General features: G+C 41.1%; 2 protein-coding genes and 1 long non-coding RNA gene across 6 annotated transcripts in view; all 3 read right to left on the minus strand.

The window, feature by feature from the left end:
• Positions 1 to 995: 995 nt before the first annotated feature.
• Positions 996 to 44463, minus strand: MYLK3 (myosin light chain kinase 3). 3 transcript variants are annotated; one of them, XM_076349234.1, is made up of 14 exons: positions 44271 to 44463; positions 41873 to 41996; positions 23649 to 23739; positions 21911 to 22349; positions 18426 to 18997; positions 13926 to 14031; positions 12704 to 12797; positions 12284 to 12393; positions 10880 to 11021; positions 9742 to 9812; positions 8113 to 8241; positions 6888 to 7040; positions 3739 to 3871; positions 996 to 2717 (listed from the first exon to the last, which is right to left on the minus strand). In XM_076349234.1, the coding sequence occupies exons 2-14, from the start codon at positions 41879 to 41881 to the stop codon at positions 2646 to 2648; spliced, it is 2121 nt and encodes a 706-aa protein (XP_076205349.1). In that variant the 5' UTR covers positions 41882 to 41996; positions 44271 to 44463; the 3' UTR covers positions 996 to 2645. The 3 variants fall into 3 exon arrangements, with proteins under 3 accessions (XP_076205349.1, XP_076205348.1, XP_076205347.1); XM_076349233.1 differs by lacking the exons at positions 41873 to 41996; positions 44271 to 44463 and adding an exon at positions 40461 to 40566; XM_076349232.1 differs by lacking the exons at positions 41873 to 41996; positions 44271 to 44463 and adding an exon at positions 27225 to 27737.
• A 5951-nt stretch (positions 44464 to 50414) lies between these two features.
• Positions 50415 to 68528, minus strand: C11H16orf87 (chromosome 11 C16orf87 homolog). 2 transcript variants are annotated; one of them, XR_012996285.1, is made up of 6 exons: positions 68408 to 68528; positions 63913 to 64009; positions 61017 to 61199; positions 54884 to 55005; positions 53101 to 53236; positions 50415 to 50494 (listed from the first exon to the last, which is right to left on the minus strand). XR_012996285.1 is itself a non-coding variant. In XM_076349235.1 (4 exons), exons 1-4 carry the CDS (start codon positions 68471 to 68473, stop codon positions 54887 to 54889), a joined length of 465 nt encoding a protein of 154 aa, XP_076205350.1. In that variant the 5' UTR covers positions 68474 to 68528; the 3' UTR covers positions 54457 to 54886. The 2 variants fall into 2 exon arrangements, 1 of the variants encoding a protein (XP_076205350.1); XM_076349235.1 differs by lacking the exons at positions 50415 to 50494; positions 53101 to 53236 and having other exon boundaries at positions 54457 to 55005.
• Positions 68529 to 70298: 1770 nt separating this feature from the next.
• LOC143165662 (uncharacterized) overlaps positions 70299 to 71808 on the minus strand; it is a 40168-nt gene continuing 38658 nt past the window's right edge. The window contains exons 4-5 of the long non-coding RNA XR_012996289.1: positions 70651 to 70804; positions 70299 to 70563 (exon numbers count right to left, since the gene is read on the minus strand). This is a non-coding gene — a long non-coding RNA (uncharacterized LOC143165662). The remainder of the gene's footprint in view (positions 70564 to 70650; positions 70805 to 71808) is intronic.

The raw sequence follows: 71808 nt of genomic DNA on the forward strand, positions 1-71808 counted from the left end.
GCATGTTTTCTGCCTGGGATGTGAAAGAAGATAACTTTCATAAACCCTCATTTCAAAACAACCCAGAAAACCCTAAGCATCCATATGAAGCAAGGTAATTTATCTCATGTCTGAGCATTTAGATTTGAAACACTGCCCTCGTGCGAGCTTCTTCTCAACAGTATTTTAATGGCTTGCCAAATGCCTCACTGCTGTGCATACTCCCTGCTTACTTAAGTGATGCTGATCGCACCAGGATTACAATAGCCAATATCATTAACTGCTTTAGATATCAGTGTATGGGGCCAGTTCTTTTTGTCATGCTTACTGTTCCAGTGACTCACAGGTCACCTGTGGTTCATCCTTTTAGCTTTTTGTAGACTCCAAAGCAAAGTGCACAGGACATGGTGAAACATCCCATAAGGCTGCAGAGGTGGGTTTCACTGTACTGCAGAACCATGTGATGGCTGCCGAATCTAAAGGGATTTCTTTCTATTAGAAACAAAATAGTAATCCTGCTGGCCAGAGGCACCTTCTCTTTGTAGAAAATGGAGAGGAAATACGTACAAGACAGCGGAGAGCATCCGTGTGTTATCCTCTAACAAAAATAGAGGAAGAAGCACACAGTAATTGGAAAGTTAAAACTTGCTGGCCATTTTCCTTTCACTTCTCCTCCTAATGCATAAAAAAGGAAGTCACTTGAAGCCAACTTTACTTTAATTAGCAAGAGCTAATTTCATTCTAGACAAGAGTTCTGAAATTTAAGAGTAACTGTTGGGGAATGGACTCCAAACAAATGCCTGGTGTGCAGAGAAAATATTGGATAATTAACCCACACTGAGCAAAAGCTGTAACAAAATGCCTGCCTTTTAAAGTCTGATCTAATATGTAGCAGAGGGTCTTCAGGATGGGAGAGAATCCAACCTAGTACATTAGCATTCTGTTGTTAAGACCTACTCAGATGCTTTCAGATCTGTTTGGCGGGGGGCGGTTTAAACCAAAATTGAGGAATAGGCTTGTTCCATTTCAATGGAATTTATTCAGAAATATACAGACCAATTAATACAATCACATTTAGCATGCAGAACCACTGTGGAAGGAAAACAAACAGAAATGGGCCTTCACAGAAGGTGATACATTGTCAAGATTATTTCACTTGATTTTAATAATTCTTCTCTGTCTCAATTCTGGAAATGCTGCAGAAGTCCAGGATTCAGGACTATGCAGAGTGAGAAGCACTAGAGTGGAAAAGATAACTAGACTAGGGTAAGCCAGTCTTACAAACCTCTTTATTAGCAACCAACACTTTTGCTAATTCAAGGGACTTGAAAGTCCATAAAGTTAAAGGGAGCTCTACAGTGGGTTGATGCTTTTGCTGGAAAGCTAGTTTTAGTAGTATTAGTTTCCGCTTTTCCTAAGAGCCCATCCAGCTCACACTGAGTTTTGCAGAATCTAGAACAGGAATAAAGGAAACCACAGGTTTAATAAATAATGTTATACTTTTAGCTGAGAGATTGTAAGTGGCTCCAACTCTTTATACATCAGGAATAAGTTTAAAATCCAAAGTATTGTGAAGAAAACGTTTAATACTCAAGAGCAAAGTGGGGGAAAAAAGGGCTTCAACCTCCTAACTGGGCTAAAGGCAGAGTCTGGCAACACACCGTTTTCCTGCCGCTGAACAGCAATAAAACCTATTTTGCATATCACACCATATCAACTTCTCGGACTTCATTAAAATTGTCAGAGGAGAAAATATCCTCAAACTAAAACTTACAAATTAAGGGCTGCAATCACAGCCAATGAGAAGCACTTACAAGTTTTAAATACATATAAAATGATGTCTGGAAATCTCTTCTTTTCTGGACAGCATGAGATCTTTTTGCATAGACCCAACGGTCATTAGGCGATTTTTATTTGTGGCAGTTTCACCTATGTCCTTCCAAAAGTTCAATCAATTCAGCTCAATTCAACTCATCGTAAGAAAAAGCAGCAATGGACCAACTGACTTAAGTTGCTTCAAACCAGGATTCCTCATATTTCCTAACTATGCAGTGACTATTTTTTAAAGGAGAGAGTAGAATAAGAAAAACCCAACAAATAAAACCCATTCAACTCTGAGTAGTTGCACTGAATCATCGTCATGTTTGGGGGAAAAAAATGAATCTTTTTGAAAAAATTACAGAAGAAAAGGATATCCGATATCTTTTGTTGTAAATAACAAACACCCGAGGGAAAAATTGTGCCACTGTTGTGGCAGTGCTCTAAAATTGATGGCATACATCAGTCACGAAGAAAGTCTTTAGAGATCCCATGGTTGGTGTGAGAAACGAGAAAACTGACAAGGTGTTTTCTGGTGTAAACACACCGACAATACTCTGCAGAATCAAAGCCTTCAGCAAGAAGTCAGCCCCAATAACAGCCATGTTTTTCCATCACTATGTACAACAACTAAAATCTTGTAAAAACAAACAAGGTAGCTTCTGCTATTAGAAATTATTTCAGTGCCTCTTCCTTGAGGCGCTTCTGGAACCTTAGCGCTAACACACGTAATATTTGAGGAGGACAGACCCAAAACCTTATGTTATAAAACAAAGGGGTAGAAATTATTGAAGATACTGAGTCTTCCTTTCATGGCTTCATGTCCATCTCCAAGAGTGGTAGATGCTTCATACAAGCTTGACAGACATACTCTGAAATCTCTTCAGCCTGTTAGCAGCAGCCACCACATAAAAATGTTTCTGTGAACAAAACAGAACAGTTCAAGTATGAGTGCAACTGAGGTAAAGGACCTTTTCTGTGGCTGACATGGATTTTTCTTCTTGGTAAATCCATTTACCTCTAGTGACCCACACCTTATGTGGACTGCAGTGCAGAACAGCTTTGTACTGGGGAACCACTGATTACTGCAGAACAGACTGCTGGCACTGAACTTCTGCAGCATTATTATGAATTATATAGCGATACGTCTTTAGATTATGTATTTTTTAAAATGCAAGTGCAGAAGTCTGCAACCAAAAAGCTGGAGTGCAGGAGTGGAAAAAGTGTAAGCTTCTGGTTTAACTCCTTGGTAAGGAATTACAACTCTCCAGTGACAAAAGAAAAGGAAATGGTCGTCACTGAGTTTTCCTCATGTTTCCACAGGCCTATTTGTAACAAGATCACTGTGTTCACATTTCAGGATCGATTATCTACAATCCAATAGAGACTCCAATAGAAATTCTTATCTATCAGTTCTTCGTATAAAATTTAGTTCTGAAGGAGCATGGGGTTATCAGAAGGGTCCTGAAGAGTTCTCTGGATGGGTTTAAGCCTAATTTTTTCTCTCTCCCACACTTCTACTCTCTGCAATGGGAGGCACAAAACTGCCTTATGTTGTATCCCTACTCCATAGTGACAACAGAACAATGCAACTGCTGTCAATGGAGAAAAATCTCTCCAATATGAAGAGAAAGAACATTTAATATAAGCTAAGTAGCATCTGAAGTCTCTGAACTTGTAAAGAAAAAAAAATTTAAAACTTCTAAACACCAATCAGAAGGAGTAAAAATTGAAACCAAATTTGCTAAAAATAGAAGCAATATCATTCTGCAGGAGAAAAACCTTAATTTACAACTGAAAATAGACTTCCCAAACTCATATTTACAGGAAAGAAGCCTATGGACAAAAGTGAGCCAACATACAAAAAAGGAGGGAATGGCTCTGCCTGCGTTGAGCTGATTTTCCCTCTGGAAGTAGATTTGCCAGACTTTGTCTATTTACCTTCCATTTTCTGTGAGCCATGTAACTCTGCAGCAGCAACTGGGACTTCAGGCGAAGCTTGGACTTCTTGGCTTTGGCAGGTAGATTGTTTAACCACTCGTGCTTCAGACACTGTGTTGCACTCATCCGGCAGCTGCGGGAGAGGAAATCTGCCATGTAAATCCAGCTAGCCTTGTTGCCATTTTCTCAGTGCCCTGTGCACCTCAATATTATTGATAAAGAAACTGCCTTAAATGAACCAACACAAGTGAGTGGAGATGCTGCTCATCCCAGTGCATAGGATCCTAATGACACCCTGCACTCTGCAGCGTAAGGGGTGAGTGGTGTGGAAAACTGCTGGTGGGTCTGCAGTGGATTGATTGAGCTGTGGTTAAATATTGTATTTTGCCTTTTTAGGGTTTGGGGTTTTTTTTTTTCTTTGAAGAAGCAGCTGTACAGGTTCATCAACTTATGTATCATTTTGTTATGTGAATGCAGAACTTTGCTAAGAGAATCGGTGCATACAGAAAAATCGTATTTGTGGTATTATCTGTCTGTCCTGATAGTGCAGGCTTATTCTGTGCCTCATATTTAAAAAGCACAATTGTCTATTCACCCTAAACTTGGATCAAGCTAAGCATACATTATATCCTGACATTCAACAATGGGCCCAAATGTGAATCCAAAAAGCTTTGAGAAATATATGGTAATAGAGGAAATCTTGGGAGAGAGGTGTTGAGGAAAAGAAGTTTAATTTGCCTTTTTTCAAAACAAAACCCTATGCCTAACTCCTGAGCTTTGTCTGAGCTGTCACTGAGAAGATGATGAAAAGACGACTCCTGCCTGCTCACACCTAATTTCAGTCAGGGGAGGTAGGTACAGATCTAGACCTACTGTCCCAGCATGGCAAAGGTGCCTAGTCTGTAGGAGAGCAGAGGCTGTCCATAAACCTTGTGAACAACTGGGCCAACTAATCATTGCTCTTTGCATCTCACTGACAACACTCTTTTCTTGCATAGTCATTTAATTCACAGCTTCTAACCAGACTTCGCATAGTGTCCCTCTGGAGTCTTTATTCCCATTGCATAAAAAAAATTGAAGACTCCAAAGCAAAGTTTACAGTCTCACAGCAAATCATAATCACAGTCTGAGAAAAAACCCTTTGTTGTCTTCTGCTGGCAATATAGAATCATAGAATAGTTTGGGTTGGAAGGTACCTTTAAAGGCCATCTAGTCCAACCCCCCTGCCATGGGCAGGGACATCTTCAACTAGATCAGGTTGCTCAGAGCCCCGTCCAACCTGACCTTGAATGTTTCCAGGGATGGGGCATCCACCACCTCTCGGGGCAACCTGTGCCAGTGCTTCACCACCCTCAGCATAAAAAATTTCTTCCTTATAGCTAGTCTACATCTACCCCCCTTTAGTTTAAAGCCATTCCCCCTTGTCCTGTCGCAGCAGGCCCTGCTAAAAAGTTTGCCCCCATCTTTCTTGTAAGCCCCCTTTAAGTACTGACAGGCTGCAATAAGGTCTCCCCGAAGCCTTCTCTTCTCCAGGCTGAACAACCCCAACTCTCTCAGCCTTTCTTCATAGGAGAGGTGTTTCATCCCCCTGAGCATTTTCGTGGCCCTCTTCTGGACCCGCTCCAACAGGTCCGTGTCTTTCCTGTGCTGAGGGCTCCAGAGCTGGACGCAGCACTCCAGGTGGGGTCTCACCAGAGCAGAGCAGAGGGGCAGAATCACCTCCCTCGCCCTGCTGGCCACGCTTCTTTTGATGCAGCCCAGGATACGATTGGCCTTCTGGGCTGCGAGCGCACATTGCTGGCTCATGTCCAGCTTTTCATCCACCAGTACCCCCAAGTCCTTCTCGGCAGGGCTGCTCTCAATCCCTTCATCCCCCAGCCTCTATTGATACTGGGGGTTGCCCCCGACCCAGGTGCAGGACCTTGCACTTGGCCTTGTTGAACCTCATGAGGTTCACACAGGCCCACTTCTCGACCTTGTCCAGGTCCCTCTGGATGGCATCTTTCCCTTTTTAAAAATGGGGGTTGTGTTTCCCCTTTTCCAGTCAGTGGGAACTTCACTGGACTGCCACCACTTCTCAAATACAATGGATAGTGGCTTAGCAACTTCATCCGCCAGTTCCCTCAGGACCTGCAGATGGATCTCATCAGGTTCCATGGACTTGTGCACCTTCAGGTTCCTTAGACGGTCTCGAACCTGATCTTCTCCTACAGTGGGCGGCTCGTCTCTCCCAGTCCCCACCTTTGCCTTCTGCAGCTTGGGCGGTGAGGCTCGAGCACTTGCCAGTGAAGACTGAGGCAAAAAAGTCATTGAGTACCTACCTCAGCCTTCTAAATATATGCTAAAGTTCAGTTTATTCTTAGCTTTTCATATGACTTATTGTTCAAAATGTAATTAGTACTAGAACTGATTTGTCTGATTTAGGTAATGATCTGGAAGTTGTTAATATTCTAAGCACTCCTTTGAATTCCCCTCGAACACATGATCTGTTTTACCGTATGCATAACTTCTGTTTTGATTAGTTTTGTATCACTACTCAGCAAGAGAAAAATTTCTCTACTCGCTTACCCAACCCCATAGCCATGGTCTGACATCAACATCCTCATTCTCTCCTGTTGTTTCATATGTGCAATCACTTTTTATTTCAGTGGAGCCAAGACTGAGAAGCCACATGCAAAGTTAAGTCCCAAATGCTCCTTAATATCTACCAAATGCATGTAGACCACTTTAGAAGAGAACAATGCACATTTTCACAGCTGCAGCTTCCATTTACCCTCCATGGCATTCAAGAGACATTTTTGCAATTTGTGTCAGAGCTTGTAAGAATCCAAAGGAACAATAGAAAAGGCTTTTGCTCGGAGAAGGAATACTAAAGACAGATTCCTACACAGCAAATCCTTCCAGATCTCCTCTGTTCTGCCTGTATTGATGCAACTGTGAAAAGCAACTTTCTTCAGTCAAGGTACACAGACATTTTCCTTTTAAATAGGGGGCTTTTGAATCACTGAGGAACTGCCCAGCAAGCACAGATACAGCATACAGAAATGTCACGTAGTAAGTTCTCATTGTTGGCCGCAATCCAAACAGTTGGCTAGGAGAAACTTAATGTCATTAGGTGCTACTGTCCTCACGATCAGACAAAGAGGTACCTTTTCTCCTTCACGAGTAGTCTGGAAATAAAGTCTTTAGCTTCCTCTGATAGCTGTTCAAATGCTTCTGCATCAAAATCCCAGCTGCAATTGACTACATAATTCATTGTCTCTGCATCAGTTTCTCCCAGGAATGGGGACAGGCCACTAAGCCTTAAAAAAAGGAAGAATGGGAGGGAGATGAGTAGTTATATGCAAGATGTGTTTTTCCTTCTATGAATCCTCTGCTTTATAATTGTTGTTAGCTTATGGAGAGGAAAGACTCTCAGCTATGGGGTTTCCAATTCTCAATCACTGCCAAGATAAGCCAACAGTTTGGAGCAATACAGTGTTGTAATGTTAGTGTTACCCTCTAGCAGTTCACTGAGCTACGTCAGGGAGCACTGTTAATAGATCCCCAAGGAAATTAATTCAGTGGGGATCTAGGTACACACTTCAGTGCTTTCCCAGCTAGGAAAGCTAGGGGGACTCAAGAGCTTTCCTAAATCAAGGCCCATATCCATATTTGGCTTGAATTAAACAGATTTCTGAACAATAGCATACTTTTTTCAATTAGTCTCTAAGCCCAGATTTATTGCTTCAGTCATTTATTACTTTGTTCAGTTAGGTTTTGGCTAACATGCAAATTTAAACTAGAAATGTATCCAGTTCACAGAAAGCATCTGTGAAAGATTCTGGGATGCAAAGTCAGCTCATCAGAAGGCAGAGACTTTGGACAGACAAGCCGTCCATGGCCATCATCCAGATATCGGAGAAAAGTTTTAGCTCTATTTGCGACACGACATTTTTTAGACCCATGGCCTAACACCCCACATTAATTCCTCTGTGCAGATGCACACCAAGTCCAAGCTACTAAAATGATCAAATTGAATTTGAAAATTAATTCGAGTCCTCAAGAACGCGATCAAAATGAAAATTCTGACATGCTTTGGGCAACTTTTCCAAGTAAAAAAAGACCTGACCCATTTTACCTTGCTAAATAAGGTGGTAAGGGAGAAGAACATTTACATATTTATCAAAAGGATTATTTGTTGTTTAGAGACTTTGTACACACAGCGAGGTGCCTTTATATTAAAGGCTGGGGTTTTTAACAGAATGAATCAGGAGGAATCACAGCCAGATGGGCTCAGTGGTTGCTGCATTCCTGCTCTGCAGATACCCTCCGCTGGTGTGCTCTTGCAGAGCCTTTGGTGCCATCGCCACGACCCCTCGCAGGGTTACTCACAACATATACGTGATGACGCCTACGCTCCACATGTCTGTTGGGAAGGAAACAAAGTCATAGTTCACCACTTCAGGAGCCAAGAACTCTGGTGTTCCAAAATTAACCTTCAGTTTCTCACGAGGTTTGTACCTTTACCGGAAAGAGAGAGATATCACTGCTGAGAGCAGGCTGGGGAACACCTCTCACATTTGTAAAAATCAAGGCATGGCTTTTTGCCATGCGAGCATGGCAGAGCAAGCATAGCAGACACACCCAGGCAATCAGGACAGCACTAAGGTCTTTAAAAAAATAAATTGGTGAATTTTGCTGTGACTTCAGGTGAATACACCATCAGCTATCCCTTTGCCAGAGCAAAACCAGAAGGAAGACCAAGGGCAATAAAACCTGTAAAGGCCTCCCCCGCAGAGTGATAGCAGCTTTACTCTCTGCCAGGCTCCACAGGATGCTTTCCAGCAGATGTTGTCCAACATAAAACAAATAAAGCAGCTTCCATTAAAACAGGTTTGGAGAGCATTTGCTTAGTGGGATGTACCCAGCTACAGCTCAGGGTAGAGGGCTGTGTAACAGGTATGAGCACAATATAACTGCTAAGGTGGGACTCTAAAGAGGATTATTTGGGCTTGGTAACAAGTTAAACAGTGATCCAATATAGGGAGAAACTGATTCTGTTCTATTGCTTAAAAGGGAAAGGTTACAAAACTGAACCAGTAATAATTGTCACTGATGGCAGCTGGAGTTACATCTGTGTACAGACAGAACAAACCATTAAAGTATTACTTTTACATCTCTATTTCCTGGAAGATCTTGTTTTCAAAACTGCTTTAGTAGAAGTTTGCATCTTTACCCTCCCAATTAAAAAAAACAAACAAACAAAACACCCAACCCTCAACGTATCCATTTCTGTTTTCATAAAATACTTCTAAAAGAAAAAAGTCCTTGGACAGATACTTACATACACACACGTAGGTACATATATGCATGAATGTACCAGGTTTTGGCTTCAGAAAAGCCTCAAAGGGTTTAGAGAAGAAATAGAGAAATGTTGTTGTTCTTACCATTATACTAACAGGAGTCATTCCATTTTATTCTAGGGGAATTGACTCATGCTCTCACAGCTTTCCTTGCACACACACACGCGAGCAAAGTAAAAGAATGGAGAAAGGTCCATATTTCTCTGAGGGTTTCCTGTTTCATATGGGATGGCTCAAACATGCTTTTTTTTTTTGCCCCCCCCCCCAATCAACATATCTACGTAAAGAGCTTAGCAGATAATTTCCACAGCTAGAACCTGCACCATAAAACCCAGCAGTCAAGAAGTCTCTGAGAGCCTTCATGGAGTCCCTAGGGTACAAGCTCTACATGGGGAATCATTTTGAGATAATTAGAACAGCAGTATAGCTTTATCCAACAGAAACGTTATTTGAAAAAGTAATTAGATAATTGATGCACACAGCAGAAAACTCATGCCTGCAGCAGTGTACTGTTTAGCTCATTCACATAGCAGAATTACTTTAGAGCTACCAAAACGCATAAACCCCACCCCCCAAGAACTACCAAAAACACATCAGAGGTTTGTGGGTTTGTTTTGGTTTTGTTTTTTAAAATAAATTCATAACTGAACTCTCTTACCTCCTTGCTAATCCAAAGTCAATGATTTTAATCTGGTTTCCTGTGTGATTTACACATAGTATGTTTTCAGGCTACAAAAAGAGGAGAGGGTATTTTAAGTTAAATGTATGACTGTTTGAGAGAGAGATCTAGCAAAAGACTAAAAATCTCAGAGATTTTAATGATAATTTTTAGTATAGTACTTTTCCTTCTATTCCTATCATGGGAGAGAAGGATTTGACTGGCATACTGAGTTAGTGAAAGGTTTGGTTTTGGACTTCCGATAAAGAAGTTTAACTTCTGTTCCTGTATAACAATATTCCTATATTTCACCATAGATGACAAATAGATTTTGAAACGGAAGGGCCCCCCTGCGTAAAACGGTAGAATCTGTCTGATGATTGAGGCTTACCCACTGGATTTACTCCTTAAGTATAAAAGTAACTCCATAAAAAGCCACAAGAAACATGTCAAATGCATCCTTTGGTTTGCCCACGAAGGCAAAAATTTGTTTTTTCCAATGAGAATACTTTTCAAGGTGGGGATGGGGGGGGATGATGCTGTCCAAACTTACTACAACTGCAGAACTGTCTACAGGCCAATCAGGTCTAATATCATTTATGTAAAGCGCTGTATAAACAAGCAGAAAAAAAATGAGTTGGTATTTCTGTCCCAAAAGACCAGTTATTAAGGGGCCATTAGGAAAACATTGTCATTTTACTGCAGTTCGGTTCCAGGCAGTAAAAAGTACAAACAATAGGAAGATGATTGGATAGGTATTTGGACACAGTTACGTGGGGGTAGGGGGAAGCGGAGGGAAGACTGCAGGCATTTCTAGTCAAAGAGGGTTTTGGGTGTGGTTTTTTCATTGATGACAAAAGGGCATTGTTTAATTCCACACAGAATGAAAAGCTTCTGATTTAAGAGAGGCAAAAGCACAGAATCCTGTCCATTTCACCATCCTAAGCAAGCTACCAAAGAGACATTGAAAAAAAGAATAATGAATCTCTAGAGCTCCATTCATTGTGGCTATTGAATTAAATAAGTCTATTTCTTTATGACATAAGTCCATGAAATGAGAAATGACTCTTGTAATTAGAGACTCTGTGGTGGTCCAAACCATAGCATCGCTAAAGAGCGGAGAGTATGAACTACTGACCTTCAGATCTAAATGGAGAATATAATGCTGGTGCAAGTAGTGGACTCCTTCACAAATCTGTTTAGTAAATAGGATTGCATCCAACTCTGTTAGATTGTAGTTTTCATCTGTGATCCGGTCAAATAATTCACCACCATCAAGACTAAAATTTTGACATAGAAAAGTGTTAAAAACTGTAAAATTCCTCATTAGCTCAATTTATTCCCAAGTTGGGAACTTAGGCTCTCTGATTTAGCAAGGGTCCTAACACCACATCGAATATAAAGTATATCAGTAGTCTCAATGACTTCAAGAGACTTATTTCTGAGTGTGAAATTAAGTATCAATCTAAATTCAAAAATGGAAAAGTTGTCGCTAACATTTGGGGGGGATATATGTCAAACCCAAACCCACACGACCTGGTGATCCAATGGGGACCTGGAGAACCTACAGGGAGTACCACAGTATCTATCTTTTGCTCATCTTATTAGTCTAGAGAAAATAAGTCTTCAACCTATCTCAAACTGAAAGTTATTTTACATGAGCTGACAACTGGACTTAATTCTGCACAAAAATTAAGAGAAAATTACATCAGACATACAGCTCTGACAAGGTTCTACAAGGTAAAAACTTCAGGTATTAATTTCAATATACACATTTTAAATGTCTTATATTTATATTTGCTATTCCATTTTGTATTCTTTTTTCCTTCATGTCATTAACAATTAGTTCTGTAGCAGAAACTCAGTTTTTACGTTATAAAACTTCAGGTTTTTGTAAAGCAATATGCCACTACACAGAAAAGGCAGCAGGTGTGCATCATGAAATCTCCCTTTTGCGAATTCCATATTTGATATAGATCAAAATTCTTATTTTGCTTCAAATAGGGAAGCATTTTTATTAATCCTAAAATTATTCAAAGGAGGCAGACCATACATATAATTAATCACCTTCCTACCTTCTCCATGTCTTTTCTAACTCTACTTAAAACACCTCACTCCTCCTCTTGTCTGGGTCTCTCACCTTCACTCTCTCCCTAACATGAGATTTTATTTACCCGCAACACTTTTACGTAATTTAGTAGCTAGGGACAATGTTGGGGCCTGTAAGTTAAACTTAAATAAAAAATGAACCATACTGAAGTTCTGTTCATGAACAATCTTGTAATTTCGTTCATACTCTTGAAAATAGCTGCCTTTCTTACCATTTGGTTAAACTGTAACATTGCCAAATATATAATTTTTAACCTGAAGAAATTACCTTTAAAACATATTTTTTTTTTCCTTCTGAAAGTGAGATCAACTCTCTCTCAGGCTGGGAAACCACTCAAGTCTTCTTCACACCTCAGAATCATCATTCCCTATTTCCTTTAGCAACCTGAGCAAACCCAAACATCTGACAACTCCTGAGATCATTTAAACTTACTATTCCATGATCAGAGTGATATTATTTTTGGCTTCAAAAGCATCATAAAGCTGGATCAGATTCACGTGATTTAATTGGTTCATGACGTTAATTTCATTTTTTACTTCCTCCTGAAAAAATAATAAATGAACAAAAAATGAGCAAAATATGCTCCTTGAAGTCCAATATATTCAAATACAATTATTTGTAAAACCCACTATCAGCTACGCCACAGATCTCATGTGGACAGAAGGTTTAATCACAAACACGGGAGATGACAAACAGTCCAAGCTGCTACTTACTAAGACAGATTTTACAGTATTTGATACCACCCAAGGACAAGTTGCCTCTTACGGGCTGATTCAGGGAAGCGGTGTTAAGGTGCTTGCAACACGGCCAGGTTTAGAGCGTGCTCACTTGGGTTCACAGCAACATAGTTACCCTCTCTTTTGCTCCTTTCACTTTTATGATTTTGGCTGCCAGGTTGAGACCAGTTGATATTTCCGTGCACTTGTGAACTTGCCCAAAACGCCCCCTGTTGATACCAAACAAAAGATGGGAAATGGGCTTAACACAGCTCACCCCAGAAAATTTTCATACAACTATTCTTATCGTTGATTAAAAATAGCATAGTACAAAGTGAACAGAATCAGGTGGCCAGCAGCATGAATCTCCTCTTTCTCTCAGCTTATGAAGGATTAGTTTTATCTTTCCAGCCAGTTGTTCAATGCTTACATGAAAATATTATGCCCCCTTCGTATTACTGCATTTCACTGCAGTATGATGACCTGATGATATTCTTTTTCGGTTCTGTAACTGTACCCGCTTGCTGTCCTTCAGTGATGCGTTAGTGCGTATATTAACAAGGATATTTCTGTCCTGATCTCATAACTTTTTAAATGACTGTAAGACCAGTAACTGTAGCCGCTCCACAGACTGCATTTCTTGCGTGTTGTAAATTCTCCCCCGTGTCACCCAGATACGTTAATGCCCCTTGGGATGATTTCTAAACACCGTCTTTCTGCTATTGCATCATCAGGCTTATATTTATTAAGCCATATTTGTACTTGGATCAGCCTGTAAATCAAACCTTCTTGTCAGATAAGTCAGGATACAAGAATACAAAGGCTGAAGCAGCTGCAGACTTCCTATGAGTGAAAACTAAACATAAGGTCAAAATAATTATTTCTCCCTTAGTTTTCTTTAATGTGCAGTTCAGCATGGAAAAAAGATTTTGGAAGCTGCCTGACCTAATGGGCTTTGCTGACTTCAAATGCTCTGAATCTGCCTGCCTGAAGGTTACAGGTTTTTCTCATGACACCAGTTGTAGCCAGGATTATTATAATAAATGCAAAAAACAGTCGTCCAAGATCACAGTCAGGCATCTGAAAATGGAACTGGGGCAGAAACCAGTCATCTGAGGGACAGCCCCCCCCCCCCCCCAAAATCAACAGAAAGTTGATACGAGGAGCCCAGCAACTATGAAAGCCCAAAAGGTCTCAAGGATGAACCTGCTCACTCTGGCTACAGCGAGCTTGTAGATGTCTCACTCGTGCACACCTTGGAGCCATCTGAAGAAGACAGCTCTAGCTCTCCAGCTAACTGCATTTCTCCATGCCTTAGCCACCAACAGCAGTGCAGCATTAGGGACAGGGAGACTTACCCCCCCAGTACTTCATGATGACACACCGAGTAGCACATTGTCACCTCTGTTTGCTTGACACTCACTATGCGATGTTCGAAAGGAGCCGGAGGAGAAGGGCTGTCATCTAAAGAGGAGAAAAGCTGGTCATTGAGATGTTTCTGCACTCATCACTGCACTCAATTTCACTTCCCTCGCGCCAATGATTTCAATCCACAGGACATTCACATCCCCTTGTTGTGTTTGCTAAGGGTAATGAGAAGTCTCAACTGCCTTCAGTGCTCCCAGGATCCACCACTCCACAAAACCATACTCTTGTGCTCCCCCCACCTTCAGCATCGCTGTTCCTCAAGGGATGAACCCAGTTTCTCAGGCAGGCATGGCTGACGCAGAGCTGGGACCCCCCCGCCACACACACACACACACACACACACACACACAGAGATCTCCTCCCCTACCTCAGCCCTCAGCGCTTCTGTGGCTGTGGGGCTCTAAGGGAGAAACACTGGGGGCCAACACAAGCGCCCGGACAAGCCAGCCTCCGACTGCTGCCGATAAGCTGCTCATGCAAATACTCAAAACAGAACTTTAGTATAAAGTGCACTACCCTCCCTCTCATCTTTTCTCTTTGCTTTGTGTTCCTCTACCAAACCATCATTTTTTCTTCTACTGGAATTCAGACAAGCACCGAAGTATCTGGATAACATTAAGCATGCGATTCCTTCACTATTTTTCGAGGGGCATGCAAGTAAAATAACCACTGCATTTGCAGCTAGCCATAAGAAGGGAGGTGCTGAAAATATCCAAAATCTCTCTGTTACTTCAAGTGAGGGACTTTAACTGCTAACACCCTTTTACAGCTGAGGAATAAAGGCCCATGTCCTGGTTTCAGCAGGGATAATTTCCTTCCTAGTAGCTGGTACAGTGCTGTGTTTTGGATTTAGGGTGAGAACAAAGTTGATAACACACCGATGTTTTAGTTGTTGCTAGGTAATGCTTACACTAGCCAAGGACTTTTCAGCTTCCCATGCTCTACGGACTGAGAAGGCTGGAGGTGCACAAGAAGCTGGGAGGGGGCACAGCCAGGACAGCTGACCCCAACTGGCCAAAGGGATATTCCATACCATGGGACGTCATGCTCAGTATATAAAGCTGGGGGAAGAAGAAGGAAGGAGGGGACGTTTGGAGTGATGGCGTTTGTCTTCCCAAGTCACCGTTACACGTGATAGAGCCCTGCTTTCCTGGAGATGGCTGAACACCTGCCTGCCCATGGGAAGTAGTGAATGAATTCCTTGTTTTGCTTTGCTTGCATGCGTGGTTTTTGCTTTACCTATTAAACTGTCTTTATCTCAACCCACGAGTTTTTCTCACTTTTGCCCTTCTGATTCTCTCCCCCATCCCACCGGGGGGGAGTGAGCGAGCAGCTGCGTGGTGCTCAGTTGCCGACTGAGATTAAACCAGGACAGTCCTTTTTGGCGCCCAACGTGGGGCATGAAGGGTTCGAGATAATGACAGGTTTGATTGGAATGTGCTAGATCGAATTTAGAGCTGTTATAGCTGTTTAGCTATTAATTGGCAGGCTCCTGTGCTTGCCATGGGGCTTGCTTGCCTTGCTGTATATTAGAGTCTAGTGCTCGTTAGTGGCTGCTTTTTGTTTTCGCTGCTTGCTGTACTGCTTATCATCATATTCTACTGTGCCTGGGAACATTTTGATAACAGCAGTGGCGATGTGCCTGGGCTAGCAGATGGCCAGGGCATCACTGCTGTTTCTGTGCTGCTGTACTGGACAGGCTGGAACTCCAGTGTGAACTCGAGTCGAAGGGACTGTGACCTGTGGATGAGTCCATGCGGGAGCAGGACACCCCAAAGTGTCTGTGGCCGTGGATAAGCCCATGCCAGAGCAGGTACATCTCGAAGCGTCTGTGGCCGCGGTTATGTTTGTGCTACAGCAGGTTCACTTCTGAAGGGACTGTGGCTGTGAGTAAGGCCACGCTGGAGCAGGTATATCTCTGAAGACATTGTGGCTCATGGAGAAGGCCGTGCTGGAACAGGTGCATCTCAAAGTGACTGTGGATAAGTCTATGCCGCAGCAGGTCTACCCCTGGAGGGACTGTGGCTCATAGATAAGGCTCCACTTGGAGCAGGTACTACCCTAAGGGACTGCAGTCTGTGGATAAGTCCAAGCTGGAGCAGGGGCAAGGGGAGGACTTCATTGCAATGTTAAACCCTATGGTTTGATCCGAAGGGACCAGGGGTGGAGATTGTAATGGAAACACCTTTAAATTGTTGTAACCCATGATTTGAGTTGCATGTTATAGGAATTACTATAGCAGAAACCCCTTGTTGCTAGCCAGGCTAGGAGCAAGGGGAGGAGTTCATTGCAATGTTAAACCCTATAACCTGGCCCAAAGGGACCAGGGGTGGAGATTGTAATGGAAATACCTTTAAATTGTTGTAACCCATGATTTGAGTTGCGTGTTATAGAAATTACTATAGCAGGAACCACCCAAACGAGTGGAGGACAAGCCTTACAAGAAGCAGTGCAAGTGCAGCAGTGACCTGACCTGAGCTGGCTTTGGTACCCAGTAACTCCACGCAACACACCACCTCTCCTGTCCTGAGTGACCACCATCACAGATGGAGCCCAAAGTCACGGACTAAATGAACTCAATGGATATTTCATGGACATTTCTGGACATTTTACAGACATTCCACAAGGGTGGTCCATAGTAAGGGAATGATATCTGTGTGTTATATCAAAGGATGGAAAGCGGGGTGGGTGGTTAATGAGGTTGCACTGGAAAATATGGGACTTGAGCATGACGTAGATGGTATAGAATAAGGGGTGGATACTGTCCTGGTTTCGGCAGGGATAGAGTTAATTTCCTTCCTAGTAGCTGGTACAGTGCTGTGTTTTGGATTTAGCGTGAGAACAATGTTGATAACACACCGATGTTTTAGTTGTTGCTAGGTAATGCTTACACTAGCCAAGGACTTTTCAGCTTCCCATGTTCTACCGACTGAGAAGGCTGGAGGTGCACAAGAAGCTGGGAGGGGGCACAGCCAGGACAGCTGACCCCAACTGGCCAAAGGGACATTCCATACCATGGGACGTCATGCTCAGTATATAAAGCTGGGGGAAGAAGGAGGAAGGAGGGGACATTTGGAGTGATGGTGTTTGTCTTCCCAAGTAACCGTTACGCGTGACAGAGCCCTGCTTTCCTGGAGATGGCTGAACACCTGCCTGCCGATGGGAAGCAGTGAATGAATTCCTTGTTTTGCTTTGCTTGCATGCGTGGTTTTTGCTTTACCTATTAAACTGTCTTTATCTCAACCCACGAGTTTTTCTCACTTTTGCCCTTCTGATTCTCTCCCCCATCCCACCGGGGGGGAGTGAGCGAGCGGCTGCGTGGTGCTCAGTTGCCGACTGAGATTAAACCAGGACAGCCCAGAACTGAGAATAGGATCCCACCTCCTGAATCTCAACCCTCTTTTTGTTAACATGGAAAACCCACTGGACACCTTTAGAAGATCAACATCTTAGTTTATGCATTAACAGAAGAGGTCACCTGAAAAAAATACCTGCATATCTGAAAAAAAATACATTTGATCTTCTTTTAATCATTATACGGCAGCTGGAAAGACCAGCACAAATACACAGCACTGATAAACAATGACAGTTATTGGTAAAATCAGAAAGTTTCTCCTAGCAGCAAGATTTTTGCAGACAATGTCCAAGTTAAAGCTGCAAACATTAACATTACAACTATTAAGTTTAATCAGTTTGTGGGAAGCTAAATCAGTTAACCATGATACATTTAATGTCCAAGTTCTTCTAGGGTAAAGCTTCCGTAAACCCAACTTTAGGTGTCCCCCATTCAAAGCAATTTTACAATTAATCTCCAGATACCTTGGGCTGCAATTTAACATATATTCAACTCATCTCCAGCCACTGGTGAGAAAGCCAGATCCAGGTCAGGACATCTACCCATGGATGTACATTCTGGGACATACACATTTACGCTGCCAGGAGAGATTATTCCCTGAAACAATGCAATCAAGTGTTCACACAGTAACCGAGATCTGTGGCCAGTAACAAAGACCAGAGCAAGATACTCTTCCTGCAATATTTTGCTGCTCTCTGCATCTCCAGTCCATAGCTGCTAAAGCCTACCTGGTTTGCATACTCTATCTTAAGGAATAAATGCTTAATCTAAAGAAAATGGATTTTTTCAAAGTTACTCATACTTCTGATCACATATATACTTCACTCAATTTTATTTTCAAGGAACTTTTTTCCCAAAACACACATTAAAAGGAAAATTACTATTAAACTAATTTGTACAAATGTTAATTCACTTGTTATTTACATAGTCAAAGGTACCCACGGCAAAATGCTCTTGAACTGTAAGACACAGGTGCTCTACTGAGCACTGCTCCAGCTATTATTGTATATATAACACACAAGTAGCACAAAGTCCTTAATGTAAAAGTTCCCGAGAGTAACTGCAAGCAACTTACCGATGATCATCTCATCCTGTGTGGGAAGCTCTTTGCTAGCTTTCAGTGACTCAGTCTTCTCTGGTGCCATTCCTGTACACTGACGAGCATCATTTTCACTTCCCCTTGAAGATGCAGACTCAGATTCTCTCCTCTCAGAGTTGGTATCTGTTGGGGATTCTTCTGCTTTTGCTGTTTCTTGATGGATTTTCACTTCTACCCCTAGATCTTTTGTAGGCTCCTTTGCAGAGGTATTCTGTGAGGTTATGGGCTTGCATTTTAATTCTGATTTCTCTCCAGCCTTTTTACCTGGTTTGGGCTTGCTCAGTAATGGCTGTTGCTTCCCTGCTTGAAGTGCAAGTTCATTTTGCTTATTGTTCCCTTTCATTTCTTGATTTGGCTCAGTGCTGATGTTTTTAGGACTCTGTTGAAGTTTTAATTTGTCAGGCAGCTGTTTGACTCCTTCCACTTCTGCTGGTGTGGAGGATGGGGATTTTACTTTGGGACTTTTACCTCTGTGATCATTTAAGTTTCCTTCCTTGGTCATCTCAATCTTCTCTTTCACTTCAGTCATATGTACATTGATGGATATCCTGCAGAGCAAACAGTTGACATTTTATGCAGATGACTAGCCTTACTTTTGTAACTTTGTGCGGGAAGAAAAATCTATAAGCTTCTGCAACCACAGACTTCTACAGTATTAAAGAAACCTAACCATATCAATCCTCTCAGGAAATACAGCACTAAGGGAAGAGCACGAAAAAGCGTGCTGATGCTTTTTCTGTGCCCTCATCTGTGTATATGCCTGCCTTCTCCTGAACACAAAATGTCTCACACTGCAAAGTGTTAATCCCACATTTGAAAGCTTACCCACTTTTTGCAACTATTCCAGTTGGTCTAATAAAATACCACTCATCTGGGCAGAGAGAGGGTAGTGATTGCCTTCACAAATTACAGGCTGATTATCTAAATGACTGACTGCTCATACGGCTCTACAAATCCAAAGGTTTGCATCCACCCCAGTCCTCTTCCAGCTGCCTGACTTGCACACTCGGACATCTGTGTTTGCATCTTCCGATGGGATAGCGTTCTTTCCACAGCTTTCTGTTAAAAATTTAACTTTCATAAACTCTCTCACTCCATCAATACTATTTTCCTTGGCATTCTAGCTACTGGCAAAGTTTAGTAATTTTTTTTCCACTTGTGTTGCCTAAAGAGTATACAGCTTAAAACCAATTCTCTAGGCTCCTAAAATCCATCAAAGACATTCGTGTGATAATTTTTGAGTCAACTGTTACTGCTCCAACTGTCACAAGCACACAGTCTGATTTCAGTGAGGCTGAATTGAATTGAAACTTGTGAAGTTGTAAAGTAGATTTTATACAACAGCAAGTAAAGAAAACTCCTGATATCTAGGACAGAACGTACCTCATTTTCGCAAAAGTTATTGCCTTTTTCAGTGGAGCTACCTTATTACAAAAGATGTTATAAAAGAAAATGTTTCTGCTTTTGCATAAAAGGGTCTGAAGTTTCTCATTTTCAGCACCTTTAATACCCTTGTGTCGTGCCATGAATCTAAGCTGCACTGGAGTGAGCTACCAGAGCAGCTGAACACAGCTCTGAGCAAAAACTTCCACTGCTATCTAGACAAGCCTGAACTCGGCAGGACTCTTGGGCATTTCTCCAAGCAGGGGAACACAATGTTCTTTTGACGCTTCTGCGTGGGCTTACAGGCTTCATTAAAAGTTGCACTCATCTTAGAGGGGCGTTTACCACCTTCATGTGACCACACACAGAAGCATAATAGGTAGCCTGTGCAGGAGGGCTGCAGCTTCCCCCGGGGTTTACTCTAAGTTCTGTCCCTCAGTTATCTGTCGGCCTTCCTCCTCCCCAAACCAAAGTCTTTGGGGCACAGACACCCCCCTGTCCAAACCAGCCAGCTGCTCCAGAAGCTGCTGCCTATCTCCAAGTTCACCGCCTGGCACGTCATGATCAACCAGCACTGACTTCCAAGGGGTAACAGCAACTGTGTTCCTCCACTGCTTCACAAACACCTTGAGCCATCCCCAAAGTACAGTACAGGCGAAGCCTCCGAGGCGGCGCTCCGGCAGGCAGCCGGGACCGACCCGCTCCAGCTGCTGAAGCACAGTGCCTATGGCTCGCCAGCCAGAGCCTAAAACCCACAGGGAAAATACAGGGAGGTTCCTCTTTTCTTAGTGTTATTACAGCAACCAATTTGGAGGTAACAATGTCTATAAACTGTACACAAAGTTGTTCCTGAACATTTGAAAAGAGGCCACAGTAGTGAAAGCTTCTACTTTCTTCTGCCACACCCTTACACTCAGCCTCTTAGGAGAAAAATATCCCAGTGTGCCAGCCTTCGCAATGAGCCCTTTCCCTCGTGAAGCCTATGTGCTGACATCAGGACAACTTTCATTCATTTTGGTAATTTATTCGTCATTCACTTCCCCCCCCCCCCCCCCCCCCCCCGAGTCCTGTAATCCCAGTAGACACCCATTGCACAGGAAGATTTAAGTGTTCCCCCTATAGTCACAAGTACCACTACAAATTCAAAGTTTTCAAATTAAAGTTCGCATACACAAAAGTAGTGTCATGTTCTTGTCTGGGCTTCAGATTTGTACACACAAGCAATGGGGAAATTCCACACACAAAGTAACATACACGTGTGCGTGTGTGTATGTACGTGTGTCTATCACCCATACATATACACAAATATAAACAACTTTATATCCACCAGACAAGACAGAGAAGGCATGGCAGTTAAAATTTGCCACAGAATTTCCATCTATTGAGGTCTGGTTGGTAGGGGTTTTTTCATTGTGGGTTTTTGTTGGTTTTTTGTTGTGTGTTTTTTTTTTTTTTTAATTTAAATAAATGGAATTAAAATCAAATCCTAAATAAATAATTCTAAAGGAAATGGATTATGATAGACATATTACAAAACACCTATAAGAGGAAAAGATTAGGCTAATAAAGATTAATAAATGAACAATCTGATCGTATCTTTAGGTGACCAAGGCATAAAAAAACCCCCGAAAAACACCAAGGACAGCAAACAAAACAAGTTGTTTCGTTTTGTCCTATACTAGTAAATATCTCAAATTCCTTTCACCCCCCTAGTTATAGAAACAGAGAAGTTGGAAAGGAGTGAGTGGTTTATAAACGTCCAACTACTTGAGCTATACTAGGGCAGTCACCTTTCTATATCTAATACACAGAAGCCCCGATGATATGAAAAAATCTCCTGTACGTCTAGCCCTCTGACTCCTTGGCTTCACAGAAATTTACACAGGGCCCTTGCTGCTCTGAGTTTTTCGCCTTAACCATTTGTAAGGTCTCACCACTCCTGTCCGAGCATGGCTGTTTTTCCCCTGGATCATGCCTCAGCAGGAGCTGCCTCCTTTAATGACCTGGCTTTCCTTTTTTTCCTTCTAACACATGAAATGGTTTCAGATCACACAGAAAGCTACCGGCGAGGCCATTACCTGGTATGTGTCACTCCACACCCTGTGTCAGATATAGCCTGGGATGTGGAGGGCACAGCTCCCCGGGATGCCACACTTGACGATGGAGGTTTGTTTTCATTCTCTCTGAGTTTCTGATGAACAAGCTGCCTGTGGCACTCATCTAGGTGTGGGGCCCTGTCCATATCGTGTGCTTTAGCAGGAACATTTTGGTTGCCTACATGATCTTGATTTACGACGGGAAGACCATTGTGTTGATTCAAAGCTTTGACACCAACGTCCTTTTGCTGTTGACAGCTCTTAGAGCTGTGTGTTTTGCCAGCACCTTCTACTGCTTGCTGCTGCACCGTCCTCTCTTTAACTTGGGGTTTGGAGTCAGCTTTGCAGGCTACAGCACTAGAAGCGTTCATCTTCTCACACGCTCCCTTGTTTTCATCCAGCTTTTTCCCACTTTTTGTCTCTGAATAAAATAAGCCATTAATAAACTATCCTTGACAAAAGTGACAGCAAAACAGAGAGGGAGTAAAGTAACCCACCATTCAAAATAACCTATGCAGTTACATACATCTGAAGAGTAGCAAGAAACCCCCTGAAATGTTTAAAATCCTTACACCAGCAGGCTTGAGACAGCCATTATTAATGCTTATGGCTTAATCAGAGGTTTAACTGCTCTGTTGGCTTTCCAGCAGTGTTACAGATTGAACTTGGATTTCCATAAAGCAAACAAAAAACCTGCAAGGCTCAGCTCACTGCTTTTCAAATCTGAAATCACTCTGCGGGCAAATGTAACAGGTAGTTCAGGCACTGCAGACCCATCCAGGACCCTGCTAAACCCAATACACCCTCTACCTGATTAAAGCAGCAGAAATGCACGGAGCAAGACTCCAAGGGACGCTGGGGCTTGAGACAGTGCCTCTTGCATTTTCCACAAAAGGACTAGAAGGTTCTTCAGCCCCTTCTCATGACAACGGTTGTGAATATTAACAGTGGACATTTCTAGGGTAACTGCTTTCAGGGTTCAGCCTAGACAGGTCACCAGCTATTGAGACTAGATCACAAGCCTGTGTTGCTTTTGAGTCAGAGTTGTGACCAACTGTCTGCTTTATTTTTGTCACTTCCTAAATGAAGAAGCTAAAAAGGGGATCATCCATAATTTAAAGGATTCGCTGGCAATTTGTGAAGACAACAGCATGACAGGGCCTGCTCAACATCACGTTCACCCCTGTTGCAACTCCACAGGCAATAATAATGGATGCAACAGGGCAATGCCCTGACAGATGCATCCTAAATAGGAATCTAGCCCTGACATGGCAATGAAACTTGCTGATCAAAAAAAGATATTCCCAATGTCAACATGTCCCTGTTTCAGAGAGGGGAAGGAGGGAGGGCTGGTTCAGATGTGTTAAGGGAAAATAATTTTTTAGGTTTGCTATGTGATATTGCCACTACCTTCGTGGTATCTCCAAACAAGTACTACTCTCCCAATTCAGCTCACTGTAATTTCAAAGCAAAAAAATCTGTGCAGCCAAAGGTGCTGCTTTTATTTTCTTTATCTTCTAGGGTTTTGTGGGGTTTGATCTCGGGGACAGGTGTTCCTGTGGAGGAGGTGAGAACATCTGTTTTCCCAGTACTGGTGGACAAAGTTACTCAGTTACATTTAAGTAATTCAGGTAGTAGGAAATAGCAGGCTATTAATTTCCAGTTTGTCTGCTGCACATTCTAGAGTCAAATCTTGTAGCATGCCTGGAGTGATACATACCTTCCAGAGGCTTCTTGCTTTCAGTTTGGGTTCCTCTGTTACTAAGCACATGCTTAGGTTTTGCGCCACTCTCCTCAGGCTTATCTTTGGCCTAAAAATGACAGGGGAACACAAAAATAACAGTTATGGCCAGGAGTGTTTATTTCCCACTAGGTTCCTCCAACTATGTAGGTATTCAGACTCTAAAATGGACACTAACACCTCTGATCTTCTGATTTTTTAGTTACTGCTGTGTTTACTCCCTTCTTCCAGTCTCTCCCTGCTTTTGCAGACAGGCATACTTCTAAACCAAGATGACACAGAATAATACATTAGCTCACTGCTTTCCAAAATTTTGACTGTCAGAGATTTTGCCTCCTGTCATCTTTACTCATATTGCTTAAAAACCATGACATGTGAAACATGAGAGATTAGAAAAAGAAATTATAATGTATTTCTGTTGCTTTTTGGCTGGTGACTGAAAGATAAGCAATGTCTCTGAAGATATTGTTAACATATTTGTCTCAAGGCATCTAGAGATTCATGATTTGAGCTACGATAGAGGCGATACCATAAAGCTAGAGGCTCTTTTTTGGTAACTCTTGTGTATGTACTTGACACTACGCATGTCACCTTTGGCATAGTTAAAAACAGACTTATTGTCTTTTAGCAGCGGATTTTTATTTTAAGCAAATTTCTTCCTCCAATTAAGAAAGCACAGAGAAGGGATATTTTGTAATAAAAACTAAACACTTTACACAGCAATACATTCGTAATCAAATTAAAACTAGATAACTAATATTTAGTAAAAAGCATTACACAAAAACAGGAAAAGGCATAACATATTTCTTGGTTGGCATATAGTTAAGATCTAGTGATGAACAGCCTCTTAGCCTTATTTGCACAAGCAAGTAAGCAACATTTAAAATATTTCTGCAGGTAACTGATTACAAGACTGCTGCAAATCACCCTCTTCATCTGTTAGTAAAAGCAGTTAAGGATTAAGTTTCTCATGCTCCAACCATATGGATTCCAAAACAGAGGGCCCCCCCCCCCTTCCCAAAAAACACAACACCCAAAGAGTAAAAGTAGTAAAAAATCATTACCATTTTTATTACAGCTCTAAGCAAACCTGCAACAATGACCAGGGGGAACATTATTCTTGCAAAATCCTACGTGCAAAGAAAGCCTTGGATAAGTGACAGTTTAATGCTGGTGGGTTTTTCCATCTGTTTGCTTTTTAAATAAGAAAGTTAGAGATTTGGATCCTATGAAGCTCAATTCATAGTCTTTTATTAATTTGACTCCAACCCTGCAAACTTCTTCCATAAGCATTCCCATGGCATCCCTGGAATGCTGTCATACCATCAACAAACAGCTTCACTCAGAAATGAAAACAGGACCTCCCCACTCCCATCCCCATACTGAGTAACCTTGCCCTAAGCCAGCTCCGTGATAAGCAGCACGCTGTTACAAAACAGCAAAGGTTGGAAAACAGAAACAAGCAGGTAGCAAATTCTTCTTGTGTGCAACCCCCATGCAACTGGGGAGCTCTTTGGACATGTCTATATCGATATCACAAAACAGGCTGCAAAAACTAGACCAAAGTTAGCACATGGCTCAGCGCAAGCCAGTTTGTTTTTAAATTCACCTGTGCTTTGCTCCACATTACCCCAGCTAGGTCACGTATATATGCTACCTCACTAATTCAAGCCTAGTTCAAATATCACTCAACAGCCTGTGATCAAAGTATAGGCATATCTTAAGGTCTTATAACTGACCTTATGCTGCAATTTCAAAAACTGTTCGTGACCAGAAACAAAAGAGGAGAACAACGATGGTCATATTGTGAAACTGGAGTTAGTCATAAAACTCTCCGCTTGCCCAACACACATTGCCTGGTCTACAACCAGGGCAGTGGTTAGAGCCTGGGACAGAGACCTCCGCCCCATCCTAGTCCATCAGGTCACCAACAGCAGGTCATTTCACCTCTCAGTCTCTCTCCATCTATCCATAAAACTTGGACGAAGTTCTGACCTCCCTTCAATTCCCTCATTTGCAAACACATAGCGGCTACTCGACAACTAATCCCGACAGTATGCTAGAAGTCCATGTGAGACATTTCTCCAGTATCCCTCACATCACCTCCCTTTATTTACATCCCTCCTTACTGCTCTTTTCACTTAGAAGCTGACAATCTGGAAATGAAATTAGTTTATCATCTTTATACTCATCTTCACCTGGCCATTGACATACCGTGCACTGTCAGTTCAGTTCAAGGCGTAAATCCTGCTAAGGACTGTATCTGTCTCCAGGCTTTTTGCAGTGACTGCCGGCAGTAACTTGTAAGAATGCAGCTTTAACCAAAACGTATCAAACTTCCATTTCTCCAAAAATCTGTAGAACTGAAATTGGAACTGCAAGCAAGTAGAAGCTTCATCTCTACCCAGAATTAGGACTGATCCCTAATGTATGATTTATTGTTCTCAACACTAATGGAAACTCTTTATAAATTCTTCTGTCTCCTAACAGTCTAGCTCACTTGTCAGCCTCTGGCACTTAAAAAGGGAGACCAGGAGAGCACCGGGAAAGCCTGAAAAGGTATGCTAGCATCTAGCATCGCCCTGTTCTTGTAAAAATTTAAGTGTACCTTCCACCAAAACATTTTATGGTTTTGGTGAAAAATATTTGGATTAAGATACAAATGGACATTTGCATTTGAACTAAGTTCTCCTTACTGTAATCACACCTCTACATACAAGGAGATTCTTGGAATTAACAAACCTATTCCAACTCCTGCAGTTTCCCCCCCCTTCTTCCCCACTGTGGGATACAGGCCATAGTGAAAACTGAGAACTCCCATTAGCTAAAACTAATTCCAGATGCCTGTAACTTTTAAAAACAAGGCTAATCAATTCCAAAACACCGTATCAACTACAAACCGGTCTTGCCTGCTCCTCCCTCACTGTCCTCAATAATTAAGAAATGCTTAGGAATTGATGTCTAGGAACTTGCAAATGCAAGAACTATTTGATTTGAGGAGTGAACAATGTCAATGGAGTTGATAAAGTCACAGTTTCATCGTAAAGATGTAGCTAAAGACAACTTGGATGTCTAAGGACATATAAATCTGCTCAGTAATATGACCATAAGTCAGCACAGGTTTTAGTAACTAGTGTTGTGTTCAGAATTCATGATCAATCAAGAAAATAGAAGCTTCTACCAACGTAAAATGCTTCCAGTATGTTACTTAGACTTTTCACTGGGGCCTCAATTCAGTCACTAATTTGAATGATATTGCTGATCTTCAAGCACTGGTGGAAGCTGAATCTTCCTTTACAGTAGCAATCTACTCCTCATACTTGTTACAGGATTGCCTGGCACGCTTCGGGAACCTCAGACATAAGACTGCAAGGCATATTTTGAGCCTTGGTCTCTGCCTTAAGAGCCTTGCAATTCAAAGGTCACAGCAGTAACCTGTAACAGCAACACTGAAAGAAAAACCTGAATTATACGTTACGTAAGAAATCAGCTGGAGAGCCTAAAGCCCTGCTACGTCATAAAGAAAAATATGAAGAACAGTAAAACAAAACCAACCTCAACAAGGATTTCCAGCAGACTCCCCTTCTTCCAGGGCACAATGCCTTTGAGAATAAAATCCACTACTGTAGAATTTTTTAATATTTCTCCCACAAATGTAACAACTTTATCCAGTGCATCAACCCTTTTCTCTATCTTTGCCAGCCTCTCCTTATGCTTCAAGGCATCTAGCTGGGCAGCTTTCATCAACTTCAACACTTCTGAGCATATGCTCTGGATATCAGTCTGGTGAGTACTGTCCGATACCTTTAGGCCTTTTTTCATTGCATCTGCCTCATCAGGAGCTGCTCGGGATACTGTTAGCTTGTTAATGCCTTTTTCTACATCATCAATGCCTTTGTTAACTCGCTGCAGTTTGCCTGTCAGATCTTCTTGGAAATGCAACAGTTTGTCCATCTTTTCATTCAAGAGATTCAGCTTTTTGTCCATCATACTTAAATTGCTCACTTTTGTAGGCTGTAACTTTGTCAGGGCATTTCCCTCCGCAAGGTCCAAGCTACCCACAGACATTCTGTCTAGACAGCAGGATGTCAGATAGATTAGGTTGGCTTTTCATTCATCATAAATTAGAAAATGAGGGTCTGAAAGTTCATCTTCTTTCGCTATTCCTATACCAGACAACCTCACTTGTTGGAGTCGCTAGAGCATATCATGAGATAGCTACTGCACAAAAGATTTATTTCTGTGTTATCTATTTCTTACCGTGTGCTTTCAATGATGGAGGTAATTTGGCACTAGACTGTATTTTCTTGGGCCTCCTTGACGTCACAAAACCGTTTAAAATTCTTTCTCGAGTGGCTGTTGATAGGCAAGCATCTTAACAATTGCCAATGCCTGAGCAGACCTCTGGAGGGAGGAGGATTGTTTTTATGACCAGTTTTAGTTCTGCTATAATGAAAAGAACTTCCTAGAGAAATTCCCTTCATTAAATAGGAAAAATATAAAAGTAAATTTGGTGGCCTTGTGCTAAGGCTTGGAAGAATTCAGCTTAGTAGCACGGATGCAGAGCACCCAGCATCGACACAGGGTGTGCTCTTTAGGCTGGCTAGCACTTGAATTTAAAAATAGAGTACAATGACAAGGATCTGAAATACGTATCTAGCACCAGCATGTCTTTGTCAACTGAAACTTCTAAAATTAAATCTTTCTCCCAGGCTATGAAAGTGAACAGAAAAAAAAAAAAAATCTTCATGAAGGCACTGCAGAATTAGTCCAACTATTGGCAACAAAATTATTAAATTATAGTTCTTATTTAAAGGATTTGTTACTGACTTGCTTTCAATTCTGAGTCACAGCATCTCTACTACAAAAATTACAGTCACTAGAGAACAGAAAGGTAGTCACTTTATACTTGCACAGCCCCCACTGCCACAGTTCTGAACACTTTAGAAACATTAATGAATGCATCCTTACAGTACAACACAGAACGAGAGTCAGTCCTTCCTTTTTCATAGAGGATGAATTGTGGCATCAAGCGATAAAGCAGTTTGTCCCATGCCAGACATGACACTGTGTCAAACGACTGCGTCTAGTTCTCCCAGGTCCCTTTTCGCTGCTGTATGTATGTAGAGCAGGGGGAGAAAGCAGTGGGGAAATCTTGCTGCCACAGGAGTCCTGATGTGACAGAACAATAGAACCACATCAAAGCCATGGGCTTTGGGATACTGAGCATCCCTTTGTCTCCAATCCCTTCCTCATTTTTTGGAAGGGGCATATGGGAAGAAAGTGTAATTCTTAAAGTGAATTTGCTGTATGAGAGAGGACATTCTAGAAATTAAAATCCTTCCTTTACACACCGCAGAGCAGTAGCGGCATTAAAATTACCCTCTCGAGAAGATATTAAGTCCTTGCCACTTCTGTAAGACGAGGTTTTTTACCTCTACAATAAAAAAATATTTTGTTATGTCTACCAAGGCCATGAAATAATTATAGCCAACCTGGTGGTTCTGTGACATTTAGAGGCCAATAACTGGCTTTACAAAAGATACCAAAAGCTTCAATACTTGGGCTGTTCATCACCTTCAACGGAGAGTTTGAATACAAAGCAATGACTTTAGAAGAAAACTTGGCTTGTGAAAGCTGATGGAGTCGGCATTTCATACCATGTCACTTCTCCTGCTAAAAAAAATATTTTAGTGTCACTGGTATTTTCACAGTGGTCTGGGATAGTATGGCATAAGTTTTATGATACCTCATATAATCTTCTTTCATAAGCATAAAACGCAGTAAAATACATCGCTCTATCTTGAAAGTATAGGACATTGGCAATAAAAGCTTTGCAACTCTACTACTGGATTTAAAGAATCAGTGCTTTTAGTTAAATGCCTTTAAGTAATTAATTCTTTCAAGCCTACAAACATGCTTGATGACAAATAATCAAAACAGCCAATGTTTTTACTAAATCAAGAGTACCAGCTGAATGTTGTCCTCTTAGGGACAAAAAGAAAAAGGTAGAGTCATTTGATTGATATATTTAAAGTTAGACAACTTGCAGTAAATATTTCAATAAGGAAACCTACCCACAGAAAGTCATCCACAGTTGCATACTTAGAACTTAAGTTGCCACCAGCAGTGTGCTATTACAGGCACAGCATGCATGGTCGTGAAACAATGCAAGTACAATAAAAGTGCACAACTGGCCTCTGTGTTTGTTTGTGGGCAAATGGGAGTCTTCTGAAATCTTGAACCTTCTTAATTATTTAACAATTGAGAGCCAAGAGCATTAATGCTGCCCCATTGTTAGCTACTAGAGTTATTATTCATATAACTGATTATTTAATCCTCCTCACATACAATGGACTCTAATGGTAAATGCTGTGTAAAATAAAAAAGGGGACTTCAAAAAAATCAAAAAGGAAATCTCTGAATTTATATTAGTTTACACAAGCAGACTTGCCTGACTGCAACTCAAGGAGCACAAAACATCTCTTCCTCCTCCGGACTCAGCCACATGGACTGTGTATTCCAGCTATATGGAACAGATTTCACCACCTAACACCTACGCACACAGTGCACTATGAGATGTGTAAGATAATGCACTATGGAGAATTCTTGCTACATGCAGCAAATATTCCTTGCTGAGGTACATACAGGGAAGATACAGCCAAAACTGCCTCCTACTCAGATACAGCTGTTCGACTTACAACACTACGTACATCATACTGTGCATCCATAAGCGACTGCAATTACGGCTGGGATGAAGGATAAAGAAGAAGGAAACATTATTTGGCCCATAGTGAGAAGTTCTAAACATCTGTCAGAAAGTTATTAAGGTCAGCTTTTCTTTTAATTTCCTCCTCCTCTCTCTCCCCTTTTGAAGTGCTGGCAAACACGCAAAAAGAAAAAACGGCTCCAACCGATCTGATTGTTTTGTCTTCAGGATGATGATATGCTCAAATACTGGCAAAAAACTTTTTTTTCCTTTTGCTTTGAATTACAATAGAAGGCAATTTTCATTCAGAACATTGATTTAGTGCCCAGAGTTTGCATCTTGCTTGAGCAGCCTGAACAGAGCGTTCAGTTCCATTGACAGTCTCAAGCTTTTCAATACGTACCAAAAAAATAAGAGAAAAATCCTAAATTGCCTGACTCCATATTACAGATCATAGTATACCCATCCTTAGACATCACAAAAAAGTACAGTTATTGTAACAAATGCAATAGCCTATTAAACTCACTTTTTTTTTTGTGAAGAGCTATTGCTTATAATGACATTTTGCACTTACATACTGCAACACATGTTGCTTCATCTTCAATACTCCCCAGATTACGTCTGAAGAACTTGAAGTGTTGTATGAGCAACGAGTACCAGTGAATCTTGCAGGACCTCTGTAGATTGCAGAGGTATGCTCGGTCACCCTGTGCTGTCATTGGCAAAACGAACTGGTGAGCCACAAGACTCCATCATAGTCTGGATGTAACTTGAATAAAGTTTCTGATGATAATTGGTCTCCTGTGGATTTCTGCTTGTTTCTTCCAGGTAACAAAAAATGATCACCATGATCTGGAGTGTGTAGGCAACTGCCTCCATTCCATTAAGAGCTGAACTGAACATCTAGGATACCTTTAAAATACGTCCAAGCTATCAAGTATCTCAGGAGTACCAGAGAAAAGGAACATAAATGCTGGAGAACCAGAACTGCAAGTGACCTTGAACTGATGATGCCAAAGACACTTTTCTATTCTGAAGGGGGAAATGAGAGTTTATTTCTGTTTGGCTTCAACCCCCCACACACTCTCCCAGTTGTGAAAGAGAGATGTCAGAAAACAAGAGAAAAATTCACATTCAACACAAAGAATCTATGATATGGCAGTTCAGTTACGATCCCTCCTTGCCAGCTCTGACCCAAAGGAAGGAAAAAACACAAAGATGGGGTGAAGAGAAAAAAAAGTAAACAAAAAATCTACAGCATGTACTAAAGTGACAGCAGAGGCTTATATCCCAAACAAGAAATGTCACAGAGGTTAAAACCAGCTGCTCAAACAGATCATCTCATTAGATTATTGCATTGCTTCCAACAACATAGTAGAACTGGAGATGGCTGAAAATATGTAGGTAAATGAAAAAATAACCTTTTAAAAGGCCGAAACAAAGCCAAAGTTTTATAGAGAACTTGGGGGCTTTGGGAGAAGTTTGCAATGGTTGCAATGCAACAGAGTTCTAAGGAGATGAAGAACTCAACATGGTAAAACATCAGCAGCTTACAAAAAGAAAAAAAAGAGCAGATAAGCTCAAAACAATCTGGCTACATCTGCTAAACACTAATCAGGCAAAAAAAACCTAATAAATATCCTTTACATATTTAGAAACCAGCTGTCAACTTTTTCAAGTTACACTGAAAATCTACTTAATCTACATCTAGTTGCTGCAGCTCATTAACATACACTTCTGCTTTTCCCCCCAGCAAATGAAAGGGTAACTGAACTTTTTTAGGGTACCTAAACTTTTGAAAAATTAAGCCCTACACCAGTGAGTAATTTCTCATGAACAGTATGTTTCCTAGACACATGAAAGGTAATAAAACATGTCCAGAGTAATGGTGCAGTAAGAGACCAATTCTCATGACAAATGGCAAGCGCTGAAATGGGCATTGGCTCTAATTTAGAGGAGTAAGTTCCAAGGGCAAGATACGCCATACAGTCTGGATAAGTCTATCTAGTCCAATAGTTGGGTTTCCTGCTGAGGTCAGACAAAAGATGTCCATCTGCCATATCTGGTGGTGTACAAGGAACTGGCCCACACCTGCTCTAGAGGGCCAAGAACCTGACATTTAACACATTACTAATGTCGGCTGTTGGTTGAAATCCACCTGCACTGTAAAAGAGTCTATAAAGCACTATCAGTGTCCCCAAGTGACCCTGGCACGATACATTTTGATATTGCCTAGCTAACATGAGTACAACGTTACTGTAGCACTAGATCAACTAAATCTTAACAATCACTATGTAAACTCTTTTTTTTTCCCTTTTTCTATATATTTAATGACAGAAAACTGTTAACACAGTAGGTTATGAAACACTCTCTTGCAAGTCCTGACCTCTTCCCACCTTCTTTTTTATTCTTTTTTAAACAACTGAATCTAAGTATAATGCTCCCAGGCAGCGGCACAGCTAAGGATAGGTTAATGAATCTGAGATCATGTGTAGTATTGTAATGCATCTCTGTCAAGCAGCTGACAGCAGATAGCTGAACAGATCAATTATGACATTTCATTTACATCAAAGTGATGAGATTTCTAGATAACACTGTTTACCATTTGCCCACATGGCTTAACAAGAACCTTTAAGTCCTTCCTCCAGGTTACTTTGCCTCTCAGGAGGCCAAGAGAGCACCTGCTGCCCATCCACATTCACTCACTTGACCCCACAGCTTATTCTCACCACCAAGTCTGTTACCCACAGAAACTACATTAAGAAGCTGTCTCACTACTTTTAATTCTCATTTTTTCAAACTTTTTTTTTTTTTTTTTTAAACCCGAGCCTCTACTGAACTATTTTACTGACTTGGACCAGAAGGGCGGTCATCAGTAATGTTTCCCTGGTGTGGTGGTAATGATTCACCCTCCCACTCCTCCACACCCTCCAACAAAGAGCTCTTCTCTGGAAACTGAACAGAAAAGTCACATTGCTCGTTCTGCTTTCCCTGAATTTCAGTGCAGTCAGTTCCTTGTAAAGCCTGCTGATTTTAATGGTCAGCCACAAAAACTACCCTTGGATTCAAGAAGCCTCTCATTTGCAAGATGCTTTCTCACTACTAGTAGGAGCTCAGCAGAGAACCCTAAGGCACCTTTTACACCTGCCAAAAGCTCTTGTGTCTATGGCAGTTTGCTCAGGTACAAGTAATTGTAAGTCAGTAGGGATCTAATGTAATGTAGAAGAGTAGCCCTGGCTGTGCAGTAATGCCAATAGGAATAAAACCAGTAAAAGCAAATTCTTGTCACTAAAGTCATGTGATAGGCCTCTCGGTATAAATATATACAGAGCAGATCTTTTGCATAAGAAAGGGTTATTTCTAGACAATCAACTTTTCAGAAAAAAACCTTACATAATCCAGAGTTCGCTCCAAAACACACTGAAACCAGCACAATCATTGTTGCCGGCTTGAAATTTGACTGGCTTCAAATCAAATCCCTCAGAAAGTCTCTGCTTTGCCAGCAACACGCTTTTGTTTGAGAAGATGAAAATCACCAGATTGCACTGTGCTCTGTGTTGTCTTCTGTTCCCTTCCTAGTTCAGAAGATCTTTTCAGCTTCAAGTTTGAAAAATTACCACGAAAACGCACACACAGAGCTGTACTAACTTGCTAATTTGTAACCATCGTTTCCAACTTCACCTTCCTCAACACGACAACTGACAATTGCTGTAAGAATATAGCCGATTATTTTCTTGGCTCCTCAACTCATATTTCCAAAGTTAAAAGGCAGTAATACTGTTCCCCCAACTACCCTTCTGCCCTTCATAGTTACTGACTGAAGTATGATCACCTCGAGCACAATTTTACATTGCATAGGTTTAAGTGTTTGAAAGGTAAAACACACAAGCACCTCAAATCATGTCAGATTGCACTGGAATGAAGTGAACAAAGCGTTCATGGACGGCCACACGAGGGGCAGCGTCCAGCCACTCACAAACCATTCGACTGGACTTGAGTGTGCCTTGGCTACTGACACACGCTTTTGGAAACTTTTCCCAAGCACTTGCAAAAGCAGTTAGTGCCACCGTTTCAGGCCTTGTGCAAGCTGGAGTCTCAGTTATTGATTTTTTTTTCTCTCTCACATTTCCATCCGACAGTTGCCATCGTGGTACAACAAACACCAAGTACCGTGCTCAGTGTTCCTTGCTAATAATGGTCTTTACAGGAACCTAACAATGGGGGGATTTTGTATTTTTTTAAGTAAGAACGCTCCTTGACACTGCTATTCCCCACTAATAACCAGAACACCACGTTAAGGAAATTCTAGATCAAGTGGAGTCATCTATCCTATAATGAAGTCTGTTATGTGCTATATTCACCCGCTGATTTAGATCTCTCTGACATTTTGCTTTGACGCCATTCACAAACACAGGAATAACTTCATCAGCTCCACAGGAATAACTTCTTCAGTTCCACAGAAATAACTTCTTCAGTTCAGGCTTAGTCCCAACACAAACTCTGCTTTGAAAAGGATTCAGAGAGAGAGAGTTTGGGTACAAAAGCTGGTGGTTTTGCAAACTCTTCTCAGTAATCAAATACAGAGAAGCTACTTGCACTCCTTTAGGTGAATGTTTAAACATCTGGCAAAAAACACAGAAAATGCTGCATCCATTTCAGATGTGCAAAAGATCTCCAGCTAAATTTATAGTGGCTTTCACCAAGTTGGAAGAAAGACACAGGAAACGAACAAAAGAATGTCAGCTACAGAAAAGCTTGCCTAGAAGAAAATTGTACCGCATGCCAGTGGAATTGCAGAAAGCAGGTAACAACTGGCATCAGGCTTTCCAGAGCAAGGAATGAGAAGACAATTTTTTTAAGTTTCTCTCTCTAAAGCAGATAGTTTAAGAACAGTTGGGTGTGAATTAGAAGCCTTGAGTTAGGCTGGTGGTATCACAGTGGTATGACTAAGCACAGTGATCCATTTTTCCATCTGAAGTTGGTATCTCGGTACAAATATCTAGTAAAAACAGAAATCCACAGCGTATTTGGTGCAGCCATTTTCACTCCCAGAACAGTAAGTACCCCCCAGTGCTTCTATCAGAACTCAGGAAGTTTTGCTTCTGAACCACCTTGCTACCTTAAATCAACAGCCAACAGACTCCAGAGTATTAATTTTAAGCAACCACATACAAGGTTCTCTGCACTCATAAGCAGCTCCTGAATTAAAACTACTAAACCATCAATTTTGCAATTCTGCTACTAGATCAGTGACAAATTCATCTCCAGATGCATTGCAGAGATAGTTGTAGTGTAAACCCAGATACACTGATAAGCGGCATTAGGCTAAAAAAACAGCACCAAGTGCTGGCAGCGTAAAGCAAAATCACTCAGAGGAAAGCAAGCAAGTAACACTGTTGATAAAAGATCCAGGATGTAAGTGGTTTGGATTTCATATTAGTTGATATCAGGAGTAGCTGTCGCTAAAGGGCAGTGCCAGCCACACATCTAGCAACAGTACATCAAGATCTTCTCAGTGTGAGAAATCAGGAGAGTAGTTAAAATGCTGGGCAGGATGCTGGAAAAGACGGCAGTAATACTCTGCAGAGAGGTGAGCACCGGGACAGCAAGTTACACCTGGCAAGAGTCTCTACATACAGTCAATGAAAATGGTGGAATACAGAGCTCCCTGACTCTTGTTCGGCCACAAAAGAAGGGACAGGAAAATTTTGCAAAAGTTTCTCTAAACTGAATCTAGTGAAGAGTGGATCTTACGAAATTCTGCATTGACCATAATCCAGTGGAAAGTGCACTGAAACAAACTCAATGCCCCACAGCAACGACTGACAGCTTTCTACCTGGTTTACCAAGACAAACGATCACTGACAGCCATGGTAAGAACTGTCGTGCGGAGCAGGATGACCCAGTCAGCCATTTCATAACTTGCACCAATGTTTTCTGGCCCTAAGACTGAAAATTCTGTATAAAGCAAACGCAGAAACAAGAAGGTCAGTCATTCATCAAATTTGTAGCAAACTATTTTCTTTTTATAGCAAGAGGATGTCAAGGAAGATGCAATTAAAGCTGTACCAATTCCTAAAGAGGCGCTGAGAATTAACCAGGGCCCTGAAGCTGAAGCTCCCCACACTGGGTTTCTGGGGGACATCAGCTGAACCTGTGAACAGGAACCCACCAAGAAAATATCCAGAACAGAGCTATTTGTAGAAAAAGGGCATTTCTTTTTAATTCTACCCAGCCTCCTACAATACCAGTGAGCATGCAATGACAGTGCTGGAAGGGATCGGGTCTCTGAACAGAAGCATTCAGGACAGTACATACCTGAAGTCGGAGGCATGCGTAAATAAGTTGGATGAGCCAGAAAGCACATGTACTGCTTAAGTCTGAACACCAAAACGAGGACATGAATGACAGAATGAAAGGTGAACCACAAATATAGAAGACAACAGCAGGAGGACCCGCTAGCTCCTGCTATCTCAATTCAGCCATGGGAGAAGGTGAAAACAAACCTGTTTTGTAATGTCAGGGACTATATATAGTTTACTACTCTAGTTTCTGGGATATGAACTGTCTGAAAGGATACTCAATAGAATATATTTAGACTGCAAGCCACTATACACCGGTGCAAAATTCAAATTGGAGCATATGGCATCTTTCTCTTGAGTTCCCACAAAGCCTGGGAAGACAGTGTTAACAATTGAGATGTTCAGAAATTTTCCAACCATGTATTTTGCTAAAAATCTCAATCCTTCAAAATGGCTTACTACTTCCATAGATTTTTCTTCAGTCTGTCCACCTTTCTGCTAGCTCTCTGTAGCAGTCTGTACACAGCCTGCCAAGTCTCTGGACCCAAGGATGGTAGTGTCAAGGCCTCTGCAGCATGCAGACTGCCCCAGAGCCTGGGATCCCAGCTCTGATCTGTTGAGTAGAGGAGTGACTCCCCAGGTAAACAGGAGCCTGAACCGCAGGTGTCAAGGCCTGGTCTCCATCAGGCCTATCCCAGCAGCTCTGTAATCCAAGCATCAAATAACCACACAAAAATGGGAGACAACTGTTCAAAGAGACATTAAAACAAAGGTAATTGTTGTGCAGTGCAAGACATTAAAAAACAAATACAGAAAGGTCAAGATGTGAACCAAGAGGAGTTTCAAATTACCCTACACAGTACTCCCAGAAGAAATAAGTCCGAATAGCAAGATCAGTAAGATGTTATCCAAAAATGTGAGAGTGGAATGCACACCCCCTACCACAAACAAGAATTAGGGGAGGAGCACCAAGATTAGCTTCTGCGAAGGATTAGGTGACTTCAGATACCTCATTCAGTGGCCATGTCCTAAAATAAAAGTCAGCTCCAGCAAGTCAGCAGAAGAAAGAGAACGGCACCACCAAGGTTAAAAGGATTGATGCAGCTGAACATCAAAGCTGTTCAGCTCATGGAAAGGAAAAGCTTCAAGGAAGTATAGGCAACTTGGTCTTCAGGCACATGTTAGAACACTCCCATCACTGCCTCTCCTAACGAAGAGTCCGATTAATTTTGGAAAGACAAAACGCCTCATCTTATTGCTTGAGCATGAACTACATCCTCCACTGTATGCTCCACATCTGAGCAATAACACAAATTTCCAAGCAATCTGTAAACACACTCAGGCCACTGCTTACAGAGCTGCCTAGTGTTATGAGTCCTTCCATAGCACCAGGACCAGCTGAGCCAGCCACTTACTTGAGCACAAGCAGGCAGATCATCAGGTACGATGCCAGAAAGAGACTGCAGTCAACAAACATTCAAACAGGTTCCACACTGCAACCACTGAAATCAGAAGCGCACATACACTCATCAGCTCCTGCTGGAACAGGCTCAAACCCAACTTACAGGCTGCCATTCTACATGGGAGAAGAGAGCTCTCACTAGGATTAATATTAAGCTTACAGATTAGAGCAGTTCTCACCAACTTTAGTAAGAACTGCACGCATAGTCCAAGACACTATTTATCCTTATAAGCTTCTCTGCTGGTCGTATCCTCCAAAAATGAATTTGAGTGCTAGCTTTGCGAATAAAACAAAGAATCATTTTCCAAGTGATAAACATAGTGAATTTGGTAAGCTGGCTGGAGTGATGTAATCCAATGCAAGACACCCAAAACAAAGTTAGTTTTGACTCTTAGCTCACTGAGGACTAAGAAAACCAATAAATCAAACTGAATCTAAGACAGCTTTTACCTGTGGACCTTAACGTGTTTTCAGAAGAGAAGTACCATTATCACTAGTTTTACAGAAAGGGAAATTGAAGCAATGAATATAAAAGAATTACTCAGTCACCCAACAGATCGATTACAGAGAAACAAGATATTCTGAATCTCATTACAGCCTTCATATTATTGCAAAATACTAACTCTGCTCTGCACAGAGCCAAGCCACAGAATGTCATGTAGACAGAGAACTGCAGTACTGACTTTTTCCCCAAGACATGACTAGTACAAAAAACCCTGATCATTTGCTTTGATGGTTCTAAAGCCACCTTCTGTCGTCCTTCCTGAAATATCTTTCATTTGCATTCCTCCAGCAACAAGGAAAAGAAAATTGCATGTATTTCAGGCTGTTTAATATCTTTCTTTAACAAAAAGTTGAACATCAACCATTTAAACACATCGTTGTCTTTTCAGCATGAAGAACAGTTGAGTAGTATATTCAATAAATTAATAGAACAAAATTTTTTTCTGCTATGTTGCCATAAATGGACAATGTATCATGTGGCCAGAGGTGTATGAAGCATATCTAGTCTCCTGAGCCATTCCGTTTCTTATGTAATAAATGATATCCAGAAAATCATATTGTACTGTTGGCTATATTAAATCCACTACCTATTACATTAGATTAATTTGAGGCTTTGGAACAAGATCCTACTTGTTGAAATTAGTAGAAATTTTGTTATTTTCTTCAACTGGGCCAGAATTTGGTTTATCACTGTTGATTTAGTTCATTTACTCCATTGGCTCTTTAAAGAACTAAATGATTACAAATATAAACTCTTTAAGAAAGCCCATTAGAGCTAGCATTGAGCAAAATACATGAGGAAATCCTTTCTTCAAAATTTTGAAAGAAAACAGCCCTAAAAAAACCCCACAACAATCTGATCCATTCTCATTTAAAAATGCAACTCCTACAACTTTTTTTTTTTTTTTTTTTAATTACTTGAACCGTATTATATGTACATGGCATTCTTTTTAAGGTTGCTTAAGTCCACATTCTGCTTCTGTCTGGGTGGTAACGGTCTTTTCAGCAACTCAAAAAGTAGGCAAATGCAAACAAACCGAAGAAAACAGAAGTAGTGTTTCCCTAGACTTCCTACCCCTGTAGCAACCGAAACGTAACTCCACAGATAGCATTAAAACACAGTGTGGTTTGATGAATAGCTTATAGCAGTAGAAAAGCAGATTCCTATTCTCTCTTCCACCAGCAACGTCTCTACGCCTCTCTCCTCTTGCAGGGTTCGCAGTCTGTCGATCGGTGGTTAAGCTCTCACAGACAGCATCTCTTTCACTTTGTTTCCTCAGACCCTTGCACAATGGGGTTCTGATCTCACAACTTCTAAGTACTGCCGCAGAGCACACATTTGACGTATTGAGCGCCTGGCATCAAGTTGATTGCACTGCTTTTACCATGGGTCGATGCAGAATTTGGCTCCTCGTTAAATCGCCTCAATGTGAGCCTGCCCAACAGATTCATTGTCTTAAAATTCTCAGACATATGACAACTACAGCAAAAAGCTGTAACAACCAACCTCCACATAATTTGAATGGCAGCGTGGCATCCTATACTACAAATACACCACTTAGAATAAAAGTTTTAATGTACCAAGGCTCTCACGAAAAATAAATTTATTTACAGAGGCAAAGCCTGCACTCATCATTTCAGAAACACCTCCTTGACATCGGCAGGTGTTTTGCAAGCCAACAGACTGCACAACCTGGCCAAGAATGTCAAACACACAAAGCACTTTACAAAAGGCACAGAAACCAATATTGCGCCATCTAGAAAGTTTTTACTTTCAAACTAGGCTCACAATAAAACACTAAGGAGTTCCTTACCGTAAATCTCTTTATGTAATCAGAAACACAAAATCCTCCCATGCTCAAACGAAGGGATCTGTGCAGGGAAGATTCTTGATATAAAGTTCCCATCCTGTTTGGCTTGTGCGGTGGTCACCCAGGCAGCCTGAAGCCTTTTACTGAATAAAGCTGCACTGCCTCCCTGGATCTTGCTAGAATTCTGCCTGTGAGATAAACTAGGCATTTCATCTTATCTAACACTGCACCAGGCATTTCAATCATTTCACTTCCTTATCAGCAGCACTAAGTTCCATCCGTATCCCAGCAGCTCACTTCCTGAATTACTGATAACAGCTGCCGTAAGGCACGGAAACAACAGAAGATGACAGCCAAATCTCTTGAGTCACTACAGTCCCTTCTTTGCATTTCTCTGTTCCTTGGCTTATTTTTGCCCAATTTAACTTTGCTTTAGCTTAAGGACAGCATGTTTGCTTCAGCCAAACAGTGACAAGACTGTCATTTATCTGACTGCTGTTCTTTTTTTCAGTGACACCGATTACTGCTGCAGGATATTTGCTTTAACATAACATGATTATTATACACGTGGGCATTTCTTTTATTTCCAATTTCTTAAGCGGTAACATAGGAACAAAGGGAACAAAAGAATGGACAAAAAAGGACAGATATTAATCCTCCATCAGCATTCACATACCTATTTATGCCTTCAAGCACGGTTTCTACAGTCTGATGCTATGCACACAGAGCCATTCACTTCAGTCTGTAAAATACAGTCAGACAAAAGTACTCGCACAAATGTATGTTGCCATGAAGTCCATGTAGGTGTATTTGTGAACCCCTAGATTTAGAATCTTCTAATCTTCTTCTACCCACAGTTAGATTAATAAGCAGCCATAATGCACCCAAATGATGTTCCTCCTCATGCATTTGGTCCTCAACTAATGAATTCCTTTTTATTTTGCCCTTTGTAAAACACACACTTTTTTTTATTGAGTTCTTACCTATAAGACTGTGTCAGTGGAGTACAAATATACAAAGACAACAGATACCAAGATGCTGGATGACCCAAGAAGGAAAGTAAGTTCTGGAGAAGTAGAAGCACATCTACTTTCAATTTTCATCTGTGCTGTGCCTTCCTTTCCCACTCTGCCAACAAGCTGCGGTGGAATCAGCTCTGTTTGATTACTAGCTACAAGTGATCTAACATTAACCTGAATCACATCAGGCATGGGTATAAAAAAATGACAGCCACTCACTATGGACCAGCAGCCTTCGAGCAGATGGACAAGCATCTCAGACAGCAGTATCTGGGCTTAGTATGGGCCATATCTTCACTGCTTAAATCAAAATAGAAGCGTGTTTTACCACGGGATGAGTGCACATGCGCTCTCCCCTAAAATAACCAAGCAAGCAACGGAGATAAGATACTGTACCTTTATCATTACGACCTAAGAGATGTCAGGTCCAGAAGTGTGGGTGTAGATCTGGCTACCCCTCTCACAGCAAAAATAAGAGCTTCGTTTCCACTTGGGTTTGTACAGCAAGATAACCAATATGCTGTTAAAAAACAAAATAAAATCAATGTGCGTACAGACAACACCGGTGAATTAAGGTGAATGAGGAACTCTCACAGGGCAAAAGCTGGGGAGGAGATGGCCACGCTTGCTGTGCTGCAAGTATTTTTTACTGCCTGGCAGGGAATGTTTTTCAGCCCATTCAACGAACAAGTGAAAAGGCCAGGGGTTGCCTGGGGTACAGGATGATTTGACCAGAGCTCACAGAGGTGAGATAGTTCTACCAAGAGGTTAGTAGTCTAACATCCTGGTAAAGGGATGTAGGCAACCTGAGGCTGCCTGAGACACTGGACTTAGACCTCCAGAAATGTGAGGTCAGTCTCAACTCTCAGACTCCTGTGTAATTTCTAACTCGACTTCTCTGCCTTGGCTTTTCCACCTGCAAAACTAAGTGAAACTCTTCCTGGCACACAGAATATTTTCAGAGCTTTAGAATCTATTATTACTATTCCTCCTTTTAAAAGGCAAAACCAACCCATAAATCCTAGGTCAAAACTGCCCCAAAAATTTTGAGATGCATCAGCTAGCTCCTGAGCTTCTGAGGAGTAATCAGTGAGGCTGCTGCTGAGCCCTTTTGCCTGGATGGGGTAAGACTGTTGCAGGCTTCGCGGCAGCACCTCGAGCAGTGTTCCTGGCATTGGCACAAGGAACACTACCCAGCCGCTCTCAGTGGGAGAGGGGACTATCCACATGGGCATCAAGCTCTTGAAAACAGCCTTAAGTTTGTTATTAACATGTAACTGATTGTATGAATTAAAGACCCCTATTCCAGATCCTAAGAAAACAACAAATACTACAGCTATTCAAAAGGTTAACAGATGAGTCAGGAGTTCCCTAGACCCAGGGGAGGAAAAAAAGTATTTTTAACACATTCGTGACTTATTCCAATAGCACAAATAATCATGTCGTTACTCCAGATTTAATAAAGAGATGCTATTACTTAATGTGGCAGCAGAGGCATGTACAGCATGTAAGTGCCATGCCACGGGGGAAAGCTTGCATGACAAAGAGAATCCTTTAGGAAATTTGGCAAGCAGTCCGGAACAAGCAATGCTCAGCCTGCGACCTTCCATTAGCAGATCTAAATACAGAACTGCAGTGTAAAACAACACCTTCCTGCAGCATTTTCATTAATTAATACTAAGAATATAATTATTGTGATGATGAGCTTCACTGACTTTGCTTTTTCTCCATTTTAGCTTCTGAAAAAAAATAAATTTGGAGCTTTTCTCTCCCCCATTTTCATTTCAGATCTTATGATGCCGATTCTGGACTGTGTTTTCAGAAGAGTATTCAAAGCAACAAATCAGTAGCAACTATGTAACAACCAATCCACAAGGAAGTAGTCCACTTTTCACAAAGTTAAATGTATTGCTGTGGACAGAAATCAGGCAATGGACACAGGACTACTGGGGAAAAGTCTAGTGGATTGTACATACAAGGAAAAACAGAGTTTGGTGCCTTGCCCTAAAATACTAAGAGCTAGAGACAAGGAAAGTGCTCACTTTGAGTATAGGTATTCTAGTGTAGGCTTTATATGTCACGAGACATCATTTACTTATAGAATAAATGAAAAGCTTTTCCAGAAATAATGCAAGTAACACCCAACCAATGAAATCAAGACCAAGGTTAGCACTTCAGCTTTTAGAGCAACTCTTTGAATCTGCTATATTTAGACTCCAAAACTCCTCTTTCAAATCAAGAGAGGTGTTTGACAGCTAGATCAGTGCATTAGGAGCAAAGACCAAGAAAAGGAAAAAGGTAATGTTAAGAGGCTATTAATTATGACTAGCTTCCCCAGCCAGCTGCTGACAGATATGCCAATTCCTGCACTAACTACAGAGTAAAACGAAGGGGCTCAGCATTTTTGAGGTGACCTCTCTCATCTCCCAGCATCAGCCTCTGTGAATTAGGAGGGGGTGCATTGCTCCACAAACACATCCCATTTTCAGGGAATGTATAATCTAAACAACATTCCTTAGCTGAAACTGTTAACATGGCAGTTAATACAGAGCATCTTCCTTCCTGAAAATAAAATGAGAAGCTTTAGTCCCTTGGCACGTTTCTTTCACACTCACTTAAGAGTTACTAAATTACTTAAGTATTTTAGAGCCTTTTTGTCACTAATAATCAGAGGCAGGGAGCTACTAACACTCATGCCGCCCAGTTTAACTCATCATGACTATGCCCAAAACATCTAACTGAAGGTTCACAGTTCTCTTCCAAAAGGGATTTCCAAACTTTATCAATAACTTACCCTTTCATTACGCTTCCATCCATGCAACAGGCTAGAACTGAATGTCAGCATACAGGAGCGTTCCCCAGGGAAATGCACGCAGAATCAGCAGGCAGAGTATTGATACCAGAAACGTTCAAGTCCCCTTCCGTACCTGATCAGGACAAGTATTCAGGAGACTGTGAAGACTTTGACTGATGAGGCATTTTCTAAGAGCAGTCAATTCCTGGTTGTCTCTGTGCCAGTATCAGCACATTTCTAGAGCTGCTCCACTCACAATGGATTAGTAGCAAAGGCCAGGTCTGAAGGCCTCCCCACCTCATTAATATTAATTTTATATTTTAAATCCCATTTACAGAAGGACTCATCCCCAAGGCTAGAAGCCTCATAAGTTATATTCCATTTTTAAACCTGCAGTATTCACTCTCATTGTTTCAGAAGGAAAACACTAGCAGAGACAGCTTTAGGCAGGCTGCTTTTGTTTAAAAGAATAGTATCTAAAGCCCTGTTTTAACTTCATTAGTCCACAAAGATTTGCACTACAACAAATCCTGCCTGCAAAGCACAAACACAAGTACAACTGTCAGCAGATTTTCATTCTTTCATTATTCTGCTTTTGTTCCAGCTGCCAAAGCAGGTGGGTATAACTAAACTCACAAAAGGCAACTTACCTAGTGAACACTTCAAAAATAGCTACAATCACCATAAAATCAAATGAAAAGAGACAAAGTGACTCAGTATCTACTTTGTCTCCTGGCAAGCATGGGTAGATGATTTTGTACTCAAAGCATACCACATGACACAGCAAACCTGGCTTTGACAGTCATAAAAAAGGTCCAAAGGAGAACAGATTCAAGGCTTCTCTGTAAGGATGGGAGACAATTTTTGGGTAGTAATCTTTTACCTCTGTATAGCACAGAGCCTTGTTACACAGGTCAACCCTACAGGCAGCAACAAACAAGTTTGGGGTGCTGAGGCAGACAGCGCCTGCACCCTTCTAGGCTCCACTAGTGAAGGAATGAACAGCAAAAGGGAAAAGTAAGATGAATTGTTCTAGTTTTACCTTATTCTCCTTTGCAAAGCATTTGTTGTAACACAGATTTACTGTTCAACAGCCTATTAGTTTTTAATGTGGAGAAGTAACCTTTTGCAAAAACCTGAAGTGAAAAGAATGTCACATCATTCCTCCACTTGCCTTAAAAAAAAAACCACTACAATAGTGAGAAGTGCAGATCAAGTGTTTCCCAGAAGTAAGACGAGATGGGTAGGCTGTCACTTGCATTGGATGATAGATTTTATCAAGCTCCTACTTTGCAGAAGCACTATTCTGTACTTTTTATAAAGAATTAACTCAATTGACACAACCCTTTCTTACCCTCTTGCCCTCAACGGTCCATTTACTAGAGAAGACATCACTTCTGTCAGTAAGCCCCATAAAGTACATATGCAGCACCAAAATTGTAAGTCCAATGAACATTACATGTGGAAATCAGATTTATAGGATCCTTTACATTTGAGTTTGAAATTCAGAGGTAAGTAGTTCAGATGTTTAGCAGTCTGGATTGCTGACTTTTTTTTTCTTCAGCGTCCACTAACTAGGTTCATTCTAGTCCTCAAAAACCTTCTTTACAAGGTATTTCCTCATTTTGAATCAGCTCTGAAAAACAAGGATTAACGCTCTCAATCCCACTCCCAGTGGTGGTGGTGGGGATCTTGTTCGTCTTCCACATCATGTCTGAATCGGTTTCCCACAAGAAAAGCCCAGTAAACTCACAACTAAGGATACAGAAGGGGAAGCCCAAACAACACAGGAAAAAAGCATATAGCCGCTGGAGAATTCATTTCTCAAACCACCTCATTTTTAGGTAAAAAGGAACTGCTCAACTCTGAGAACAGCTTGAGTAGCAGTATCCTAACGCCTCCTACAAATGCAGCACCTCTCCAGTCACCTCTCCCTTGTTCTCCAAATTGCCCTGCCCCTCCTCACATATCCAGAAATCTGAAAAACATGCAGTGCTTTCTCCACCATGATATCCTACAGAAGGTCTCCATGTCTCTCTCCCAACAGCCTTAACACACGCATCTTTAATTCTCATCATTACACCCTTCTCCATTCTCTAGCTAAGTCTAGCTTTTCTTTTTTCTACCCTCACCATTCCTAGCTTGGTCACTCTGGTCCTTCTCACATCTGGAGTGAGCTGCAATTACCTTCCTCCCTTTGCTATATAAGGAAACTCCACTGCAACTATAACACTGGCTAATAATGCAAACTGCATGCCTGAAATCCCAGAAATTGAGATTAATGTAATCATCATACAATAACAGTCTGCCAGTGGCCTTTTAAGTTGTTGTGCTTTCGAGTATTACTGCAGTCAAAGAGTGCAAGCTGTCCAAACCCCCTTTGCTTGATCAGCAAAGGAGCAGTAGTAAATTGACAAGCAGCAAACAACAATCTCAGAAATAATTAATCTAATATAATCTCAACCCATCTGTTAGTCTCACAAAATATCTATATTTTTGTGACTTTCTCAGATTCCCCATGTTCAAATAATGAATCTTCTTGTTTCCCCGGAATGCATTTGTAACGCATGCATTCAAAATAGAACCTGTCCTCTGCTCTTTTCCATTTGCTGTATTTTTATTTTTGATCTTTCTATAGTTGGTAGGAGTAGGGTTCTGTTCATTTTGTTTTCAAGTTCTTGTAATACATTAACAATCTAATAAAGATTTTAAAAGACAAAACATTTTACTAGACATATTTTCCTATGTACTGTTGCCATCAGTCTCAAAATCAAAATTGCTGAACAGTACAAATTGTTGAAGTATCTGTTTCCTCTTCCAAACTCTGTACTCCTTTAACCTTTTTTTTTTTCCCGGAACTACATTTAGATGCATACGCATGAGCTGTACGTAAATGTGAGCTTCAGTCGCTAAGTAACTGTGTGCCAGTAGATAGCACTGTGAATGTTGTAAGCAACATCATACAAGTTGCCAAGTTCGTAATTTGGTCAGCGCCAGGAAATGTAAGCTAAATATTTTGGATGAGACTCTCAGATCTTTTTAAAACGGGCATGAGCAACAATGAAAGAAAGATACATTGAGAAGTGATTAGACTCATGAGTAATCCTACACACTGTGGGACACCTATCAGGACAGTTAGACCATTCTTCAGAATGCAGCTATTAGTATTTACCTAAACTAGGCTTCTTTCTCGATTTCCATTCAGCCCATTATTCACTGCTTTGAGGTACTATTTTCAAAACACTCCTCTATGTAAGTGTTAGAAAGACATTCCATCATTTTAAACATTCAGTTAAATAAACAGTTTGTTTTAAAAGTACCTTCTTGAAGACCTTTCATCGGATGTCAAGACCTGTCACTATAAAAAAATCCTAAGAGCAAATTCTAACGCTCATCTTCAAGTCTTAGGATGGATTTGTCCGCTCAGTTTGGTAGGGAATTCTACTCATACAATTTTTTTTTTTCCAAGTTTTTAATTTAGTTTCTTCTTTTTCAACAGAATTAAGAGGGAAAACTACAGGATCAGGCTCTGAATCAGTACTTGGCCAAGATGCAATACATCTCAATGTCTTAAGTATCTCAACTTACTGTATTGTTTTTCATTCTTTGGAGTTGCTCTGTCTTAAAGAGCAGAGAGATTTGTTACTTTTTGAATATGATAGGAAGTAATCATTATCCTCCACTGTTTAAGTATAGTAAAAAGCAATTATGCCTTAACCCTCATTCTAGAGTAACATAGGTTCCTTAGTGAATTTAAAAAAAAATTGAGCCTTGCATTTCTAACTTCATTTATCTGAGGTTACACATCAACATTTCACATTTTTAATAAAGTCCACCAGCTGACAGCCTCACGCAAAGTAGCAGCTATTCTTTTCAAGAGTTTCTTACTGTTGTGGTTTAACCCCAGCCGGCAACTAAGCCCCACACAGCCGCTCTTCTCGCTCCCCCCACAGCGCGATGGGGGAGAGAATCAGAAGAGTAAAAGTGAGAAGACTCGTGGGTTGAGATCAAGACAGTTTAATAGGGAAAGCAAAAGCTGCACACACAAGCAAAGCAAAACAAGGAATTCATTCACTCCTTCCCATCGGCAGGCAGGTGTTCAGCCATCTCCAGGAAAGCAGGGCTCCATCACACGTAACGGTGACTTGGGAAGACAAACGCCATCACTCCGAACGTCCCCCCCTTCCTCCTTCTTCCCCCAGCTTTATATGCTGAGCACGACGTCATATGGTGTGGGATATCCCTTTGGTCAGTTGGGGTCGGCTGTCCCAGCTGTGTCCCCTCCCAGCTCCTTGTGCACCCCCAGCCTCCTCGCAGTGGGGTGGGGTGAGAGGCAGAAAAGGCCTCGACTCTGTGTAAGCACTGCTCAGCAGTAACTGAAACATCCCTCTATTACCAACACTGTTTCCAGCACAAATCCAAAACACAGCCCCATGCTAGCTACTGTGGAGAAAATTAACTCTATCCCAGCCAAAACCAGCACACTTACACTCGTGCCTTTTCTCTGACTTCTGTCTTGTGTTCAAGACAAAACCTGTACTACCTTCAGGACACTCTGTGTGGCTTCATAAAATAGATTTAATACCTAGTGCACCTCTTATGCATGTTATGACAACACTAGATCTAAAGATTCATGAACTATGCTGTTAATAAACTGTACACCTTTACTTAAATAAAAATGTCCTTTAATACATCAGAATTATTCTAATTTATTTGCCAAAGAAGTAAACTCCATCAATAAACATTACTTTCAGATACATTACAGACTACCGTGCAGTGCCAGCAAAATCAGCGTTAGGACTCAGTATCATTTACTCGTTTTACTGAAAACCAGAACTCCTGGTTCACCTGTTGCTCTAGCTAGTTCAGTGGCCTTAGATGAAACACTTCTTTGCTGTTGCTGAGGATTAGGCCTGGGGCCCAGACCACCTACATGGCAGACTCCAACCACGCATCTCATCATTACATGTCCTCACGTGCATGTACAAACACACAAACACACACATTCTGCTCCACAACTTCTCCAAATAAAGCAACTCAGATGTCAATCTGAAGATTTTTCTTTATTAGCAAGATATTTTCAATAAAATATCCAAGAGCTGTTTATTCCAAGACAAAACAAAAACCACTGAGGCTTAGAAAATTGCCAGACTATTAATGTTTGTACTCCTGGTATCTGGAACGCTCATTGTTCTTAACAGCATTTTATGGTCTTCAACACTGTCCAGGATTAAAAATAGTATTAATTTTGTCATAAGGGTTAAGAAATAAAAGACTAAGTTATGACTGAGAGAAATAATGCATAGTAGGAGACCAAAGACAGCGAACTAACTTTTATAAGATGGAGTTCAGGTTCTATGTACAAAGCTAAGAAGCACCAAGAAAAGCAGCTTGTGGGTGGTGGGGGGAAGATGAGGGAAGGGTACCTGACTTCTTCCTGGGGGATGTGCTGCATGATGACACCAAATGATTCACGAGAATCGTGTTTTGAGCTTGAAATTAAACAACTTCAGTGAAAGCAGGTTTAGGTTTTTTTCTGGAGGGAAAAAAAAAAAAAAAAAGAAATACACAGATTTATCCATTTCCACTGCCTTTTGCCTAATCAATTTCTTGCTTTTTAGATTGCACATCCCATTCAACAGCTAGCAGCTATGAGCAGTCCTTTAAAGTAAGAGCAGAAAAAAAAACCCGCTCTAGTATATTTACAGATACTTTCAGTTTATTATGAATCTACTGAATATCCCACAATGTCTATTGAAATCATGCAGTGTATTTCTGTAGTGTCTGATCGACCACAAGGCAGCAAAACTGATCATCTTCATCTCAACAGAAAAACTGGGTAATCAGATATACTTCGGGGCAGCCAGACTTTCTGTAACTACTAGTGAGTTTTGAAAGTGACAGCCTAAAGGAGAGAAAAAAAAGAAAATTCTACTACTTATTAGAGCTCTGCTTACCATCACTGCTACCTAAGTGGCAACCTCCAAAAAGGGTAGGCAAACAACTTGGAAAAGCACTATCTTGAAATGCTACAGTTAGATTCGCTAGAGGTTATTTGTCAGAATCCACAGTGAAATAAAAAAGTAGGGAGCCTTCTACAAAACACCAATGACATTGTTAATACTCCGAAGGATAACAACTCACCTGAAAGTGTTGGTTAAACTTGTTAATATTTGCTCTGCTGTATTTTCATAATAAGCAAGAAGTGAGGCACAACAGGAAATCTGTAGAGTGAAAGAGTTGGTACTCAGAGCCCAACATCTGCTATGGGCAGACCTGGTCCTGCAGACTAAGCACCCACTAACAGCTGAAGGGCATCTTCAAGGTCAATTTTTTGTAAAAAGAATCTAATTCCTGCTCCCCAAGACCATTCCATGATGCAAACATAAGCACTGGAAGCAGAGACTATCACGAGATTTGCTTCAAACATACACTTCTAATCCAAACAAACACACTTGCATAGATGCGCCTACAGATACAAAATAGGACACCAGCAATACCTGCACGTGTTCATGCCTGCAGAGGAGTCGTGTTCTGGAGAACAGCAACTCAGAAAGGCTTAAACTAAACAGTGGTTTAAGACAGCTTTCTGGTTACACTGTTTAATTACAGGTTATCAATACCTTAAAGGTTATCAGTATCTTAAAGAACAAAAGTCAAGCACCATGTCCTGTTAGGCAATAAGATACTAAGCATCCTTGATAGTACAGTCCAAGATACAAGGAAGACACAGTGCTGCTAGTAGCCTGCATGAATCACTGTTTCACTCTAGAAAAACCCTAGAAAAACTAAAAAAAAAATTAAAAAGCGCTAAGTAAAACCAACCCAAAGACCTCGTTTAGGACCTGACATTTGAAGCAAGTATCTCAATTCTAGTCTCCCTCTCTCTAAATCCTGCTGCCCAGCCACAGGGTGATGATAATCTGCAAAGTATTCCCCAATACCTTGCCCCATCTTCAACTTTTTTTTAATCAATCGTAACAGTATTAGAGTAAAAATAACAGGAAAATTAGAGATGTTTGTAAAATTTGACCGAAGAAAACTTACATATATAGGACTTCCAGGGAAGGTGAAGAAGAGTTTCCTTAAACCATTTTTTATTAAACTGCCAATTGAAAGTTCAGAGTTCTTTGGTCTTGACAAATTATTAATCTCTACCGATTTTCACAGCTAGGATTTTAAGCTCCCAAATTAGATATAAGTGAGTGATGTTCTAAAGAAAAATAATCTTTCAGTGTACTTCCACTGAAAACTGAATACTATGCTCTTCCTAGTATCAATAATAAGAATGCCTGAAGAGACAGTAACTGTCTTTAGAGTAAGGCTGCCATCTAGTAGCAGAATAGAGTAGATGCAGAGAAATCTCAAGCCAGAATTTGACCTGAAAACCTGCTTGATGATCTGACATGCTATTACACAGAGATATAAACACTGGAAGCATAGTTCTTCAGAAAAAAAAAAAAAAAAAGGAAAAGAAGTGGCAGAAAGCAGAGATTGCTAGATGGTGGTTTATAAACAGGCAGTTCTCCAGGACAATCCCAAACTATTCAGTTCACAATATCAAGTTTATCTAGTCAGATAAGTCAACGAGTAGAGACGGTATAGAGGTGGAGTGGTACTTCTGTGGTGGTGATATACTTGGTCTTCTTTCAAGTTAATTAAAAAAACTGCAGCCTAATTCACTTTTTCTGAAAGAAGATTGTTCTTCTGTGTGAGGTCTCATGCTACAAAATGCAGTGAAACAAAGTAAGTTAGACTGAACCATAAAGACATTCAAAGGCAGGGCCTAAAATGTTACACTGGAACTAGAGATTCACAAAAAAAAAATTTTGAATAAGCAACTTCCTGAAGTGTTACATATTTATTCTCGCTTCTTGAAAACCATGCAGTTTCCAAGTAAGTCAGAGCTGCAGTAGATTGAATTTACTCTCTCATCATTTAGCTGTCACTGGCTTTATTTTTGTTTTGTAGACCGAGATCCAATACATTTTACAACTATAATCTACAATGATTTGCCACTGTGTTTCATCCATTTATCATCTTTAACACACAAAGAAAGAGCTCTTGAGATGCCATCCTGTTGATGCCTATTTCATACAACGCAGACGCTTTCCAGTTCAGTAACTGAGTATGTTCCAAGAAATCTATGTCTTAGCATACCACAGCCACAGAGTTACCAGGGCTTTTGGAAGATGCTGGAGTGTACTGCCTATATAGGAAAGAATGGTTTGTTCCTGGTTGGTAGGAAGGGAAAGTCAGGACTCTCGCTTTGCAAGATCCACTGGCAAAGCAGCACTCTCTCCCTAGGATATTTTCAAGGCCACCTGCTTCCATCACAGCTTTCTCAAAGAAACTGGAAGTCAGTAGGGGAAGAAAAATAGCATGACCACAAGTGGGAAGAGCTGACAGCAGAGACCTGGGGAAGACAAAGAGAAGAAGTACAGAAACAGAACTCAACCACTGTTTCAAGAGTCTCCACCAATGAAGGAGAAAGAACGGCCTTGTGTTTTGAGAGGTATGAACGTATTTTTCAGTACTTATCAGAGAAGGCACCAATCTAAATGTGAAAGTCGTAAGTTAAATTTTGTCACGTCTAACAACATTAACTTCAGTCCTCTGAAGATAACTTGTTCCATGTACAGGAGCAGAAAGGAATAGATACGTGTAGGAACGCAGGTTAGAGCGCCAAACAGACTGCATTAGTAGGTCCCTTTGTCCCTTCTTAACACAGTAGATCTCACTCTAGCAACAGAAGCAACACAAGCCTGATCATATCTTAAGTTTTCAAAATGAGAACTTCCCTTTTGTCATTTTGACTTTAATAACTTACCATGCAAACATATGCTCTATTCTTAAGAGTTACTCATCTCTCCTTACTACTGGTGTCTGTGACATGCTACAGTTCTGGAAAGCAGAAGTCTACATGATGTACAGAAGTAGGTCTTGTGTTCGCAATTCCTCATTTACTGGAATAAAGACAAATGTAGATTAGTGGTTTAAGGGCATTTCCACACCCATCCCTCTTGTCCAGTCTTAAAAACGACCCCAATCACTTCTTAGGAGTTAAGAGTTAAAAAACACTTTCCACGTTTCCTGCTTCTGCTCACAAAGTTTGCATCTGACCAGTCTCTTGTGGCTTAACTCAAAACTATCATAGCTCCTTCCTTTAACCAATAACTAACAAACAGTCAGTATTTGATAGTCTAGCTTTATTAACAAAAATCTCTGCTTCTACCCAGAGATTAATTCTGTAGCAGAACCTCATTAGGTCATTCTCACTACTAAAGTAATGTGATACTGAAAAGCATGAGTAATACTGAAGAAAAACTAAGACATGCAGTTGCCTTCCCCTTCTTAGAAAAGAGTGAACGAAAGGTGACAAAAAGCTAGTATGTCAAATTTTATGAATGCAATTGCCTCCTACACCTCCTCCCTCAGGATGTTACAGGGCTTGAGCTTTTCTTTTTTTGGTAAGACAAAACCCCCATATATTTAGTAACGTAAGAGTTTTGGCTCAAATTGCACTATAGCACTTCAACAAAAGATGACTTTGTTGAATGTTTTCCCCAAACCTATTTCTCCAAAACAGCTCATTTTTGCACACTCGGGTAGACTTTTGCTTTGGTATTTACAGTCAGCAGTCCAAAGACAATACTGCTAAGAATTACACTTTTTTTTAAGACGGACAAAAAAAGCTGATGAGCGTAAAAGGAACTAGCATATCCTCATCTTTTGGAAATACCAGTGAGAAGATGTTAGCTGCAGATCCACATCTCTGATGCCTGTTTCTCTCCCTTTCCAGTAAATCATGGGCCAAGAAAGAGTATGGGAGAAGTACTTACCGTCTGGACAAGGCAGACACCCAGCAAACAGTGGTTACAAAACAAGGACTTAGCTCTCAAACTTCAGGAGTCTGACCCCAAAACGTATATGTGATTTTTAAAAAACAACTCTATGTAACAGGGAATAATTTTCTACAGAGAATTCATAAACAATACGAAGTTGTCAAGCAGAATAATCCCTCAAAATGAAGCCACTTTAGTTTTCTTCCTATTGGATTTATATCATACCTATTACAAAAATGCAAATCTAAAGTCATCCTTAGGATGAATACCAGATTTCTAAGAGGATTAAAACCAACACACCCTAAGTATCAAAAATGTACTTAATTCCCAGTTCAATAAAATACTGTAATATCAATTTATTAAAAAGTTATGTGAACTGTACATACGTAAACTGCAATATAGCTGAAAAATCTGAAATATATAATTTTAAAGGAAAATCATTTATTTCTGAAAATATTTAAAATATTGCATTTCTGGCAGCAAATTTAAAAGAAGTGCTCTGGAATGGGTGCAGTCTCTCTGTGCATTTGTCTAGCATTTGTCTTCAAGGTGTAAAACATATCTGCTTTCTGATTTCTCATAGCACAATCTTGTGAACACTTTCTTTCTGACTTGTAGAGACAGAATTCGATTTCCAAGAACAGCAGCAGAATTTTAACAGGAAATACTATCGTCCTTGTTGGTGCAGACAACACACTTTCCGAGAGTCCACGACACCTTGGAAACATGCTAGCCATTCTGCATATAAATGCATCAGATTGTGCTTACAAGTTACAGAATAAGTCTTTGATTGATAATTTTTCTGTTTATTTCCGCCAAGGCCACTGAAAATACGAAGGCCTTTTCATCTGAAAGGTTAGCATACATGTCAACTTCTTTTTCTTGTTTCTCTGTAGAAGAAAAAAAAGTCACTATTAGAAGCTTTCTCCATTATCCAAAGTTAATGCAAGTTACATAGTAGTTAACAAATTATGTGGAATGGAGTACTGGAATTGAAAAGAAGTTAGACAATCAACTCCTATGCAGGGAGGGATCGAGAGAGAGGAGGAAGGAATGGAGGCACACAAAGGTGCTAGAAGTGTCAAGAATTAGTCATCCAAAAGCATGACTGAATTTCTGTTCTTTAATGACAAAGAAAGAATGAGTCACTAACGTTATATTGATTCCTGACACAAAAGAGCATTCAAGTGTTCCTCCAGTTTTGGGGGATTTTTTTGCTTTTTCATAAACACCTCCCATCCTAGAAAACAAAGATATTTCACCATATCCTCATTAAATATGACATCTGTCCCCCTATTTTACATCTAAGTAACAGAAACCCAAGAGTTTAATTACAGCGTCCAAAACCAAAGAGCAGATACATGGCACAAGTCAGGTTCCCAATTTGTCACCATGAACATTTCTGGACTTTCTATACCACAGACTTTCAATCTTATCCCAGATAGAGAACAAAGCTAACACCTCAGTGAGCAAGGCAAAGCCTCTGAATTCCCTCTGCTGATGTTGGCTTCTTTGAAGGCGACAGATACACAACAGCAAGCCATCAAGAAGTTTCTATACTGCAGTGCTCAAGTACACTAAGTTACACTATACCATATGACAAAACTAATAGAATAGTACTTTCATAAATACCACTTACTCCAGATCATGACTATTTATATCCCGGTTTAGCTAGCCACAGGTAGCTGACACAACTCATTAAGAAAAAAAACAAAAAACAAAAAACAAACCAAAACACAGCTTTGTCAGCAGAAGACGAAGCTTGTAGACACAGAGAAGAGAGGAATATACAGAGAGCTTTAAGGTTGGTGTCTAGCTGTGGAACTCCATCTCTAATCCAAGTTCCACAGTGGCCTGGACTAACTTACAATCACAACACAACACTCACCTGACAGACCCCTCTGTCTCATTAACACACAGACACACACATGCACGCTCTTTTTGACCACAGCACACTGGCAGACTGCTCCACCAAGACACCTAAATCAGCAATGGCCAGGTGAAAGACAAAGCAGCATTGGAAAATAATGGAAAGCATCATATGGAAAAGAGATCCCAGCATCTCATATCTCCACCTACTCACATAGTTATTCCTTCAATGGGTCCACATTCACAACAACATTTTTAGATTTGGCTTCACACCTGACTGTCTGTGTTACAGGTACAGACACCATTCCAACAGACTACCTTCCCTGTGAAGTCAAGTGCTTGTGTTAAACAACTAAGTGGGAGAAACTGAAAAATCCTTTACCACTGTGTTCTGATTTAATACTGATAGAGACACACAGCAACAAAACCCTCTACTTAAAGATTTCTAGACAACTTAAATCACACATAAGCTCACCTTTCCCTGCAAGTAAAATTGCTTAGCAAGGAGCCTGGACACACAAAGATGCATCAGTTTTTACTCTGAAAACAAGAAACTTGCCTTAACAAAGTAAAAGAAATCAAAGCATGCTTAATATTTGGAATGTAAGTGATTTCTGCTTGTTCGTTGGCTACACAAGGCTATTCCCCAGTGCATTGAGTTTGAAATGAAAGCTGAGAAACTGAGTTTCGCTGCAAGTCCTACCCTGTAGTTTAAGACAAATCAGTTTCTATATGTACACTCAGTCTGGGTTGCTCCACTTCCTCCCTCCCACCATTTACAAATTAACAATGCTGGGAGTTGTTCTGAACACAGACACTACGCACACTGGTTATTCCACATTAACCTTTTCTATTTTCATATCTAACCCCCTCCCCTTTTTTCAAACTTCCCGATCCAAACAAATCCAGCCACCACCTGAACCTGTCAGCACCCAGCAAAATTAAAAATACTTTTTTTCCCCCTCCTGGTTACTGTTAACAGATTGTAGACTTCTTAGCAAAAAAAAAAAAAAAAACCACAACTTTCTCAAGTTTCCTTTCCCCTCTCTCCTCCCAAAGTACTGGCTCGTTCTGAGAGACTTCAGCTTTAAAGAATTGAAATCTTGATACCAAACAGTATCAGGGATTAACACAGGTTTGCAAGCTTTATGCATTCTTAAGACAATTCCAGTTCTCATCAGTAACTAGTGAAGAGCTTGCACCTGCCTGGCATTTTATCATATGCTACTCATAGGATACCATGGTTTCTACAGACACTATTAAAACTTTCCACTTCACAGTCTTATCTGAAAGTAGTTTTGACTCACTTCTCTAATATTAGCAAAAGACTGTCTCACAGAATTACAATACCATTTTTGTAAGACATTAGAAATATTAAGTCTTTCGATATACAACTAAGAGGCTATTTAGGTGAAAATATTCAGTTTCTTTGTAGCATGTCTCTCGCATCCCCAGACCTCCTGCAGCCCACTAGACCCACAGCCCTTAAAATTGTGATCTATGTATAAATCAAATATGGACCCTCCCCCCTCACAAATTTTGTATGGATTCAAAATCCAAAGTTCTGAGATTCACTATGCAAGATAGTAAACTATTTCAAATGTGCACATTGAGCAAGCAAATGTATGAGTAATACAGTCAGAAATTACTGGAAAAGGAGAACTTGGGTCAAGAAATTTAACTCAGCTTAAGTTTTACCAGGATACTGAAGTGTATATATCTTTATAAAGATTCACCCCTTGTTAAGTATCAAGTATGCTTTAATAAGACTCCAGGCCACTCTTATTGAGTCTCACTTGATGGTAACCTCTTTCAGGAGCAGAATAACCAATACCACTTCCTCCGGCATACGAGGGTGTTTTTGTTTGGTTTAATATAATCCAGGTTGTTACCTAGATAACAAGGCAGCCTGGGAACCTGTCTAGCTGTGTATCACAGTCCCACACAGTAAAACAAAAACCATACCACCACTGCAACAAAAATCAGAATCAGATTATTATGAAGTTTCTATTTTCAAAACATATTGTAACATTTCTGACAAAGAAATTAAGTGACAATTTTGACAAGCCAAGCCTGCAGTGAGAAGTTCCTATTTTCCACAGTCATCACGTGGCTCTGAAACATGTGATAGGAGTATTCTCTCAGTCCCAGCACTCTCCAGATCCCCTCAATCTACATCAGCTTCCTCTTTCCTCCCCCTCCATTCCTTCTTACTAAACCTGCAGGATAAAACACTTATTTTAAAAAGACCTTTTGCTTCTCCTATTCTTCTTAATTGCTGTTGAGTCCTGCAGCTCTTTGCTCTGATGTGAACCAGTCACGAAGGATACAAAAGAACTAGTCAAAGGCACAGACATAACTGGGAACAAGCACGCTATGTATGAAAAGAGCACAACACAAGCAAGGAAGCAAAGCTAGAGATGTCATGGGTGTCTTTAGGAAGAAAATTTTCACAGCTGGGTGGTCTTCAAATGGACCGATAATCTGCTCTTGCTTGCTATTATAATTCAGGTGTTCTCTGTCCTCCTGTTTTTCATCTACAAATGCATTAGGCTTTGCAGAAGCCTAACAGGCACCAAATATTTAACAGCTTTGCAAGCTGTGGCCTCTCTTCAAGTCTTTTGGGGGAAAGAAGAATAGCCCAATCTCTAGCAGCAAGTAACGTGTACCCAAAATATCCTAGAAATATACAATAGGCAAGGAAATAATATACTTAAAGTCTAACACTAAGCTAATATCTTGCACTCCAGAACTGACTTTCAACACTATGCAGACTGATAGAAGGACTAGCAATGAGTCACACAAAAGTCACCTTAATTGGAGTAGAAGAATTAAAGTTGCTGAATATGCTTTTACACAAACAGCACTATCCAGCAGCACATTTGGTAAAGGAAGAATATTTCTAAAATTCCTCACTAATTACTCCACATGTAGTAGTTAGGCCAATTTTATAAGCCACTTGAAAATGGAGAAGTCAATGTTCACCTGTTTTATAATAATTACTTAAAAAATGATGGTTTCTCTACTGAATTTAGTTTTACAGCCGTGACAGCCATATATATCAACTTTTTGTTCATTTTTTTTTTTTAAATCTGCCCAATAATCACCACAGTGGTCTACACACATTACAGTCTGATATAACCAGAAATAGGTCAGAAGTAAGAAAATATCCTAAGCCCACTTATTCCTAACCAATAAGGTGTGCTGTACTGGTGAGGAGCAAAGACCATTACAAATGGGTGTGAACCCAAGCTCTGTACCAGCTCTGCAAAAGAGGTTGAGGAAGAAATAGTAGCAGTAGTCACAGTACCAAGTAAAGGGGATGGTAAGACAGGACAAGAAGATGAAGGCAATCTTCTCAAGTGAGATTCAACTTAAAAAAAAACATAACACCAAACACCAAGAAAACAAGATACCACACACACACTCTCATGCGAAGATCTCACTACATCTGTGTTTCTAGCTTTCTACCTCAGAGCACTGGCATATTGTCACACTTCGGAGTATGACACAAGAGGCAAAAAACATTCAGCCTAGTTTTGGATAGGAAAACATGTTCTCTAAATATCCCTCATGCTTTCAAATTCTTGCTTTTCGGAGACTACAAACCATGCATTAAGAGAATGGATATTTTCTTTTGATTGCTTAGATCCTCTTTTTCAGGGGACAGGAAAGAAGATTTACTTTCATAGGGTAACGCAACAAGCTTGCAGGAATTTTCAAACCAAAACTGTGCGTGAACTAGACTGGCACTAAAATGCCTAGAAATGATCCTATAGGTGCTAGACAAAGTCTAGCTTGGATCAATAACAAATAGGGAAGCTCTGTATTCTGTGAAGCTACATACATCAATAAGCCATATGCAACAGTGAAGAGATTAGATATTATAAGCATATTCCTATTACAGTAAAGCAATTGCCATCCAGAAAACATACAGAAATGAAATTCTATCTCCTCTTTCCACAGCCAAAGCACTAAAACAACAACAACATTCCAATTTATACTTCATTTTTATATGAAAGAAACTTTAAGAATGGACAGATTTACATTAAACAGCAGAGACAACAAAATTGATTTTGACAAGTTAGAAGTTAAAGGAACTCGCTTTGCAGCATGGATTAACACCCATTTTTGTTAACAAACAAGGTGGCAGGGGAAAAAAAAAAACAATTGCATTTCTGAGTTATGCCACAAGGTATGCCTGATGGTTTCAGTAGTTTTAAGAACAAGATCTTCTGAAAGTTTACATGAAGCCTTGTTCTTCCCCTCCTATCTGCCTTCCAGCCTTTTTAAGTCTATGCTAAGTTTTGAATTAATTATTCAGGCCTAAAAGTAGTATCTCCAAAACCACAGATAGCAAATGCAGTGTCAATAGGCTCTTATAAAAACAGGAATCCGAAGTGACAGTCACACACTTGAAGGGCTCCAAAATTACTCTAGTGCATGTAACAGTCTCTTTATTGTATAAAGACTAAGAACAGCAGGTCACCAAGGAACCTTAACAAGCAAGGTAGCATTCTTTCCTCTAGAGTATTATTCTGTAGAAACATGGGATAAAAATTGAGGTCATAGTAGTGACCTAAGATGCCCTTTTTACTTTGGCCCTCCAAAAGGTTTCAAGGAACTTTTTAAGCAACCCAATCATCCTAATCACTCTCTGATAACAGGCATCATTATATTGTTTGTCCTTGCGATGCAGAGCAGGGGTACCGCAAAAAAAAAAAAATCCCAAACCAAAAAAAACTACTAAGCACTACAGTCCAATGGCTTTCAACCTACATGTTGAAACTTTATCTGGTGGCTAAAAATACAGACTTAGTTCTTTGTAGTTAGTTCCAATCAGACACTGAAACGTAAACCCAGAGGTCTCTACAGATGTGAAACAGTCCCTTCCCCATATTAAGATATTAGGTATTGGCTGAACTAGTCTAGTTACTTAAATGGTTTGAGTTGTATAAATGTTTATTGATAAAAAAAAAAAATCTTCATACAAAAAGAAAACCCAATTAACATATTTTTCCAGTTCTCATACCTCTTTCTTCCTCGTGCTTTTTGGCTGAGGCACTCTTAGGTCTTCCTCTTCCTCGTCTGCTATGATCTGAATGGCTGTTAGACCTGGATCTTTTTCGGTTTTCTAAGTCTTTATTTACTGCAGAATTTATCTTCTCTCGCTTAACTCTCTCTGTCCGTCTCCTTTTGGCCTCACTCTTGTTTTCTGTGCAAATGAATAGAGATGGTATGATCTAGGGTTGTTTCCATCTTTGTTCTTAATTTACTCTTAGTGCTTACCCACCCAATCACCTTTTTTCTTTAAATCTCTTAGCAAAAGTGGTTAGATGTCTATACCTTTACAGAACAATTACATCAGCACAATATCCATGCAAAAATTAAGGTGCCAGATCCAGAATGACACTTCATTTCTTGATTACAGGATCAAGCCTTTAGTTACTTCAAATGCATTTTGCAACATGAGACATTTGCTAGTATACAAAAAGTCCAGTTTTCCATAATAAGATGGAAAAAACCTGTACAGATCACAGCCATCAAGACAGCCCACTGCATGTTTCCACTAGCCAAAAAAAGTTTATCATATAGGAAAACAGCGAAGTACTTCATCTTCTTTTGACACTAACGATGAAATCATTCCTGCTGCTCACACAAATTGAGATGCTGAGTCAACAATGCTGTCAGTAAATGCCACATTACATAGCATACATGTCCCACCAAATCTAGCCTACGACAAGGCCTCATAATACTTAATACTGGTGTATTGTTTTCCTACAGACCAGAGTCACAAAAAAGAGTATTTACGTGAGTTTCACCTGTAAGTTAAGTATAGATTAACAGGCTTGGGTATTGAAAATAGTACAGTCACCACAACACACTATTCAACACAGACTGGTTGCACATTTGCAAGGCTGCAGCACCACCCTGCAGCAGCTATATTGTTGAAAATACTGGAACAATGTTTTCTAAAAGAAGTTGCAGTTACCTTATGAGCACAATACAGACATACACGGTCTCCCACTGTATCTTCCTGGGGAACTGGTTTCCTTTTGCTGCAGTTGTCCCATTAATCTTGTATAGACACAGGGTACAAACTGGACAGCAGGGTAACTTGTCACTAATGTTAATACAAAAGCTGTATTTCACAGTATCACAAGAAGTTTGAGGTAGCAACCTCTGGAGACCAACCTGTCCAACCCCCCTGCTCAAGCAAGGCCACCAAGAGCCGGTTGCCCAGGACCACGTCCAGATGGCTTTTGAGTATCTCTAAGGATGGAGACTGCACAACCTCTCTGGGCAACCTGTGCCAGTGCTCGGTCACCCTCACAGTAAAAATGTGTTTCCTGATGTTCAGAGGGAAACTCCTGTGTTTCAGTTTGTGCCCATTGCCTCCTGTCCTGTCACTGGGCATCACTGAAAAGAGCCTAGCTCCATCTTCTTTACACCCTTCCTTTGGGTGTTTATATACATTGATAAGATTCCCCTGAGCCTTCTCTTCTCCAGGCTGCACAGTCCCAACTCTCTCAGACTTTCCTCAGAGAGATGCTCCAGTCCATCATCTTGGTGGCCCTTCATCGGACTCTATCCAGTATGTCCATGTCTCTCTTGTACTGGGGAGTGCAGAACTGAACACAGTACTCCAAGCGTGGCCTCACCGGCGCTGAGCAGAAGGGAAGGATCCCCTCGACCTGCTGGCAATTCTTTGCCTAACGCAGCCCACAATACCGTTAGCTGCCTTTGCCGCGAGGGCACATTGCTGGCTCATGTTCAACCTGCTGTTCACCGGAACGCCAGTTCCTTGCCTGCAAAGCTGCTGCTTTCCAGAGGGGTGGCCCCCAGCGTATATTCATGCGTGGGGTTCTTCCGCCCCTGGTGCATTTCCTATGTACAAAGCTGAATTATACAAGAGCTTTGCTCTACCAGATTATGGCTTTCAGCTTCATTTGGTAACTACTTTATCAACTTTCAAATAAAACAATCAGGGAGGGGGAAAGAAAATTGACCAACACTTCCAAACAGTACCACAGACATTGCTTAACCTCCTCCACCTTGAAAGTTCAGTTATCTATCATAATGTCATATAAGTCCTACAAGATGGTAAGCCGCAAGTATCCTTCAAAATACTGATACAAAATATCAAATACTTAGCTTCCATTTTGTATGCCTGGCAGGTAATTTTAAGAAGTAGACATTATAAATCAGATACTTTTTTTTTTTTTTTAGACCTCTTCCCTGTGCTTGTTCTGACTAATCCCTACTAGGACTGGAGGAAGTGATAAAAATGAACACAAGGAGAATGTTAATCATGCCAGAACGCATATTCAACTGACTTCTTACTGTGCCCGTCAACAACAAAAGACACAAGTTAGACACAAAAAATACACCATTTTTTTAATTTAACCATGCAGAGAGACTCAAGACCCATCTGGTTTTAGATTAAACATATGACCAATGTTATACAAAGTGCCATTCAGGTGTTCATAAATAAGTATAACGCAGCATAACTTCTTCAAAAAAAAGAGGATTTTTACTTTCAGAAAACCCAGCTTCAGTCAGCACGTACTCTGAAATCTGATCCCTCTGGCACATCTAGACATTTAGCTTCAAAATAGGATTAACAGAAAGCTTTCTGTAGGGAGTTATTTTGCATAGCGACCAATATGCACAGCTAGAATATACACAGAATAAATGCCAACATCATAAGTACAAAGGAATTAAGACTGAAAAAAACCACCAGCTTTCCCCCCCCCCTCAAAATTCAAGAAAAATTAACATATTAAAAGTCTACCATGCGCAAATTCAAAGGAAAGTGAACTGACAAAAGCCAGTTTATAGAGAGAAGTAAAATACTCTATCCTTTGCCTCCAAGAAATAAAGTGAAAGAACTGTTGTCTCCTTCTTCCCATCTCTGTAAGTATTACCTGTGATGGGTGGTGATCTCTCAGCACGTTTAGCATGCAAGAGTTTTCGACTAATAAATATGTAGCCACAGGGACATGATTTACATGCAACAGGAACCTGGGAAAACAAAAGACAAATATTTCAGATCATTTCAAATTATGACAAAATTCCTGTCTGATGAAGAAAAAACCTAGTAACTCGCATTTTGTCCTCAGAGATACCTCTTCAAATTCAGTCTGTACTGCAAACTATGGCCTGTGCTATTATACAATTGTATTTAAATGTAATAAAAACAGGTTCAGCTGTGAATCACCCACCAAGCCTTTTCTTTATGCAGTTGTTAGAAATCAAGCTTGAAGTGTACAGCTGTTGTGACTGCTTTGTGCTACAAACCCTTTCCCCCAGACTATCAGGAAGAGGGTGGGGGAAAGTGGAGAGTACTAAAGCAAGGGTGAATTAGAATAGAAATATAATTTCTCCTCAGACCTCTCAAATATCCCCAGTCAAATCAGTCAGACATTCCCAGTTTTGCTTCCTTCATTTACTTAAAAAAAAAAAAAAAAAGTATGAGTTAAAACTGTCAGTACATTCTGAATATATTCACTTTCAGAGGCATTTGAAAGGAGCTCCTTTGGAGAGCAGGAGCAGCTTTAAACAGGAGGCACAATAGAACCCAAAGCAAAACAGATGCATTTGTACCACACTCTACCTTGCAGACAAGGCCGGATGGTTACAGAAGGACCTAGTTAACTCAAAATGCAAATAACCTACCACAGCTAGGCAACAGCTGACTGCAGGCTGAAGAGTTTGAGAGACTATAGCGCTTCTCCTGATCAGCTAAGCGGTCAGGAGCAATACATTCCCCCAGCATAAGACAATTTAAAACAAGATGAGAAAACCTGAAAATGCCACACTTGCATGAAAAATGACAAAAATCTTACTCTGAGCAATTAAAAAAAGTGATGCTGATAAATCACAAACCTCGTTACCTTACTTAAAGTCGAGATCTTTTAAAGTAGTAAGGAATAAACCTAATCAAAGCAATATGGTGTAAGACTGAAAACACAAATCAAAGCAAGTTTAAAGAGAGATCTGGAAGAGATTAACACACATTGAAGTCAAGTCATGTTGAAGCACGACAGTGGGGAAAAAAAAGCAGGAGGTAATTTCTCAAGTGTAATTCTTTAAGACAGGTCTCTACAAGTTTGCCAACGTCCACTGAAACAAACAGGAGTACGGAACCATGACTCCCTGCTCAATTTTACCAGACATGCAGAAGAATCAAGTTCCAATGTTCTATTGGCTAGGAAAAAAGCTGCCAAATTAGTACACGAATTTGTAATGGGAAACTTAACTGCTACTCAGAATAAACAAATTATTTTGCCTTCTGTAGCATATCTTAACTCCTGTACTTGACCCTATGAACAGCTTACAGATAGACTTTTCATATAGGTTTTATTTAAGTAGAGACTTTAACTCCCTTTATGGAGATACTGACATAATAAAAACAATTCTAATTAAGGTTTATTGAACCTTAAAGCTCAGAACTCAGCAGACTTGTGTGCACGCTTATCTCCTTGTTCATAAGTCAGTATAAGAGTACTAAAAAACACTATTTAGCAGACAGTTTGTCTGTATTGTTAAGGTGATACAGGAGTTTCATTTAAGCCCATTTTTGAACACCTGCGTCTCTCCAATAATTAAGTTTCCAGGCTCAGCCTAAAAAAAAAGCGGGGAAAGCCACCCAAGGGGATTGGAGCAGACCCAATATTTTTCAGTGAACTTAACTGTGTTTAACAGAACAATATTGTTCTCGTGTTACAGGTTCCGCATGTAGGTGTGTGTGTCATTTGCAGGTGGGACTAGGTGGGAAGGGGCTTATTCACTGAAAGATATGTTATCCTTTGAAGACCTACACTGATAACATCCTGTAACATAATTATTAAGGCAACATAGTCCTACAAACACTATTTTACTGTTTAACATTTTCCTAACCAAAAAGAAATTGAGTTTCTCATACAAGAAAGTTTACCTGAAGCTAAATTAAGAAGTGATAATTATTTCTTCTGATTGACTGCAAGTACTTCAGGCTCCCTAGTTTAATGGGGCTGTGCTTTGGTTGTGAAAGTATCATCAAAAACCTTCTTTTATTTTAAAAAAGTCTAAATGGCAATTACATAGCATCTAAATTACAACAGAAGCTTAAAAGCCTTAAAAAGTGTTACTCAACATTGCACTCCAACATTTGTGGCTGTCTAAATATTTCCATGCATGCCACTTCCAGCAAAGAAATCCGAAACAAATGCAAAGCCCTTGTTTATGGAAGAATTTAAGAAACACTAGTACAGGACACAACCACTTAAGAGTCACGCAAGAGCTTCCCCACACTCTGCAAAGGGCTGACTTGTACTGTAGGTTTTAGTTTCTTGTCCCCTCTCAAATGTTTGGCGCTGGAAAACAAGGTCCTATGAGCAATGCTTGTGCCGGGGCAGGACACATATGCACATTAATTCCATGTTAGCCACAGAAGAGTTGCTAACAGAAAATCTACATTGACACATGCGTATCATGTGTTTTAGTTTTAAAGCGCAGAACAAAGTGAAAGTTTCAGCATCAGCTTAAAAAGCCTATAATGTTTGCTTACTTGCTCTTCCTGTTGTTGGTGGTTTGACATTCACTACATTGATTTAAAAAAAAAAACCAACAAAAAAAACCCCCAAAACCCACTACTCTCATACTCAACTTCTCACTCAGTTTAATTTCTTCTTTCACCAACTGAATAACAAGAACTTGGCACGTAATTTTTTCTCAGAAATAGTACTTCAGTGACACGCTTAACGTGCGCATTTTCAGTGGTTCTACTGCTTAAAACATGAAAGGATGCCCCCCCCCCCCCAGCTTAACTTTCCAAGCTGTTCCAGGATGAGTAGAAACACTATAAAAACTATGCAAGTCAGAATAAGATGACTTTTCTTTAATCTTTATAAGTAAAAAAAAATGGCATGAGATTATTTTTTTAAGTATAGCTAAAATAGCGTATACCCGTCAAGTTTCAGGATCAAATAACAGAAACGTGTTTCCCATGACTACACGCAAAAGCCTCTCCCCCTACCCTGAGCCCCACAGCAGCCTTCTGCAGCGCTGTGCTATTGTTCCAGCAGAGGAGCGCTGCTGGAACAAACTGGCCTATTTTTAATAGTAACATCATTACCAGTAAAGAGCGCAAACGAAGACAAGCTCGTGATACAGTAACAGTTCAAATCGGCTGTTGTTAGTGTTTAAGTGTAAGTCACTCCATTTTGTACACATAACAAAACTGCAGTGAGACGTAAACAACAGTTCAGGTATACATTTGGACTGCACGATAGAAATTGCAGCAAAGGTCTCAACTCTGCTGTTTCTAAACTACTCCATGAGAAAATAACACAACTGAGCACTCTCCCGACTAGCCTTAGGGACATTAGTCATCCAAAGGACAAACTGCATTGTATAAGTTACGAAGTTCATTATATTTTTAATAAATCACGTAGTTACTAAACAATACTAGCGCATAAACAAACAATTCTGAACGTCACTTCAGCGTAATATAACTATTACACTACCCTGCAAGAGGAACACGACATTTAATCCACATTCCAAGCACAGACTGCAAAGGCAACAATTATTTACTTCATATAAACACTGCTTCACAGCGGCACGGAGACAGCTTAATTTTTTCCCCCTCCTCCCTCAAAAGCAAACAGCTCGGTCGACGGCTTCTCGCGTTGCTATTGCACACTTAAGATCTGCAGCGGCGGGTAGCGAGAAGCAGCCACAACCGAAACACAGAGGGGAGAAAACAGGAAGCAAGGCTGCGTGCGCTAACGCGGGGAGCCGCTCGGCAACCGGGGCACGGCACGCAGCCCGGCGCCCCGGGAGGTGGAAGGCGGCTGCGAGCGGCCTCTAAACTCCGCCCGGCTCGGCGAAAGGTCAGTGCGGGACAGCGCACGCCTACCGTGCCCTACGAGGACGAGCCAAAGCGGAGTCGGCAGCGGCGCTCGTCTCCGAGGCGCTGCTAGGGAGGGACGGTGGCTCAGGGCGGCGGACACCACAGCTGCGCCGAGGGAGCGGGTCCCGCAGCTCCGCCACCGACCGCGGCCGAGGGGCTCGGACCCCGCCGACAGCCACGAGCCGCCGGCGGGGGCTGAAGCCCACCTCCCCCAGTTGCGGCCACGGTTCCCATCCCTCCCTTGAGCCAGGGCCCCAGCAGCAGGAGGCACCTGCCCTCGCTGAGGTGGCCGGCGAGCCCCTCCGCCCGCGGAGCGGGGCACCCCGCCGGCCTGTGCGGGCCAACCGGCCCCGACCGCGGGCCGCCGGCTAGCGGGGCGGGCTCCGCGCCCTACTGCGGGATGGGCAGAGGCAGCGGGGCCAGCGCTCCTCCCGCTCACGGGGGCGCCGTTTTAACCCCGCAGCCACTGATCCCCCTTCCCCGGCGGGGACGGCCCTCGAGGGGAGCGGGGACGGCAGACGCCTCACCTGCTGGTCGCACTCCGGGCAGGACTTGGTGGCCATCTTCACTTTCTTGGCCCTGCTCGAGGACATGCTCGCTGCTGCTACTGCTGTTGCCGCCGCCGGAGCGCCGGCCGCCCCGCCCCGCGGCGGGCGGGGAGGGCAGGGGCGCGGCGCAGGCCGGGGGCGCGGGGCCGGCAGGAGCCTGCGCAGCCTCCGCGGGCCCGGCCCGCGCCCAGCGCCCGCCCCCGGCGCGGCCCTCCGACAAAGAGGAGCCGCTCCCCCGCCCCACCGCCGCCGGCTCAGCCCTGCCCACCCCGGCGACGGCAGAGCTGGGGCGGGGCGCGTGCGCCAGGAGCCGGCTCCGCCGCCGGATTGGCTGCGCGCCTCGCGCCGCCGGATTGGCTGCGCGCGGGAGGGCTCGGAGCCGTGTAACGGCCGGGCTGTCGCGGGTCAGTAACGGCCCCTCGCGTCCCCAGCCCGGGGCTGAGGCGCCAGGGCTGAGGCGGCGCCGAGGGGAAATCGGGGAGAGCCGGCGGCGGGGGACCGCGGAGCTGTGGTGCCCGCCCCGAGCCTAACCTCTCGCTGCCACCTCCTCACGCGGCCCAGCGCCGCCGGGGCTCCGGCGCGATCGCGCTTCTCAGGTGTCTTCGGCGTGGCTGAAAGCTGGTCAATGCTCCGCAAAAGCTAGTTCCTTCTTGGTTCTCGTGTTTCCACGGTCTTCTGTTTAATTCGAGGTAATACGTGAGAGGGCAGCTCTGTTATCGCCTTCCCAGCTACCTGCACCCCATAAGCAGCACCAGCAGGATGAAGTTACGCTGAAGCGTACAGCAGCCAGCAAGTGTTAAATAACTTTTTCTAGCCTTCATCTCAATTCAGAAAAAGGAAAGACTAAAGTTGAGGGGGAGGGTTATCGCCTGCTGTTCCATTATCTTTGGGAGCCTGGTGGTTCAACAATTAGGGTATTCAGTCATGCCTCTCAACGTTTTTGTTACACTTGCAGGTTTGATGTTTTTACATTAGTATGTTAATATTCCTGTCACTCCCACCTAAAAATGTTAATAGCATAATGTTATATATATAACTGCACTGTTATATTTCTTGTAAAATATGTTCTTTGTAAAGAAATAAAGCAGCTAGAAATACTCATTTCAACTCCAAAGTTCCGTCAGGATACAGCTCTTAGGCTGAAACTTTGCATCAGAATGTAAAAGTTTTGTATTCCTACAAAATGTTTATATCTGAATCATTTACCTCCGGACTTAAAAAAAGAGGAAAATGATAATGACAATACCACTATTAACAGGAGTTTGGATCTTTTTTTTTTGTACCACAAAATGTCTACAGGAGAAAAGTGCAGCAAAGTCTCAACAGAAAATTCTTTTTGAAGATTACAGTTTAAAATAGCCTGAAGTACAGCTGCCAACATTAAAGAACTGTACTGGAACTGTAATGCTTTCACATGGGTAGCAATGAGTGCATCTGTGAGGCTGGCTCTGGGCCCAATATAACAGAATTTTTATTTTATGTTTGTAGTTCAGTCTTGAACTCAGTTTGCTGCACCTAAGTAGTGAGGAAAAAACACTGGAGGAGAGGCAGTTTTAATAAGACTTTTGTTTATACTTCTCTTTCAGGGAAATTAACCTAAAAGCAGTTTGGAGGAAACTTTTTTAAAGTTACTTTTACAGCCATTTAGATGTTAATACCCTACAGCTGAAGGCCCAGTGGTCTTACCTTCTGGTGGCTTCTTGACCGTCCCTACGGATCAGATAACTCACAGTATCCCAGTTGCCAAGTAAGCTTGTCTACAGTCTCACTAGTGCTTGATTTATTCAGCTTAATTGTTGAGGCTAATTTATTACAGGTTCTGTGAAACTTGAAAATTCCAGATTCATAAAAGACCACACATGCTCTAGATAAGCAATATGGTTTTATTACAGATTTCTAAGTGACATGATTGCTGCACACATCTTAAATGTAGACTGTAAAAACGGAAACATATTCTGAAAGGCCACATAGAAAAACAAATTACATATATCTATTCTGAGGAAAATCTGAACATTTAGGAGATAACACAGGGAAGTTGTGTGATATCATAAACTTAACAACAGTAAAGAGGTACATCCTCACCTTAATCATCTGAAATGTGGTTCCTCTTAGTAATCTTGATGGTTAATCTTCTCCTATGACAAAGTCCACAGGTGACAACCTTAGGATAAAATTTTTCTTTTCTGAATTTTAAAAACAAATCTCTCCCACTTCATACTAACCATGATCTCCTCAGCGTAGATTTCTCACGTTTACCATGTGAAGTGGGAGGCTGCAGTTCTGGCTCCAAGTACGATCACTCCAAGTCATTTACCGTCTTCTCTTGTTGACAACTTATCTCTATGATTATCAGGGGCAGATCTCCGATGAGAGCTCCTGGATAAAACAGAATAACAGAACTCTGGACTATGCTATTTTTCACATGTAAACTGAGGAAATACAAGGGGTTTAATCACTTCTAATCTGTTTAGGCTCCACTTTTCCCACCTAGCCCAGGACAACATCTTCCTGCCCTAAAGAGGGAGAAGCCATCTCAAAGCATCCTAGCAGAGAGGGACATATCTTGTAATGGACAGAGACGCCGTGAAGACAGCCCCTAAATGAAGAAGAGTATGATCCATATTTGTACAAAACACTGTACTTCTCACTGTACTTGATTTCACAAGTCTTTCATATAAATATTTATAACTTTGTGTATTCACTAATACACCAAGTTAAGTAAGTCACTGAAAAATCTATTCCGGTAATAGACCAGCTGCACTGTTTCTTTGTTGTTGTTTTTCACTCTTCTTAAATGAATTGATTTAATGTAAAACTGTTGTGAGATTTAAATGACCAGAAGGATCTGTTTGGTAAATGGTTTTTCTACCTGTTTTCCACTGGAAGCCCTACATGTCACGACAGGCTGCAGTGGAAGCTTTCGCATTATTGCAACACAAAGGATTTTGATTTCAGGTGATAAATGCTGATAGAGGTAATTGCTCCAGATAGCTTTATATTTTTGCTGGGGTAAAAAGTAAAGACAGGAAAATAACCTCAACATTTTGATTCTAAATTACTCACATAAAGCAAAAGAGGATGGATGCTTATTAAACTATTCTACAACTAAGATTTCCACCACTGGAACACGTAGTAGTTAGACTTTAAGTGTAATGCACACTAACACGAAATTAAAGCAATGCTGGAATGGATATATGAATTGTAGGCAAACAAAAATAAACTCATAATATAAAGTCCATATGGTCAAAATATAACTAGAAGTGGTTTAAATCCTGAATATTGATAGCGGGGGAACATCACTGAACTCTGATTATCATCTCTCCACACAAATATACTCTGACTGTACAGTCACTCAGTCTTTAACAGTGAGACCAGTTATC

This window comes from Aptenodytes patagonicus, chromosome 11, assembly GCF_965638725.1.
Source record: "Aptenodytes patagonicus chromosome 11, bAptPat1.pri.cur, whole genome shotgun sequence".
In the NCBI taxonomy this organism is placed as follows: domain Eukaryota; kingdom Metazoa; phylum Chordata; class Aves; order Sphenisciformes; family Spheniscidae; genus Aptenodytes; species Aptenodytes patagonicus.

Bases quoted from the DNA above. Each gene is read 5' to 3' on its own strand.
- C11H16orf87 (XM_076349235.1), bottom strand. From the start codon at position 68,473: ATGTCCTCGAGCAGGGCCAAGAAAGTGAAGATGGCCACCAAGTCCTGC. The intron at 64,010-68,407 runs GTGAGGCGTCTG...TTGTTTTCCCAG, and splicing joins GCCCGGAGTGCGACCAGCAG to GTTCCTGTTGCATGTAAATC. The intron at 55,006-61,016 runs GTATGAGAACTG...TTTCTTCTACAG, and splicing joins AAAGCACGAGGAAGAAAGAG to AGAAACAAGAAAAAGAAGTT.
- MYLK3 (XM_076349232.1), bottom strand. From the start codon at position 27,737: ATGTCTGTGGGTAGCTTGGACCTTGCGGAGGGAAATGCCCTGACAAAG. The intron at 7,041-8,112 runs GTGAGTAACCCT...CCTTTTTTTAAG, and splicing joins GGCGTCATCACGTATATGTT to GCTTAGTGGCCTGTCCCCAT. The intron at 3,872-6,887 runs GTACCTCTTTGT...CCTCTCCCGCAG, and splicing joins CTACTCGTGAAGGAGAAAAG to CTGCCGGATGAGTGCAACAC.